Source organism: Oryx dammah, unplaced genomic scaffold, assembly GCF_014754425.2.
Source record: "Oryx dammah isolate SB20612 unplaced genomic scaffold, SCBI_Odam_1.1 HiC_scaffold_29, whole genome shotgun sequence".
Lineage (NCBI taxonomy): Eukaryota > Metazoa > Chordata > Mammalia > Artiodactyla > Bovidae > Oryx > Oryx dammah.
In genome coordinates, this window is record NW_024070213.1 from 115,959,464 (window position 1) to 116,031,552 (window position 72,089).

Sequence of the window (72,089 nt, forward strand, 5' to 3'; positions counted from 1 at the left end):
CATCGCTATGAACAAAGCTAGTGGAGGTAATGGAATTCCAGCTAAGCTATTTCAAATCCTGAATGATGATGCCGTGAAAGTGCTGCACTCAATATGCCAGCAAATTTGGAAAAGTCAGCAGTGGCCACAGGACTAGAAAAGGTCAGTTTCCATTCCAATTCCAAAGAAAGGCAGTGCCAAAGAATGCTCAAACTACCATACAATTATACTCATTTCACATGCTAGCAAAGTAATGCTCAAAATTCTCCAAGCCAGGCTTCAGCAATACATGAACTCTGAACTTCCAGATGTTCAAGCTGGTTTTAGAAAAGGCAGAGGAACCAGAGATCAAATTGCCAATATCTGCTGGATCATCAAAAAAGCAAGAGAGATCCAGAAAAACATCTGCTTTATTAACAACGCTAAAGCCTTTGACTATATGGATCACAATAAACTGTGGAAAATTCTGAGAGAGATGGGAATACCAGAGCACCTGACTTGCCTCTTGAGGAATCTGTATGCAGGTCAGGAAGCAACAGTTAGAACTGGACATGGAACAACACACTGGTTCCAGATCGGGAAAGGAGTACGTCAAGGCTGTATATTGTTACCCTGCTTGTTTAACTTATATGCAGAGTACATCATGAGAAACGCTGGGCTGGATGAAGCACAAGCTGGAATCAAGATTGCTGGGAGAAGTATCAATAACCTCAGATATGTAGATGACACCATCCTTATGGCAGAAAACAAAGAAGAACTAAAGAGCCTCTTGATGAGAGTGAAAGAGGAGAGTGAAAAAGCTGGCTTAAAACTCAACATTCAGAAAACTAAGATCATAGCATCCAGCCCCATCACTTCATGGCAAATAGATGGGGAAACAATGGGTACAGTGGCAGACTTTTTTTTGGCTCCAGAATCACTGCAGATGGTGACTGCAGCCATGAAATTAAAAGACGTTTGCTCCTTGGAAGAAAAGTTATGATCAACCTAGACAGTATATTAAAAAGCAGAGACATGATTTTGCCAACAAAAGTCTGTCTAGTCTAAGCTTTGGTTTTTCCAGTAGTCATGTGTGGATGTGAGAGTTGGACTATAAAGAAAGCTGAGTGCCAAAGAACTGATGCTTTTGAACTGTGGTGTTGGAGAAGATTCTTGAGAGTCCCTTGGACAGCAAGGAGATCAAACCAGTTCATCCTAAAGGAAGTCAACCCTGAATATTAATTGGAAGGACTGATGCTGAAGCTGAAACTCCAATAGTTTGGCCACTTGATGCGAAGCACTGATGTATTTGAAAAACCCTGATGCTGGTAAAGATCGAAGATGGGAGGGTAGGGTAAGACAGAGGATGAGTTGGTTGGATGGCATCACCAACTGGATGGACATGAGTTTGAGCAAGTTCCGAGAATTGGTGATGAACAGGGAGGCCTGGTTTGCTGCAGTCATGGGGCCACGAAGAGTTGACATGACTGAGCGACTGAACTGAACTGAACTGAATCAAGGGCCATGTGAACAAAGACATCACATTAATTATGGTAGAGCAATATGATGAAGAATATGAAGAATCCTGGGCCCCTAGATACTTTACAGAGCAGAGTATCCTAGCACTTTGCCTGCTTCAGCAGGGTTGTATTGGAGAAAATTAACTTCCATCTTGTTTGAGACAACGTTAACTTGGGTCTCTATTACCCACATGTAAAGCTGTATCTGTATTAAAGCAACTTCTTAAATCTTTCAATCTCCAAATCGCTCTGATTGTTTTATCCCTGGTTGATTTGAAAATGAATATATTTGAGTAATTTTGACTTAATGAAGACAAATCATTGTTTTAAACTTTTGAAATTACTTTCTTGAATCCCCCCTTTTTAAGAAAAACTGAGTGAAAGTTAAATTTATTTTCATTCATTCATATAATTATGTTTGTATGAAATTATTATGCAAAAATGCCAATGATCTAATAAATATTTACAAGGGAGTATATGTTCTGTTTCCTTCTAGATGATCAAGTATTATGAACACCCTTGAAAGTTCCATTTCATCCAGAGAATGAATTTGCCCCAAAGGAGTGGAGTCAAATGTGCAAAATAAATGATGTGATTTAGCTCTGATTTAGCTATGTAGATGGCTAGAGTAGAAAAAGATAAAGTTACTAAGCTGGCTGTCTGAGGAGGCCTTACAAATAGCTGTGAAAAGAAGAGAAGAGAAGTGAAAAGCAAAGGAGAAAAGGAAAGATATAAGCATCTGAATGCAGAGTTCCAAAGAATAGCAAGGAGAGATAAGAAAGCCTTCCTCAGCGATCAATGCAAAGAAATAGAGGAAAACAACAGAATGGGAAAGACTAGAGATCTCCTCAAGAAAATAGAGATACCAAGGGAATATTTCATGCAAAGATGGGCTTGATAAAGGACAGAAATGGTCTGGACCTAACAGAAGCAGATGTTAAGAAGAGGTGGCAAGAATACACAGAACTGTACAAAATAGAGCTTCACGACCCAGATAATCATGATGGTGTGATCACTCACCTAGAGCCAGACATTCTGGATGTGAAGTCATGTGGGCCTTAGAACGCATCAGTATGAAGAAAGCTAGTGAAGGTGATGGAATTGCAGTTGAGCTATTTCAAATCCTGAAAGAGATGGAATTCCAGTTGAGCTATTCAAATCCTGAAAAATGATGCTGTGAAAGGGCTGCACTCAATATGCCAGCACATTTGGAAAACTCAGCAGTGGCCACAGGACTAGAAAAGGTAAGTTTTCAATCCAATCCCAAAGAGAGGCAATGCCAAAGAATGCACAAACTACTGCACAATTGCACTCATCTCACATGCTAGTAAAGTAATGCTCAATATTCTCCAAGCCAGGCTTCAGCAATATGGGAACCATAAACTTCCAGATGTTCAAGCTGGTTTTAGAAAAGGCAGAGGAAGCAGAGATCAAATTGCCAACATCTGCTGGATCATGGAAAAAGCAAGAGAGTTCTAGAAAAACATGGATTTCTGCTTTATTGACTATGCCAAAGCCTTTGACTGTGTGGATCACAATAAAATGTAGAAAATTTTGAAAGAGATGGGAATACCAGACCACCTGACCTGCCTCTTGAGAAATCTGTATGCAGGTCAGGAAGCAACAGTTACAACTGGACATGGAACAACAGAGTGGTTCCAAATAGGAAAAGGAGTACGTCAAGGCTGTATATTGTCACCCTACTTATTTAACTTATATGCAGAGTACATCATGAGAAACGCTGGGCTGGATAAAGCACAAGCTGGAATCAAGATTGCCGGGAGAAATATCAATAACCTCAGATATCCAGATGACACCACTCTATGGCAGAATGTGATGAAGAACTAAAAAGCCTCTTGATGAAAGTGAAAGAGGAGAGTGAAAAAGTTGGCTTAAAGCTCAACATTCAGAAAACCAAGATCATGGCATCTGGTCCCATCACTTCATGGGGAGTGAAATAGATGGGGAAACAGTGGAATACAGTGTCAGACTTTATTTTTTTGGGCTCCAAAGTCACTGCAGATGGTGATTGCAGCCATGAAATTAAAAGACGCTTACTCCTTGGAGGGAAAGTTATGACCAACCTAGATAGCATATTCAAAAGCAGAGACATTACCTTGCTAACAAAGGTCCGTCTAGTCAAGGCTTTGCTTTTTCCAGTGGTCATGTATGGATGTGAGTGTTGGACTGTGAAGAAGGCTGAGCACCAAAGAATTGATACTTTTGAACTGTGGTGTTGGAGAAGACTCTTGAGAGTCCCTTGGACTGCAAGGAGATCCAACCAGTCCATCCTAAAGGAGATCAGTCCTGGGTGTTAATTGGAAGGACTGATGCTGAAGCTGAAACTCCAATATTTTTGCCACCTCATGCAAAGAGTTGACTCCTTTGAAAAGACTCTGATGCTGGGAGACATTGGGAGCTAGAGGAGTAGGGGATGACAGAAGTTGAGATGGCTGGGTGGCATCACCGACTTGATGGACGTGAGTTTGAGTGAACTCCGGGAGTTGGTATGGACAGGGAGGCCTTTCATGCTGTGATTCATGGGGTCACAGAGTCGAACACGACTGAGCCACTGAAATGAACTGAAGCTGCCCAAGAGAGGTCTTTGAGGTGGGCTGTTTCAGGCTCAATTTAAAATCTAGTGATGATGGTCCCTAAAACTTGAATTGCTGTCAGCTCAGTTCAGTCGCTCAGTCGTGTCCGACTCTTTGCGACCCCATGAATCCTAGCACAGCAGGCCTCCTTGTCCATCACCATCTCCCGGAGTTCACTCAGACTCACGTCCATCGAGTCACTGATGCCATCCAGCCATCTCATCCTCGGTCGTCCTCTTCTCCTCCTGCCCCCAATCCCTCCCAGCATCAGAGTCTTTTCCAATGAGTCAACTCTTCGCATGAGGTGGCCAAAGTACTGGAGTGTCAGCTTTAGCATCATTCCTTCCAAAGAAATCCCAGGGCTGATCTCCTTCAGAATGGACTGGTTGGATCTCCTTGCAGTCCAAGGGACTCTCAAGAGTCTTCTCCAACACCACAGTTCAAAAGCATCAATTCTTCGGCGCTCAGCCTTCTTCACAGTCCAACTCTCACATCTATACATGACCACTGGAAAAACCATAGCCTTGACTAGATGGACCTTAGTCGGCAAAGTAATATCTCTGCTTTTGAATATGCTATCTAGGTTGGTCATAACTTTTCTTCCAAGGAGTAAGCGTCTTTTAATTTCATGGCTGCAGTCACCACCTGCAGTGATTTTGGAGCCCCCCAAAATAAAGTCTGACACTGTATTCCACTGTTCCCCCATCTATTTCCCATGAAGTGATGGGACCAGACGCCATGATCTTCGTTTTCTGAATGTTGAGCTTTAAGCTAACTTTTTCACTCTCCTCTTTCACTTTCATCAAGAGGCTTTTTAGTTCCTCTTCACTTTCTGCCATAAGGATGGTATCATCTGCATATCTGAGGTTATTGATATTTCTCCCGCCAATCTTGATTCCAGCTTGTGTTTCGTCCAGTCCAGCGTTTCTCATGATGTACTCTTCATATAAGTTAAACAAGCAGGGTGACAATATACAGCCTTGACGCACTCCTTTCCCGATCTGGAACCAGTGTGTTGTTCAATGTCCAGTTCTAACTGTTGCATCCTGACCTGCATGTAGATTTCTCAAGAGGCAGGTTAGGTGGTCTGGTATTCTCATCTCTCTCAGAATTTTCCACATTTTATTGTGATCCGCACAGTCAAAGGCTTCATAGCTGTTGTTATAAATAAGCAGAGGATTTCATTTTTCAAAGTCTGGGGAAACAGAAAATTTCTATGGCAATGAACTTTATTTTATTTTTAAATAACATATTTGAGTGGAGATTGCTGCTGTAGTCATCATTTTGAATCCGTGTAGCTACCTCACAAAACTTATGACAAAGAAAAAAATCCAAGACCAACCTTGGATGTCATTCAAGTGATGCCTTGGAAGTGATGTTTAAGTATGTTTAGCATGTATCACCCCTTCTGTGCCAAAACCTGATATGTAATATTCAGAAGTTTGGGAAGTATTCAAATCCTAATATTTGGAACTAAAAGCAGCAATCAATAGAGATGATTAGTTTAGAGCTGGTTCTGATGAGACTTGTATTTGGTATGTTCTTGATGTTGGAAAGTAAAATCCTTTCTTCATAATGTTTATGGGATTTGAAGTGATATAAGCATCTCACATCAATTAACTATCCCTTGAGCATAAACACTGCAGATGGTGATTGCAGCCATGAAATTAAAAGACGCTTACTCCTTGGAAGAAAAGTTATGACCAACCTAGATAGTATATTCAAAACCAGAGACATTACTTTGCCGACTAAGGTCCGTCTTGTCAAGGCTATGGTTTTTCCTGTGTCATGTATGGATGTGAGAGTTGGACTGTGAAGAAGGCTGAGTGCCAAAGAATTGATGTCTTTGAACTGTGGTGTTGGAGAAGACTCTTGAGAGTCCCTTGGACTGCAAGGAGATCCAACCAGTCCATTCTGAAGGAGCTCAACCCTGGGATTTCTTTGGAAGGAATGGTGCTAAAGCTGAAACTCCAGTACTTTGGCCACCTCATGCGAAGAGTTGACTCATTGGAAAAGACTCTGATGCTGGGAGGGATTGGGGGCAGGAGGAGAAGAGGATGACAGAGGATGAGATGGCTGGATGGCATCAGTGACTCGATGGACGTGAGTCTGAGTGAACTCCGGGTGATGGTGATGGACTGGGAGGCCTGGCGTGCTAGGATTCATGGAGTCGCAAAGAGTCGGACACGACTGAGCAACTGAACTGAACTGAGCATAAACAAATTCTTTTTGACAAATAGACCATCATAAAGACTTTCAGGAGACGTGGATTGCTGGGTTTGAAAGATCCCGTGGAGGAGGAAATGGCAACCCACTCCACTATTCTGGCATGGAGAATGTCATGGACAGAGGAGCCTAGAAGGCTGCAGTCATGGGATGTGACTGAGTGACTAAACAACAGTAGCAACAAAGAAAGGTGTAGCTAATATGCATTAATGATTTAATTCAGTTTTCAAATGTCCTCAGTTTGTTCACTTAAAAATTTGGCTTACAAAAGTACAAGGGACCAGTCTCATAACAGCTGGGCAGAGGAAAATATTCTACTTTTAAGGTTAATTTGGGTCTTAAGATGTATAGAATCAAATGAGAAATCTGTTTTCTACAAGTTTTAAATCAGATATTTGGAGCTAGGTGTTGTTTTAAAGGCCTTAAATAATTTCTTTGTGCCCAATGGCCAGAAGGACATATCTTTTTCTTTGGTTGAATTCTTTGGCTGAACTCAGAACTGAGTATGTACTCTCAAGACTTAATGAAGAAAATATTAATATTTCTCCCTAATTTGCTGAATCAGAAGATAAGAGGTAAAAAATCAATTCTCTCAGGAAACTTTATGAGTAGACACTGGGTCCTTTGAGTCCATTTGGAAATAAATATGCTTAAATGTGAAATCTCCTTTCTTATAGAACAAGTGAACTTGGGAGCCATCTGGTCTTCGAAATTTATGTTGTCCAGAGTCGGACACGACTGAGCAACTGAGCTGAACTGAACTGATGCTAACATCTTACAAATTTTATTATATCTCTCTATGTATGGATATAAAAGAGAAGGGGCTTTATTATACTAAAATAACAGTGATGTGCACTCTGGTTTATTGCTTGTTTTTAACTTTGGCAAGTCTTTTTGCTTCTCTATGCCTGTTTCCTCACCAAAACAGTGGAGATACATGCTTTCCTAAGTGTTTCCCAGGCTGTTATCATGAGAAACTCATGGTCATTTCATTAAAAAAAAACATATCGAACTTCTTTGGAGGTCCAGTGGTTAAAACTTCATGCTTCCATGGCAGGAGGCGTGGGTTTAATTCCTGGTTGAGGAACTAAGCTCCCACATGCTACCACACAGCCTAAATAAATAAATAGAAATAGGACAAAAATGAACCATAGATTAAAAAAAATACCATCAAATAACACTGAACATTGAAATAGATGCTTCATTATAAAATAGGATGCTCTGTTCTGAGTATAAGTAAATATTACCTGTGGCAGCCAGGAAAAAGAGCTTCTCAGAGCTCCTGTTGCAGATGGCATAATTAGCAGATGGTCTCAGCTGCCACATTCTAAATCCACCACTGCTGTGACGCAGGGGCCACGTTTCCCACAGGCTGTTTTAAGTCTATGACTGAACATTGTAGGATTACTAGGACATGGCCATTCCTGGACAAGAAAGGACTCTCTGGTGGGAGACTTTGTCTCAAGGACTTCCCAGCAACCTTGCTGAATTTCCTTCAAATTGCACTGCGGTCTCAGATGGCACAGTGGCAAAGAATGTGCCTGTCAGTGTAGAACATGCGAGAGACCTGGGTTTGACCCCTGGGTTGGGAAAATCCCCTGGAGAAGGCAATGGCAGCCTACTCCAGTACTCTTGCCTGGAAAATCCCATGGACAGAGAAGCCTAGCAGGCTGCAGTCCATGGGGTTGCAAAAGAATGGGGCACCACTGAGCATGCACACACACAACTCAGATGCTTCTTCCCCAACCTCACACCCTTCCCTCTTTCCTTTACAGGGGTCAGATTTGCATCCTGGCCTGACAGTTCTCTGAGCCTCCCATCGAGCCCTGTGTCATTTTCCCTTGTAGATGTTTCCTCCATTTAATCTTTTGTGTAATTAATCTCATCTTGACATCTGGTTTTACACAATACCTTTTTGAAGGACAATCCCTTTGAATACACATTGTGAAATTTTTCTATGGTTTTGTAATTTGGTAGCTAAGTTTCCTATCAATCTGTATTATCTGTTTACAAAGGCATAAGCAATAACATATTTAAAACCATATAACAATGCACATATTTTCAACTGTTAAATATTTTCTTTAAGAATTATAAGAATGGTTTGTCAGGAACACATCTGATACCTTTTATGATACTATTTTGAAAGAATATATTTCGAATATATTTCAAAAGTTATATTGAGTAACTATCCTCTTAAGAATAACAAGGATAATATGCAAAGGAAACATACATACATGGTACAGTATGTACAGTCATTGTGACTATTCCTTTTTCTTATTCCTCCCAGAACACCCATCAAAATATCAAAGGCAAAGCCAATGGAAAGTATCTTTATTTCTTTTTAACGAAGATATAATTATTAGACCAGCTCACATGAACAAGTAAAGTAGAAATTTAAGGCTAATTCAGGCACAAGTTTTGTTTTCACTGAATTGGTGAATAAATAATTATTTTGCTTAATTATTCTGTTTAACTGCTAATTAAACAAAATATCATTAGCCATTTCTTATGCACAGTTTTTGTGTACTTAGTCATACTTTACTTAAAATTTTATATTTATGTTTTTACTTATATCATAAGCTCATTTTTCTATTGTTTCTTAATCAGTCTCACAAAAGTTATATATAATAGTCTAACTAGAGTTTACATTGTCTTACATAGTCCATTTCACTGAGAACTTAAATTACTTCTAGTTTTTTACTGCTGAAAATACTGCTGCTTTATGCAGTTTTATATATCTCTCATATTTATAGTTGTTTAGGAAGAATGTACTCATTAAAATTACATGTTAACTAATTTGTTTCAAAAACATTTGGATCAATTTATACCTCCCACAGAAATTATATGAGATTATTCCTCTCATCACACGCATGCTAAGATGCTAGCTACATGTAGATATATGGCAAAACCAATACAATATTGTAAAGTAATTAACCTCCAATTAAAATAAATTTATATTAAAAAAAATAAAATCATCACTTTCTGAAAAACAAAACAAAACAAAACCTCCCAATCATTTCACATGGAAAAGAGGATATTTCATAGAACTGTGGTTAAATAGTTCCCCATATGGTTATTAGTGAGTCCTGTTTACATTTTTTTGTGAACTATTACACATTTATATATTGGATACTTTCCTTATTTGTATGTCTTTAGCTAATAAAGAAATTACCTTGATCTACGATATTGACATCAAATACTTCCCCCCAACTGGCTGTACCTTCTTTTCTATTTCTTTATGTTTTCTCTCCCTCATTCTTAATGCTCAACTAGCATCTATCGAGCACTTATGTTTGGCTCAGTACGGGGAGCTGAGGATTCAATTTTAAACAAAGACAGACACAGTCTGTGCTCTCTTGTAGCTTCTACAGTATATCAGGAGGAACAGAAAATTAAACAAGCAGTTATCAAAAACATATGATATGTGCTGGATTAGGGAACTAAGTGGGCTTCCCAGTGATAAAGAACCTGCCTTCCAATGTAGGAGACATAAGAGATGTGGGTTCAATCCCTGGGTCAGGAAGATCCCCTGGAGGAGGGCATGGCAACCCCATTCCATTATTCTTGCTTGGAGAATCCCATGGACAGAGGAACCTGGTGGGCTACAGTCCATAGGGTGGCAAAGAGTTAGACATGACTGAAGCAACTTAGCACACACACCTGGACCTAGGTAATAGGAAGCTGTTGGTGCTCTTCAGGGGCCATGTAAATCAATTTAGAGAGAACAAGCAATTGTAGTTGGATAAAGAGGTGGAATGGAAGAACGAAGCCAGTGGATGAGACTGGAAAAGGCAGAAGAAGGCAAAGTTGGAAGGATTTAGGCATGTTAAAGAGTTTGGTTTTTATTACAAGGACTATGGGAGGTAACTTAGTGGTTGTTTAGTAGATAAGAAAGATGATAATGAAAGATCATTCTGGCTGCTATGTGGAGAATGGCTAAAAGTGGAGCAGACCTAGTGGAATAATACAATAAGAGCCAATGATGGCCTGGATGGGCGTTGTATGAGTGGACAAATCCCGGAAATATTTAGGGGACAGGATCCAAAGGTCCTAGGGATGAGATGTGGGCAGCAAAGCAAGATCTTCTGGCTTCTGACTTGAGTAGCTAAAGTGAGGGTGCCATTTGTTTAGTAAAAATAAGTTGGCAGGAAGGAACCAGCTATAGATTTTTAAATGCCATAGATGCATATAATAACATGCTTGGCAATCTGTTATGATGCATTGCCACCTTTAAGTAAATTTTGTATTTCTTTTGGCCTTAGTTGAATAGAGATTTGCTTTAAGAGAGAATTTTTAGCCGCTCTAAATAACAAGAATTTAGGTTATCTGTTGAGATTCCCTAGATGGATAAGAGACTGTTGGGTCTAATTACGCAATTCTAACAATCATAATCCTAAATTGAGGTCCAAGATTTAGTTGATGGGGACTTCCCTGGTGGTTCAGTGGTTAAGAATCTGCTTGCCAATGCAGGGGACACTGGTTTAATCCCTGGTCCTAAAAGATTCCACCTGCTGCGGAGCAACTAAGCCCATGTGCCACAACTACTGAGCCCATGTGCCATAGAGCTCATACTCTGCAGCAAGATGAGGCACTGCAGTGAGAAGCCTGTGCACCGCTAGGGAGAGCAGCCCCCACTTGCTGCAACTAGAGAAAACCCACGTGCAGCAATGAAGACCCAGTGCAGCCAACAATAAATAAATATATTTTTAAAAAAGTTAGCTCTAAAAAAATGATTTCATTGATAATCATAACAGATGTTTTAAAAACACCCAATTATTTGTTATTTCCAAGGGATATACATAAATAGATCACATAGAAGTGATTTTAAAATGGTGGAAGTTTGGAACATCTTTACTATCTTTCACACATGTGACCCCTAACAGATAAATGAGTTTATGGTCTAGTTTTACATATCTTTAGAAGTAGATGCAAAAAAATGTATGCATGCATAAGATGTCAGTCTCTTTGTTGGAGGGGAGTAAGTTTCTTTCTTGGAGGAGATGATTCTCTCTGTTTTTTTGAAGGGGAAAAGTAAGTGCAGCAAGCAAGGAACCTGAACAATCCTGAAAAGTATGGTTAACAAAATAAGATATAAATGATCTTGGCAAAAGGTTCTGGAACACAAAACTTTTATTATAGTTATATAGACTAGTGTCTTTCGGACTCACCTACAAACACTAAAAATTTTGTTTGCTGAACAGTAGTTGGGAACATTTCTTGTACTTTATAACTTTCTTAATGGATCATTTGGAAACTAAATAAATTCCTATTGGGAGTATCATGTTCTCAGGTACACTAGACCCTGGAGCATCATGTATGCTTCTGAAACTGGTTGTGATAGCTTTAAACAAAACAGTGTTAAACTAGCTCAATTGCTTCTCTCTCTCTCTCCATAATCATGTAGCCTTGTAGAATATTGTAATGGTTTAATTTAGTGTCCTACAAATGTCCTCATTAATAATAATTTAATATTCCTTGGATTTAACTTTCAGTCTGCTGTCATAAAAGCAAACAAATGGCTTTGGAAAGGGCATAGCGCTTGCCAATGAATGTGGGTGACTGGCTCGATTCTTATTGCCTAACTGTAGCCCACAATGAAATATTTCTCAAAAAAAAAAAAAAATTATTTGGTCTATCCTGTCTAAGCTAGAAAAGACTCACATACAAAGCATTTGTTTTCCATCACATGAACAGTCCAAATGGCCAGCTGGCTAAAGTAATTATGTGACTAGTACGTCTAATTTGAAGACTGCATGGTCAAACCAGAAATCACATTTCTTAAAGACAGGAAATTAAGAGTTGTATTTACTCACCTGATTTTATAGTATGTATTATATGCATTTATATAATGCACTATACATGAGTATCTATTCATATTATATATATTGTATATTAACTAATTTTTCTGAACACTAATTTTTCAGTTCTTTGAACTGAAGCTCTTAGTTTGCATTTTGTTGAACTCTAAAATAACGCAACAATGGGTTTTCTTAGTCTTTTTAGTTTAGCTCAACTAAATAGGGAATAGGCAGTAAGCCACAGTCAGTCCATTCTGCAGGGTGTAGTGAGGTCTTCTAACAAGGTACAAAATGGGCTTCTGATATTTAGAAGAACAAAGTTTGTCCTTAGTTTTTCCCTAGTGATAAGGCATGAATAGTACCACAATTTCTTGAGCCAAATGACTTGGTTCAAATATGTTTCAGGGACTGGGGTGGGGTGCAGTGGTGGGGAGGAACCTTGTTTCATGTACAATAGGCTCCTGTTGATTTAGTTTTTAATTTAGCAATGCAACTGATTTTAATCATTCTTGGAATTTTGCAACCTTTGCATTACTTTAGTTCTTAAACTGAGAACAGCACAGTATTTTGTTGACCTTTCAGGAAGTGATGGAAAACTCATGATAGAATCTAATCTCACAAACTTTGTAATCAGAATAGATAGTGTCACTGATGAGTTTCTAAGTTTGTGTTTGCATCCAAGCAGTTTTCTTCCCCACTTTTATGTATATGTGTTCTTAATAATGTGAACCATGAATTCTGTGGAGAGGGAGCTTTTTGCACTTAAGGTAGTTTAGATAGGGAACATGCATGTTGTATAGAAGTGCAAACTCAAAAGGATTGTTTGTGCACTTGAGCACTTATGAGTCAAAGACAGGCAAGACAAAAATCCTTTTATTAATGAATTGTGGATCCCAAGAGAAAGGATCTTTGAAGTGGTATAGTGGTTTAGTCACTAAGTCATGTCCAACTCTTTGCAACTCTACGGACTGTAGCCTACCAGGCTCCTCTGTCCATGGGATTCTTCAGGCAAGAATACTGGAGTGGGGTGCCATTTCCTTCTTCAAGGCTAAACTACCAACCAGAATTGTGGATCCCAAGATAAAGTATCTTTGGGGTATATGAAGAAAGACAAAAAGGTTTGTCTTCCTATTTCTGGATTAGCAAAACAAAAATTTAAAGCACATGAAATTTAATTTTGACACTGTTTCACATTGTCTTCTATAGGAAGACAGTATAGAATTTCCTGCTCTCTGGTCTAATGACTGCATTAGTATTGATATTTCTGTGTTACCCTCAATGCTCCACTGCAACCTGCTATTAACATTTGCTCCGTCCCCTCCCCTCACCATGGCCCCATATGCCATGGTTATTTCACTCAAAATTCCCAGTTCTGAGTGCAGTTCCCCCAGCCCATGAGTAAGAGGAAAGCAATTGGGTGGAGAAAATCATTCTAAAACATTATTGGAAAACAGTCACATTACCTTCAAAATGGTATTTGTATTTTAAAAAGAAGATGCTTTTCTAACCTAAATGAATCTAGGATCTAGGACTGAATCTAAATTTCCTCATTTTGATGAGGAAAATAGGATCAGCTCCCCTAAGCTGGTTTTATTTTTTCTTCACTTTTTCCTTGTAATGTGTTTAAAAGCCACAGATTTATTTTTCATAATGGTTTCCAAAGCAATAAGAGTGGGGGATTCTGATTCAGAAGGTAAGACACAAGTGGGATAGTCATTTCTACATATGGGTGGATTATATGGTATGTGTTGTAAGTATGACAACTGTCTGATCACAACAGAGTAAAGGGAAAAGCTGTTTACTGAATCAGAAATTGCCTAAAAATGTTTAAATTTAATTGATTTTTTACATAAGTGTTTTATATACTTGCATGTGAATGCTCAGTCACTCAGTCATGTCTGACTCTTTGCAACCCCATGGACAGTACCCCGTCAGGCTCCTCTGTCCAAGGAATTTTCCAGGAAAGCATACTGGAGTGGGTTTCCATTTCCTACTCCATGGAATCTTCCTGACCCAGGGATCAAAACTGCATCACCTGCATTGGCAGGCAGATTTTGTACCACTGCACCACCTGGGGAGCCTATTTTATATACTACAGCATACTTATAAAATAATAAGTATAAATCTCAACATAAAAGCTGACTTTTTACATGTGCAATTCATCCTTCACATTTCATTTGGGGAGAGGGTGCTATGATTCCTTCTTCTACTTCTTATCTACTTTGTTGAAAGCTGGATCGTGTTTTTAAAGTTACTTTGAGTGATCTGGAGGTAATGTTATGCCACATCCCAAGAGCCTCAAGTCAGTAAAGAGTACCTTAAGATTGAAAATTTAGTTAAACAGCAATGGAGCATCCCAACCCTGACACCAACTTCAGTTGTGCATGGAGGCAGTGAAATAAACTCAACCTTGTTTATATAAACTAGGCTCCAAAAAGAAACACTGGAAATCAAGAGATATGATGGATGATTATAGAAGAATTGGCTAGAAACTATGTTTCCCTCTATAAAACTGCCCACAATAAGCAGGTTTTTCTTGGCTAGGAGAGGAGACTTTGCAGGCAGTAGCACCCAGTGCTGTTCAGTAATGATAATGGGAAAATCACAAGGTTCAAATTCATTTTAAAAGGTTTTCTGGGAGTGTTTAAGATTTTTCTTAAACACTAACAATTTTTCTCCTAATGAAACACATGACAAACAAAAAATGAAATATATACGCAGTTCCCTATATAATAGCCTTATTCATAGGACATGTAGGAAGTTAAATGTTTCCCACCAAAAATATTTTTCTTTTGGCTTCCTCAGGGCTGGAAAATCCACTATTAATGATTTATAGTTTTGGCTTAAGCTTTTTGGTTATTCTTGTTGTCTTCTTTAAAAGACTAAATGCAATCTAAGTGGGAAAATTTGTGAAGAATCATAGCTTTAGGGAGCAAATCTAAATTCATTTATTCACGAAGTCAGTAAAAAGCTACTGAACACCTCCTTGTGCATTGGGTATACCAGTAGCACTGAAGACGGAGGAATAAGGTAAGGCTTCTGCCCTCGGTACAAGTAGTTGTTTAATTCTTAGCTTGAGCTGCACTGCAATTATGTATTTCTGATGTCAAGGATATGAACTTTCTTTTGGCCCATTGGTTTAATAAAAATATCCGCCTGCAATTCAGGAAATGCAGATTTGATCCCTGGGTTGGGAAGACTCCCTGGAGGAGGAAATGGCAACCCGCTCTAGTATTCTTGCCTGGAGAATCCCATAAACAGAGAAGCCTGGAACATTACAGTCCATGGGGTCACAAAGAGTCAGACACAACCGAGAGACTGAAAAATTCAATAACGATTTAGTCCATCAGTCCCTCTAGCTTAGTTTATCTGAGATGAAACAGAACCTTGCTTGCCAGTTGGCCACACTTTCTGCCGTACTTTCTGCCTTTCTCAATTTCATCATTGTTACTGCCTTTCCCAGGCAATGGAACTTTTCCTGACAACTCAACTCCACATGAATCTTTTCCTTCTCAAATTTCCACTGCGTTAAAATCACACAGATTAGCACTCAACTGTTCCCTAATTATTCAATGCATCGTCAATTTGCTTCCCAGCTATGTTATAAAATGCTTAAAGGCAAAGATTTCTTTTATATCCTCTAAACCTGAGGTTCTTGAAATGGAGACTTCATGACAAAATCACCCAGATGAATGTGGTTAAGCTAAAGTTTGAGAATCTTTGCTCCAGACCATTGTGTCTCAAATTCTAATGTGTTTTTAAAAAAATCATTTGAAAAATATGTCTAAATGCAGATTCATATTTAGTTGGTCTGAGATTCTGCCTTTCTAACAGGTTCACAGATAATGCTGATGTTCTAGGGGAAAGTCTGAAGATCAAAGAGAGAAAGCTTATAATCCCACATACAGAGTTTGGGCCATGAGGAGATGTCTAAGAAATATTTAGAGATTTCAATCAAAGTTACCCTAGTGTGAATTACTTTATACAACTGATTGAATAAGTGCATCCACAACTGAGAGAAAATAGCATTAAAAAGGACAAGGAGAGCAAAGGAAGATAAAATTTATTTATGTAACACTTTTACTGGGAAACTTACTTGAATCCCAGATTTGAAATTTTGTAGTCTCACTTTGTTTTTGATTTCCTGTATATCTTTTTTCTAAGTATCCTTGTACTCATAAAGAAATATATTAATCTTATCTTTGAAGTATTTATAGAATTTATAAAATGCCAGTCACATTATTTAACACAGCTTGTTAAATTGAGTTCCCTTTAGCAGACACTTCCTTTTAAGTACAGGAAAAAAGTTACCTTTCTCTGATAATTTCAAAAGCATAACTGTAAAAATTAGAATTTCTACAGTTTGTGTTCTTGAAACAACTGAAAATGCTCTACTCTGCCTTTAGCAGAAGGAAGTAGGTGAATGGCTAATGGAAGAGAAGAAGATACATATCTTGAAAGAAACAACATTAGGCTTAAACATTTATCATTAAGTCTTTTCACAGTAAAAATAATGAAATAATGAATTTCTGGCCCTGAGGAGTTTTGTATTAAACCCTGACAACAGTATTGTTTTCCTGCTATTTCAGAACAATATTTTCTTAGTACAAAACACTATCGTGCCTGGTACATGGTACACTCACCAAGCAGTTGAAAGTAATTAAACAAACAGTTTGGACAAAGCTGATTTTTATACATTCCATACACACTGAAAAAACAAGTTCAAATAAACCTCAAACAAGACTTAAATTTGGTAATGAACAGGTTTTATATTTCATAAGACTCGAGTACAGGCAAGTAACACCTACAGCATGTTACTCTACATCTGTTGCAAAGTTGGAATAAGTAGTTATTTAAATGATCCACTTTGCCAAGATCCATCAACGTTATGACTTTCTTTGAAATTATGGTGAAACGATGTTGTTATTACAAATTTTTTTTTAATCATGAAGAGGAGAAAAGGACAAAAGTAACACGAATTCCCTTCAGTGACTCAGATTTGTGGAAGCTGCTCCAGTATTTTCACCTCTGACTGCAGTGGAATTGTTCACAAGGGCACAGACGAACATTCAGTTCAAGAACCAGCTGTATGATTCAGAGGGAAAAAAAAAATAAGTGGACTAACTTATACCCCATGTTAAACCAGAATTGAATGCTTCCCAGGGTTTTAAAGCATCTGGAAAACCTCTTTATACTGTCTCTTCTTTTGGTCCTATCTTTTCACTTATTTCTATTCAAGATCGGAGGGGGGAAAAAGGCTGAAATGTCATGAGAAAGTTATATTCAGCTGAAATTTATGTAAGAAGAACCAGTGCTTTTTTCTACTCGACTTCCATTCCAATGTCGCATACTTCAGCGCTGGTCTTCGAAGGGTGCCAGCATTCTCCTGAACCAAAATAAGCAAACATCCAAGTACTTTGAATTTTCTTCCTCAAAATTATGTTTCATTATCCTGGGATCTTGACAGAATAAAAGAACACTGCTGAATTCGAAAAGGTTTTCACATTTATCTGGATATGCAGTAACCTGGAGGAATTTATCCACTGGATTTACGTTTTTCCATTTGAATCCTACCCTGCAAAATTCCTGACAACTCTGAATTCTCCTCTGTAAAAAGAAGAGGCCATTGAAGGAAATGTTCCTCTTCTTTCCTCAGAAACCCCCCATCCCACAGCCTAGTCCAGGAGTCTCAGGAGACTTAGTCAAGGGTATTCTGTTCCAAGACATTGTCCTCCCTGACATGGTCACGTTGTTGGAAATCACTTTGAATGAAGGCATTGAAGGCCTCAATGAAAACAAGTTTTACTGCTTTTGTGTGTAAGAGATCCCAAATGACTTGAGACTGGAGAACTTTCCCCTTTGACCTTTACAAGTTTTTGCATCCCCATTCTCACCCCACAACTGTTCCTTCCCATCCCCTTTTCACCCCTAATTCCTCCTCTTCACCTCATTCAATGAAATACAGGGTGCCCAGACAATGACTCTCATTCCCCAAGAACAATCCCTCTATGCCCATTTCTGAAACTAGCTGGACTTCAGCCAACCCCTGTCCTGCTAAATTGAGCTGAATTTCAGCCAACTCTCTCCTGCTAAAGCCATGCAGAATTTTCCACCATCCTTCTCCAAATAGAATGCTCCTCTGGAGCCTGCCTTGAGAGTCTTTCCTAATGGCTGTCTAGTTGATTTCATCCATAATTTTGCTACTGAGTTTCAGGCAGGAGAGGTCCCTTTGCTGCTCAGCCAGGCCACTTCATAGAGGAGTAAGTCCTTCCATGGACCACGCCAGTCTCCAGTTATCCTGGTCTTGAAGCACTGCTAAAGCCTTTATTCTTTCTGTTTATCTTTGGTATACATCTCTTGGTTTGATTTATTCTGCTCCCAGAGGTTCTTGTAGTCATGGTAGAGCCATAGTGCTAAGGAGGTTTCATTACTTTGTTTAGGCCACTTGAATATAGGTTTTACATTATAAAGCCAATAGCACTGAACATTTGGAAGTAGTTTGGAACTTCAGTGAATGAAGATTCAGATTCTCAATATTCAATGGTCAACAAGTTTTTAACTCATATGAAGACGTCTCTTTAAAGACCCCCTCAAAAAAAGTCCCCTAAAAGACAGCAAAGTTATGAAATTACATCTCTTAAGGAGTCCTTCAGTTCAGTTCAGTCACACAGTCGTGTCTGACTCTTTGCGAGCCCTTGAATCCCAGCACGCCAGGCCTCCCTGTCCATCACTAACTCCTGGAGTTCACTCAAACCCACATCCATAGAGTCGGTGATGCCATCCAGCCATCTCATCCTCTGTCATCCCCTTCTCCTCCTGCCCCCAATCCCTCCCACCATCAGAGTCTTTTCCAATGAGTCACCTCTTCGCATGAGGTGGCCAAAGTATTGGAGTTTCAGCTTTAGCATCATTCCTTCCAAAGAAATCCCAGGGCTGATCTCCTTCAGAATGGACTGGTTGGATCTCCTTGCAGTCCAAGGGACTCTCAAGAGTCTTCTCCAACACCACAGTTCAAAAGCATCAATTCTTCAGCGCTCAGCCTTCTTCACAGTCCAACTCTCACATCCATACATGACCACAGGGAAAACCATAGCCTTGACTAGACAGACCTTAGTCGGCAAAGTAATGTCTCTGCTTTTGAATATGCTGTCTGCTGCTGCTAAGTCACTTCAGTTGTGTCTGACTCTGTGCGACCCCAGAGATGGCAGCCCACCAGGCTCCCCCGTTCCTGGGATTCTCCAGGCAAGAACACTGGAGTGGGTTGCCATTTCCTTTTCCAGTGCATGAAAGTGAAAAGTGAAAGTGAAGTCGCTCAGTCGTGTCCGACCCTCAGCGACCCCATGGACTGCAGCCTTCCAGGCTCCTCCATCCATGGGATTTTCCAGGCAAGAGGACTGGAGTGGGGTGCCATTGCCTTCTCCGATATGCTGTCTAGGTTGGTCATAACTTTTCTTCCAAGGAGTAAGCGTCTTTTAATTTCATGGCTGCAGGATTCCTTAGGAAAAGCTAATAAAAATGTGGAGGACCTCTAAATCAAAACTAAGCTTGCTTTTTCGACTTCTGCTCCATCTTTAAATTGACTCTCCTCCTGGTCCCCTAACTTCTTCCTTTCCCTGATCTGCTCCTCCTCCTCCTCTTGCACCTTCCCTCAACCCCCTTCTCCTCTACTGCCCATTTCTAAATATAGTCCTCTCAGTGGAGACTATCCCCTCACAATATCTTTTAATGTAGATTGAAATCATTCTTCAGTTTTAAATCTTGGTCAAAACAGATTTTCATAAGTTACCAAAGGACTCTCTGATTCTTCCTAGGGAAGAAACAGAAGTTAGTTGAAGATTTTAAGCATTGTCTTAGGAATTTATAGTCTGGGCTTCCCCGATCTCTATAAATCAGTTCATCTCTTTGTGGGAAACCAGAGGTGGCAGAAATTCATTTGAAAATGAGAATGGATTGATTACCAAAATGATACAAGAAATGGGACAAAATTTAACTATAGTTAAATTTTTTATAAAAAGTGTAAAAGTTGGATAAGATCTCTTAGCAGCTATTCCTGAGGTCTTTCTGTCAAAATTCATTTGTCAAAAATCCAGTTGTGTAAGGAGGGAGAAAATAGATCCATCCTTGATTTCAGAAACAGCTTAAGTACCATATTCTAGAATATTCTTTTCTCCATAGAGATGAAGATATCACAACTGCCTTAACTACCTTCTTTGCTGATGGTCTTAAACCTGAAGTGACAGATTTAGTTAGGAAATGGAATACGAGATTGTATACACTGCTTTCTCTGAATTATAAGGGCTCAGTGAGCACTTTGAAGATACTTTGGCTCAGAAAAACAAAACTACAGATCAAATTAATAACTTTTCAGATAAGCCATTAGAGAAATCCAGGAACAAAAACTTCTCTATAGCTAGTCTAGACAAAGATACCTGTGGATACTATAAAGATAAAAAACAATAAAAAGCCTTAACTTGAAAGACAGAATCTAAAGTGACAAAGAGCCACCTTTGTTTAACACGGTGACTTGTCTTTGAGTAAGTAGATCCTCTGGTTTTCTAAAATTGCCCTTAAAATGTAAAGATGAAATTACCATGCAATTGTGAGGAAAAAAAAAAAAAACTAGGATGTTTCTTTTTTGATACTAGACCTACACTTCCTACTACAAACCCATCATTCCTTCCTTAGAGTAACCAAGGAATCACAAACAAATTGTGCATCACAACAAACTGTGGAAAATTCTAGACCACCTGACCTGCCTCCTGAGAAATCTGTATGCTGGTCAAGAAACAACAGTTAGAACTGGACATGGAACAATGGACTGATTCCAAATTGGGAAAGGAGTGCATCAAAGCTGTATATTATCACAATGCTTATTTAAATTCTATGCAGATTACATCATGTGAAATGCTGGACTGGATGAAGCACAAGCTGGAATCAAGATTGCTGGGAGAAATATCAATAACCTCAGATATGCAGATGACACCACCCTTATGGCAGAAAGAGAAGAGAAACTGAAGAGTCTCTTGATGAAAGTGAAAGAAGAGAGTCAAAATGTGGGCTTAAAACACAACATTCAGAAAACTGAGATCATGGCATCCAAGTCCCATCACTTCATGGCAAATAGATGTGGAAACAATGGAAACAGTGACAGACTTTATTTTCTTGGGCTCCAAAATCACTGCAGATGGTGACTGCAGGCATGAAATTAAAAGACAGTTGCTTCTTGGAAGAAAACCTATGACCAACCTAGATAGCAAATTGAAAAGCAGAGACATTACTTTGTTGACAAAAGTCCATCTAGTCAATGCTATGGTTTTATCCAGTAGTCGTGTATGGATGTGAGAGTTGGACCATAAAGAAAGCTGAGTGCTGAAGAATTGATGCTTTTGAACTGTGGTGTTGGAGAAGACTCTTGAGAGTCCCTTGGACTGCAAGGAGATCCAGCCAGTCCATCCTAAAGGAAATCAGTCCTGAACATTCATTGGAAGGACTCATGCTGAAGCTGAAACTCCAATACCTTGGCCACCTGATAAAAAAAACTGGCTTACTTGAAAAGACCCTGATGCTGGGAAAGATTGAAGGCAGGAGGAGAAGGGGATGACAGAGAATGAGATGGTTGGATGGCATCACCTACTGGATGGACATGCGTTTGAGCAAGTTCCAGGAGCTGGTGATGGACAAGGAGACCTGGCGTGCTGCAGTCCATGGGGTCACAGAGAGCTGGACACGACTGAGTGAATGAACTGAACTTTCTTTCTATTTGTATAGGAAAGATCCAAAGACAAGCTTTTAGCGTTCTAACTCAACAACACAATGGGTTTCAGACACCCATCACTTAAAATTGCCTCTATGCTTTATCTTATAGCAAAGCCTCCCCTCTTTGTTTATATTAGGTGGCCACAGCAGCAAAGTTAACTGAGGTTTCTACTTAGTCTTAAGATCTTAAGTTTTAGACTTAGTCTTAAGATCTCCACTTAACCTTATGGTCCTCATGTCATTCAGATCTTACTCTTTATTGAAAACACTCAGTGCTTTTCTACCTCTAGACTGACCTTCTACGAAATTGTCCTCTTCTCACTCACATGTTTCCACCCATTCTGTAATCCCCAAAGCCCTTCAACTTTTTTCCTTCCTCAAAGAAGAACCTCACCATGTCATGCACTTATTCAGATATTTCCTTGCCTTACTCTGATCTCCTCAAAACTATTTTAGACAACCCAGATTTAGAACTGTTTATGAAAGGAGTCAATTTGAGAAATGAACAATGAAGTTATCAAACTTAATATGGGTTTGCAACTCACTCAGACTTACTTGAATATTATCTTTTCAGTTCAGTTCAGTCGCTCAGTCATGTCCGACTCTTTGAGACCCCATGAATCGCAGCACGCCAGGTCTCCCTGTCCATCACCAACTCCCGGAGTTCACTCAGACTCATGTCCATCGAGTCAGTGATGCCATCCAGCCATCTCATCCTCTGTCATCCCCTTTTCCTCCTGCCCCCAATCCCTCCCAGCCTCAGAGTCTTTTCCAATGAGTCACCTCTTCGCATGAGGTGGCCAAAGTACTGGAGTTTCAGCTTTAGCATCATTCCTTCCAAAGAAATCCCAGGGCTGATCTCCTTCAGAATGGACTGGTTGGATCTCCTTGCAGTCCAAGGGACTCTCAAGAGTATTCTCCAACACCACAGTTCAAAAGCATCAATTCTTCAGCGCTCAGCTTTCTTCACAGTCCAACTCTCACATCCATACATGACCACAGGAAAAACCGTAGCCTTGACTAGACGGACCTTAGTTGGCAAAGTAATGTCTCTGCTTTTGAATATACTATGTAGGTTGGTCATAACTTTTCTTCCAAGGAGTAAGCGTCTTTTAATTTCATGGCTGCAGTCACCATCTGCAATGATTTTGGAGCCCCAAAACATAAAGTCTGACACTGTTTCCACTGTTTCCCATCTATTTCCCATAAAGTTGATGAAGTTGTAGCACTTACTACAGTCTGTCAATTAAGTAGAGATAAGAGAGCAAATATCTATACATATAACAAATATGCTTTGGGGAGTAATTCATGATTTTGATATGTTTTGGAAGCAGTTTTGCTTCTTAACTGCATCTGGTTTTCCAATTAAGCATGGCAGCCACAAAGCGTCCTATTAGATACTTGGTTTTGCCAAACGAATTGGCTGTCTTAGGGTTGAGCCCTACAGTAAAAATGCAGACTGAAGGAGCAAAGGGTAATGCTTTAGCAGGTTACTGCACTCAATGAGCTGCTTTAACACCTCCAGGCTGTCCAGCAAGTCCAAGAGTCAAAGCCAAAACTAACTTCTAACTATTGGCATGAGATGTTGAGTTGATTCCAGTATTAAGCATTTGATTCTGAAGAAGTGTTTTGAAAAAAATCAAATTGTTTTCTTCTCCCAGAAAGCTATGGTGGCACAAAAATGGTCTCTTGGTTCTGCCCAAGAGGCTTAGATGAATCTTCTTAAAAAGTGTTACATGCTATGGAAAGGAAAATTCTAAAACTATCAAAAAAAATGGTGATGGGGACATTTCAGTAAGATCTTAAAGTATATCTTTGCTGTATTTCCCATCTGTCAAACCTACCATCTTGAAAAATTGTAAAGCTGAGGCATAAACAGAAGCCAAAACCTTTAGGACCTTTTGGAAATCTATCTACAAATGGACTTCATTCAGTTATTCCCTTCATGTGGTGATGAATATGTCTTTATCAATGTGTTTCTGTTTCTGGTCTTCTAAAAGTCTTTCATTGCCATAAAGCAACTCCTTTGATAGTAGCAAAGAAACTTTTAGACTTTGTGTTTTCTACTTGGCAATACCCATCTATTTGTCTAGTGACTGAGGTACCAACTGAGACTTGTAAAACTACCTTAAGAACTTTAGTTGCCAAGGTTAAGGCTTTGCCCTTAGTTCTTGTGCCATTAGGAACTCAAAGACTATTCCTATATGAAATTGTCATTAGAAGCGCACTGCATGTTGGGTTTTTACCTCCTGACTTGGCTGTTCTTGTACAGTTCAACATGGCAAAATACTGTAGGGGATGAAGGCAGCATACTCAAGATCATCAACAGGTCCAAGCAGTTTCTCTCAGTGATAAAGTACTGGAACCCCTTCAGTCTCGTCTTGGATTACAGAAAACAACCATAACATAAGACTCTTCTCAAACATCATTGGAAAGGATCATACCAAGTGTTGTGAACCAAAAACATTGTAGTAAAACTAAAGAGGGTCAACCCTTGCATCCTTGTCTTCAGTAAAAATGTTATCATATATTTATTTCCTGAATTTCTATGTCAACAGCAGAGTCAAGACAGATTCCCTTGGAATCTTCCAGAAGATGACATCATGAAGGTGATAGCTTTTCCAAGCTTTCACCTTTGATCTTTGGACATTTCTTAAAACAGACAGTTTCCATTGAATATCTTTAGGTTAAGCCCTCCTGTACCCTAGTAGTAAAGAACGACCACATCCTTCTTCATCTCCCTCTCCTATTTTTCATAACCACCTGTGGTCTTAAAGTTTCTTTCCACAATTTTCTCTGGATAAATCAGGAGGATGGACAAGTGTTATCCCAACCCTGGTGACTCAGTGGTAACAAATCTGCCTGAGAATGCAGGAGATGCAGGCTTGATCCCTAGGTTGGGAAGATTCCCTGGAGAAGGAAAAGCTTCCCTCAAAGCTCAGTCAGTAAAGAATCTGCCTGCAATGTACGAGACCTGGATTTGATTCCTGGGTCAGGAAGATTCCCCTGGAGAAGGAAATGGCAACCCACACTAGTATTCTTGCCTGGATAACCCCATGGATAGAGGAACCTGGTGGGCTACAGTCCACGGGGTTGCAAGAGTTGGACGTGAGTTAGAGACTAAACCACCACCACCACCTGGAGAAGGAAATGGAATCCACTCCAGTACTTTTGCCTTGGAAATCCTATGGACAGAGGAGCCTGGCAGGATATAGTCCATGGAGTCACAAAGAGTCAGACAAAACTGTAGTAACTGAGCACACATGCACACTGTGACTATAACTACCTCAAGTGATACAGACCTAGAAAACTGAACAAGTCAAGATTTGGTTAAACGAGATTCAGTCTCCCCAGCAACCTAGAGGAAGGACTGTGAGAATTTCCTACTGTGGACTTCTCATGTCCTGGTCTTATTTAGCTGCTCTATGTTCCTCTTGCTCATGACTTTAGATCTTGTTTATCTTCATCCTTCCTGAGAACATCCAGAATGCCCAAAGAATGGCTGGTAATCTGTAAGAATGACCCTCCCTCTTCCCATCTGAACTTGGTAGATGGGATGAGAAGGATGGAACAGAGCTTGGAAAAGGGAGGAAGTCCTTGGAAAATAAGTAATGACAAGCAAACAAGGGGATGAGAACTTAATCACTGACTTTGGGAAGCCTGGGAAAATATCACAAATAAACCCAGGCATGGCTTTGGATGAGGTAGTAACCATCCTGGACAACCCTGTTTGGGTCAGAAGGTATTTGAGGCTGTGACATAGAGACTTCAAAAAGAAGTCACTTATAAAATAAGGGAGCTCTTATCTCTTTCTCATAACAGTCTTGGATTTAACATTCCAGGTTTGGCCATATCTCTGCTTCATGTAGACATATAAAGTTATGCCATCTTGTGATCCATTATCTCCTAGAGTATAGCAGAGGCTGGTCACAGGCACTAGCTTTTAGACTGTAGGAAAGGGAAGGAGCTGTAGGAACACGTTCCTGTGTCTTAAGACCTTGACACAAGGGCACGAATCTTTTCTATTCACATTCAGTAGGTGAGAAGATGGTAAACATTCACATCTAGCTGCAAAAAGGTCTAAGAAACATGTTGTAGCTGAGCAGTTATGTTTTCAGCTTTCTCTCTCTCTCTCTATTTATATATCCATCTATTTCTCTCTCTCCCTCCTTACAGCACCTCCCAACCCAGACTCTGTAAATTTCTTCTTAGATTTGATTTCCAGTGACCTAAAGAGTTATGGGAGCTGAAAAGAATTTTAAAAAATATATAGATAAAAATGTTAAATATATCAGGTACTGACAGTTGCCTGCATGCGTGCATGCTAAGTCACTTCAGTTATGTCTCACTCTTTGCAACTCTATGGATCATAGCCCTTCAGGCTCCTCTGTCCATAGAATTCTCCAGGCAAGAATAGTGAAGAGGGTTGCCATATTCTCCTCCAGGCCATCTTCCCAACCCAGGGCTTGAACCCGAGTTTCCTGTGGTTCCTGCATTGCAGGTGGATTCTTTCCTTCTGAGCCACTGGGAAAGCCCAATAGCTGCCTACCCAGTGTCTATTTTCTTTCCATCCTTTTGAAGAAAACTCTAACTCTCCCAACTATAATAAAGGCAATTGCTGGAGTTTATTCTACTACATTCTCAATGTAGTACATTCTACCACATTTTACAAGAGAACTACATTGTCCTGTAGACCAAGGATCCAAGGTTGTTATGAGACGCAGTCTAGCCAATGATGCCTTTCTGGGAGTCTTTGTCTTCCTCTTTTCTTTTATTCTTCTTTTGGCTTACTATACAGATGCACCAATGTGCTGCTAGGAGGAGCAGCCATCCTAACCAGAGACGATTAAAGTGAAAGAAAGTGAAAGTGAAGTTGCTCAGTCGTGTCCGACTCTTTGCGACCCCGTGGCCTGTAGCCCATCAGGTTCCTCCGTCCACGGGATTCTCCAGGCAAGAATACTGGAGTGGGTTGCCATTTTCTTCTCCAGGGGAATCTTCTCAACCCAGGGATAGAACCCAAGACTCCTGCATTGTGGGCAGACGCTTTAACCTCTGAGCCACCAGACTAAAGTGAGGATGAAAGCCAAAATGTCCAGGATGGTAGAGGTGAAAGATGGAAACTTGGTGGTCTATTGTGTTTTTTAACTACTTATATAAGCCTTTTTGTGTTTAAGCCCATGTATGGCATACACTGTATTACTGGCAGTTCAACGGGTTTCTAAGAAATGGGAAGAGTGAGCAGAAAGAGAAAGAGAGAAATTGAGAGGGAGGGAGAAGTTTCCTTTCTACTTACCTCCGTCTTCATGTGTACATGTATATATATTGATAAAAAGCATAGATATCATTAAGCCTCTGATGGACATTTTCCATTTTACTCCACAGGTCCATTTTTCATCCTTCATCCTTCATAGCCATCCTGGTGCCTTGGGTGGCTATCCACATGGACTGTGCCAAGAATTTCCTTTCCCTCCATTCTTCTAATGGGTTTTGCTAGTAGAAGACATTGGTAAGAGATCTGGAGAGCAGGAGGAAAGTCAGGTCAGCATATTTATTCTTCACCTTCTTTGTGGTGCTCCTCAACTAAAGGCCACACTCCACTCAGATGGCCCTCTCCCCACAGCTCACTTTCTTGGTTCCTGTAGCCACTTCCTCCCCCATCTGATCAGGTGGTGATGGATCCCTGTTCTGCTCTTTGGTCCTTTTCCTAAACTCTGCTCATATTTTTGCAAACAATTATTTTATGATTTCTCCTTAAATTACCCAGTCTGAAAGTGCCATTTGATTTCTGCCTGGATCCTAGCTGAACCATTTCCAGATTAGAGCCCTGCTTCCAGGATTAGAGTCACATGGAAGCAGCAAGCCCTAATGGTAGAGACAACCTTTGGGAACTTCCTGTATACCAAAGCAGCTCAGTTTTATCCTTTAACAGTAGGTTGAGAAAGAGTTGGAACATAAGAAAGAGATTTTAGAGAACAGAATCTGAAGACAGAGATCCAGAGTCCAGCAGCAGGGAGATACCATCACTTCTGTGCCTCACTTTACTCATCTATAAAGTGGGATAATAATGATACTTGTCTCATAAAATTACAATCAGGATTAAAGGAAATATATGTGTAAAACGCAAGAGTTCCTGGGACATTATAAATAACCAATAGCTATAATGGTAATAATGTGTGTGTGTGTGTTAGTTGCTTAGTCATGTCCAACTCTTGGCGATCCCATCAACTGTAACCCACCAGGCTCCTCTGTCCATGGAATTCTCCAAGAAAGAATACTGGAATGGGTTGCTGTTTCCTACTCCAGTGGATCTTTCCAACCTAGGGATCAAACCTGGGTCTCCTGCATTGTAGGCGGGTTCTTTACCATCAGAGCCACCAAGAAAGTCCCAACAGTAATAATAATTCTTCTTAAGTACCAAGGACCAGACAAGATGCTGTTTGCTCCAGGGGATTTCTGAGTGGACAAATGAAATCAAGGACAATTTTTGCTGTTCTAATGAAGAATATCTGACTTCATATTTTGATATATTGACTGTTGACAGCTTTGAGCCTTACCTCCTCCTCTTCCCCTTCGGCCTCACCCTAGGACAAGCTGATAAGAAAGCCTGGGTATTCACCTTCTTGGTGCCAGTCAAACCATAAGCCCTTGCTACATGGGGATGCCTTGCCCAGCCCCACAATACAACCCAGGCCATTCTCACTTCTTTTTTATTTCAGTCCCACTTGGGAAGCCTGTCCTGTTCTCCCCAGACACCTCAATCATGTAAGTAATAAGTCTTTTTGTACCCTTTTGGTGTGTGTGTGTGTATGTGTCTGTGTGTATGTGGCAGCATCAGTACCAATATCAGAACCAAACCAGCTTTGAGTGAGAATCCATCCACCTCTGCCGATGACATAGTAGCCTTCCATTCAAAACACCTTGGCACTAAAATCTTCAGCACCACTTGCTGGTATGGAAAACACCAAGACAGATTCAGAGGAAAAAATTGAACAAAAATGGTGTCTCAGTCACAGCCTGGCAGCCGGTCTGGCTCTCTGGGAAGAGTTCTCACCACTGGTCCACTATCCTGCCTCAGACCCACCTTGGGGCAAGAGAAGGAAAACCTTGAACTGACCGAACTTATTTTTCCTCCTGCAATGAATGGGCATCTTCCTACAATACAAAACAAACTGAAAATGGAATTCTATCTCTTTGCCGTCTTGAGTTGTAAACCGAGACTCACATCTGCTGTAGCAGGTTACCTGCTGCTTTATCACTGAGCAGGGCGCTGTCTTGCCAGCCTGAGAGTGCACTCCTAGATGGGCAGAGCAGAGTGGGAGCCAGACAAGGAGGAGGCCTCAACAGTGCCCAAGGACTGAGTACTCAATTCTAAATGGTGCAGCTTCACTTTCACCTCCTTCTCTAGACCTCCAAATTGAGGTCCACTGCCTGGGTTCCTCTTCAGTCTTTACCAAGCCCTTCCAGTGAGCATGCCTGTCCACTGATTCTTGGCTACCAGCAATTTCCTTTTCCTCCTTTATGTCTTATGTCTCTTTCTTGGTAAGTTATAAAAGTATTCTGACATATGCTCATGTGGACGGCCCACTTTTGGGTATGGCTTAGCCCAGAAGACTACTGTAGATAGACCTGAGATTCACTAGAGAAATTTTAAAAATTCCAGCTGCTAGAAGCCCATCTCAGACATGTAACATGAGAGTTTGCTGACTTGGGACAGATAAGGATAGATGAGGTAGGTTAGGTAACTGTAGCGGAGAAGGCGATGGCACCCCACTCCAGTACTCTTGCCTGGAAAATCCCATGGATGGAGGAGCCTGGTAGGCTGCAGTCCATGGGGTCGTGAAGTCGGACATGACTGAGCGACTTCACTTTCACTTTTCACTTTCATGCACTGGAGAAGGAAATGGCAACCCACTCCAGTGTTCTTGCCTGGAGAATCCCACGGATGGGGGAGTCTGGTGGGCTGCCGTCTGTGGGGTCGCACAGAGTCGGACATGACTGAAGTGACGCAGCAGCAGCAGCAGCAGCAGCAGCAGCAGCAGCAGCAGCAGCAGGTAACTGTATGTTTAAAAGAAGTTACCCAGCTGATTCAAATGATGAATCTGGTATAAACACATTGAGCAGATTAACTTTGTGACTTTGGGTTATATTGGTCCAGGGACTCTTGACTCAAGGATATTATAATCCCACCGTTTGCTCATTGCCCTGCCATTAGCATGACTTGTTAGTATGGAATACTCAGCTTCATTAAAAATATGTTAAAGAATTAAGTCATCCATACAGAGAAATTCCCCTCAGCAGAATAACTTTGATGTAGCTGAAGGAAACTTCTCATAGTTTTCTTTTTTTTTAATATAAATTTATTTATTTTAATTGGAGGTTAATTACTTTACAATATTGTATTGGTTTTGCCATACATCAACATGAATCTGCCACAGGTAAACACGTGTTCCCCATCCTGAACCTCCCTCCCTATACCATCCCTCTGGGTCATCCCAGTGCACCAGCCCTAAGCATCCAGTATCATGCATCTAACCTGGACTGGCGATTCATTTCATATATGATATTATACATGTTTCAAAGCCATTCTCCCAAATCATCCCACCCCCTCCCTCTCCCACAGAGTCCAAAAGACTGTTCTATACATCTGTGTCTCTTTTGCTGTCTCACATACAGTATTCTTGCCTGGAAAATCCCATGGACGGAGGAGCCTGGTAGGTTACAGTCCACGGGGTCGCAGAGAGTTGAACACAGCTGAGCGACTTCACTCACTCCTCATACAGGGTTATTGTTACCATCTTTCTAAATTCCATATATATGTGTTAGTATACTGTATTGGTGTTTTTCTTTCTGGCTTACTTCACTCTGTATAATAGGCTCTAGTTTCATCCACCTTATTAGAACTGATTCAATTGTATTCTTTTCAATGGCTGAGTAATACTTCATTGTGTATATGTACCACAGCTTTCTTATCCATTCATCTGCTGATGGACATCTAGGTTGTTTCCATGTCCTGGCTATTATAAACAGTGCTGCGATGAACATTGGGGTACATGTGTCTCTTTTGATTCTGGTTTCCTTGGTGTGTATACCCAGCAGTGGGATTGCCGGGTCATAAGGCAGTTTTATTTCCAGTTTTTAAAGGAATCTCCACACTGTTCTCCATAGTGGCTGTACTAGTTTGCATTCCCACCAACAGTGTAAGAGGGTTCCCTTTTCTCCACACCCTCTCCAGCATTTATTCCTTGTAGACTTTTGGATTGCAGCCATTCCGACTGGCCTGAAATGGTACCTCATTGTGGTTTTGATTTGTATTTCTCTGATAATGAGTGATGTTGAGCATCTTTTCATGTGTTTGTTAGCCACCTGTATGTCTTCTTTGGAGAAATGTCTATTTAGTTCTTTGGCCCACTTTTTGATTGAGTCGTTTATTTTTCGGGAATTGAGCTTCAGGAGTTGCTTGTATATCTTTGAGATTAGTTGTTTGTCAGTTGCTTCATTTGCTACTATTTTCTCCCATCCTGAAGGCTGTCTTTACACCTTGGTTATAGTTTCCTTTGTTGTGCAGAAGCTTTTAAGTTTAATCTCATAGTTTTCTAAAGAATTAGCTAAAGAGAAAGAAAATTCAGACAATCAGTCCTGGGGTTCCTGGTGGTCCAGTGGTTAAGACTCTACACTTTCAATGCAGAGGGCACAGGTTCCATCCCTGGTTAGGGAACTAAGAGCTCACATGTCACGGCCAAAAAAAACACAAGCAACAATTATCAGTCTTTTATCCATTTCCTACTAAATATTATTGGTAGGAATAAGCAGTACAAAAGAAAATGATAGTGGTTGAAACTACACATGATAAAATTTGTTATATGAAAATCTGGCCAAAGAATCATGCCTTTATGCTCATTTTGAAACATGCAGATGTTAAACAGGGAAAACTTAGACTTGGCAAAAGTAATCAACACTAAATGAAACTGCCAACAACTACCCTGGCATATGTTAACATTTATTATTGCCTAAAATTGACAGAAGAATCCAATTTTTTGACTAAGTTTAGGTATGAATAATTTGACCTGAGGCAATTGGATTTGGTACAAATAATAGCTATAAAAGAAAACTTGCAATTGCAGAAACTATAATCAGTAAAAATTTGATATGAGCAATAAGAAGAAAAAACCACACTGGATAACATTTTCATTTAAACCTTATGTGGAAAATAATTGATCCCAATGAAAAGAGTTTCCATAAATTAAAAATTACAATGGAAAAAAAAAGGAAATATCTTAATGCCTGGGAATAAAAATTTTATCAAAGAATTAAAGTAGCTCAATAAGAAGTAGGTCTAAAAATACTTTCTTAATGAGCATTTTTACCCATATAAGCATAGTTTTGATGTAAAGCTTTTAACTCCTGTATACAAGGGTCAAAGACTGTCCACAAGATCAGAAAGTCCACAGGTTTGTGGGCTGTCTCATAGATACTGAAACCCTTACCAGGTGGAAGAAGTTAACTACATGATGACCAGACCGTAGCCACAACACAAGTTGCCGCAATTCTGATAAATGACCTCAGAGAAATGGGAACAAACTGACCCTGGTACTGAAGATTAACTGTACTTAAAATAATCATGATGACGTTGATCAGACCATTGCATGACCAGTTTCAAGATGATTGTCAGCGCTCAGGAGACAAACCCTTTACAGTTTTTTCCCCCTAGGTTTCTCTTTCCTTATCTAGTTTCTTACTAAGGGAACTGAACTGTAATTCTCATCTTGAAGTTGACGGAAGTAGCCATCTTTCACAATGCAAATTCCACTATAGAAAAGAGAGATAATAAGTGTTGGGGAGGATGTGGACAAACTGGACCTCTCTACACTGCTGGGCAGATTGTAACACAGCACAGACACTTTGGAAAACAGCCTGACAGGTTCCCAAAATGTAACACATAGATTACCATAAGTGCGTGCATGCTCAGTTGCTTCAGTTGTGTCTGACTTTTTGCCACCCTATGGACTGTAGTTTGCCAGGCTTCTCTGTCCATGGGATTTTCCAGGCAAGAATGCTGGAGTGGGTTGCCATGCCCCACTCCAGGGGATCTTCCTGACCCAGGGACTGAACCCGAGTCTCTTATGTCTCCACATTGGCAGGCAGGTTCTTTACCATTAGTGCCACCTGGGAAGCCCATAGATTACCATATGACCCAGAAAATCTGTTCCTAGGTATATACCCAAGAAAACTAAAGACGTGTGTCCACAAAAACACTTGTTTACAAATGTTTGTAGCAGCATTATTCATAATAGGTAAAAGTGAAAACAATCCAAGTGGCTATCACCTGATGAATGGATAAGCAAATTTGTGCTTTATCCATACAATGCAGTATTTGGGGGCAATAAAAAGAAATAAGTACTGATTTAGTACAACAAGGATGAACCTTGAAGACATTAATCTGAGTGAAAAAAGCCAGTCATAAAAGACCACATATTGTATGATTTCATTTATATTAAATGTCCAGAATATGCAGCTTTATAGAGACAGGCACGAACACTGAAGTGGTTTGCCATTCCCTTCTCCAGTTGACCACATTGTGTCAGACCTCTCCACCATGCCTGCCCATCTTGGGTGGCCCCACAGGGCATGGCTTAGTTTCACTGAGTTAGACAAGGCTGTGGTCCTAGTGTGCTTAGATTGACTAGTTTTCTGTGATAATGGTTTCAGTGTGTCTGCCCTCTGATGCCCTCTTGCAACACTACCGTCTTACTTGGGTTTCTCTTACCTTGGACGTGGGGTATCTCTTCATGGCTGCTCCAGCAAAGCACAGCTGCTGCTCCTTACCTTGGATGAGGGGTATCTCCTCACCGCCGCCCCTCCCTACCTTGAACGTGGAATAGCTCCTCTAGGCCTTCCGGCGCCCGCACAGGCACCGCTCCTTGGATGTGGGGTCGCTCCTCCTGGCTGCCGCCCCTGGCCTCAGGCGTGAGGAGCTCCTCCCGGCTGCTCCTGCACTGTTGCAGCCATACACTCTTGGCCACTGCCCCTGACCTCGACGCGGCATAGCTCCTCTCAGCCGTGCTCTGTGCGCCATCGCAGCCGCCTGCACTCTGCATGCTGTATGCTACTGGAGATCAGTGGAGAAATAACTCCAGAAAGAATGAAGGGATGGAGCCAAAGCAAAAACAATACCCAGCTGTGGATGTGACTGGTGATAGAAGCAAGGTCCGATGCTGTAAAGAGCAATATTGCATAGGAACCTGGAATGTCAGGTCCATGATTCAAGGCAAATTGGAAGTGGCCAAACAGGAGATGGCAAGAGTGAACGTCAACATTCTAGGAATCAGCCAACTAAAATGGACTGGAATGGGTGAATTTAACTCAAATGACCACTATATCTATTACGGCGGGCAGGAATCCCTTAGAAGAAATGGAGTAGCCATCATGGTCAACAAAAGAGTCCGAAATGCAGTACTTGGATGCAATCTCAAAAATGACAGAATAATCTCTGTTCATTTCCAAGGCAAACCATTCAATATCACAGTAATCCAAGTGTATGCCCCAACCAGAAATGCTGAAGAAGCTGAAGTTGAACAGTTCTATGAAGACCTACAAGACCTTTTAAAACTAAATCCCCCCCAAAATGTCCTTTTCATTATAGGGGACTGGAATGCAAAAGAAGGAAGTCAAGAAACACCTGGAGTAACAGGCAAATTTGGCCTTGGAATATGGAATGAAGCAGGGCAAAGACTAAAAGACTTTTTCCAAGAAAATGCACTGGTCATAGCAAACACCCTCTTCCAACAACACAAGAGAAGACTCTACACATGGACATCACCAATGGTTAACACTAAAATCAGATTGATTATATTCTTTGCAGCCAAAGATGGAGCTGACTGTGGCTAAGGTCATGAACACTTTATTGCTAAATTCAGACTTAAATTGAAGTAGGGAAAACCACTAGACCATTCAGGTATGACCTAAATCAAATCCCTTATGATTATACAGTGGAAGTGAGAAATAGATTTAAGGGCCTAGATCTGATAGATAGAGTGCCTGATGAACTATGGAATGAGGTTTGTGACATTGTACAGGAGACAGGGATCAAGACTATCCCCATGGAAAAGAAATGCAAAAAAGCAAAATGGCTGTCTGAGGAGGCCTTCCAAATAGCTTTGAAAAGAAGAGAGGTGAAAAGCAAAGGAGAAGAGGAAAGATATAAGCATCTGAATCCAGAGTTCCAAAGAACAGCAAGAAAAGATAAGAAAGCCTTCCTCAGCGATCAATGCAAAGAAATAGAGGATAACAACAGAATGGAAAAGACTAGAAATCACTGCAAGAAAATGAGAGATAGCAAGGGAACATTTCATGCAAAGATGGGCTCGATAAAGGACAGAAATGGTCTGGACCTAACAGAAGCAGAAGATATTAAGAAGACGTGGCAAGAATACACAGAAGAACTGTACAAAAAAGATCTTCACGACCAAGATAATCACGATGGTGTGATCACTCATCTAGAGCCAGACATCCTGGAATGTGAAGTCAAGTGGGCCTTAGAAAGCATCAGTACGAACAAAGCTAGTGAAGGTGATGGAATTCCAGTTGAGCTATTTCAAATCCTGAAAGATGATGCTGTGAAAGTGCTACACTCAATATGCCAGCAAATTTGGAAAAGTCAGACTTGGCCACAGGACTGGAAAAGGTCAGTTTTCATTCCAATCCCAAAGAAAGGCAATGCCAAAGAGTGCTCAACTACTGCACATCACATTCATCTCACACACTAGTGAAGTAATGCTCAAAATTCTCCAAGCCAGGCTTCAGAAATACAGGAACCGTGAACTTCCAGATGTTCAAACTGGTTTTAGAAAAGGCAGAGGAACCAGAGATCAAATTGCCAACATCCGCTGGATCATGGAAAAAGCAAGAGAGTTCCAGAAAAACATCTATTTCTGCTTTATTGACTATGCCAAAGCCTTTGACTGTGTGGGTCCCAATAAACCGTGGAAAATTCTGAAAGAGATGGGCATACCAGACCACCTGACCTGCCTCTTGAGAAATCTGTATGCAGGTCAGGAAGCAACAGTTAGAACTGGACATGGAAGAACAGACTGGTTCCAAATAGGAAAAGGAGTACATCAAGGCTGTATATTGTCACCCTGCTTATTTAACTTCTATGCAGAGTACATCATAAGAAGCGCTGGGCTGGAAGAAGCACAAGATGGAATCAAGATTGCCGGGAGAAATATCAGTAACCTCAGATATCCAGATGACACCACCGTTATGGCAGAAAGTGAAGAGGAACTAAAAAGCCTCTTGATGAAAGTGAAAGAGGAGAGTGAAAAAGTTGGCTTAAAGCTCAACATTCAGAAAATGAAGATCATGGCATCTGGTCATGAGATCTATTTCATGGGAAATAGATGGGGAAACTGTGGAAACAATGTCAGAGTTTATGTTTTTAGGCTCCAAAATCACTGCAGATGGTGACTGCAGCCATGAAATTAAAAGACACTTACTCCTCAGAAGAAAAGTTATGACCAAGCTAGACAGCATATTCAAAAACAGAGCCATTACTTTGCCAACAAAGGTCCGTCTAGTCAAGGCTATGGTTTTCCCAGTGGTCATGTATGGATGTGAAAGTTGGACTGTGCAGAAAGCTGAGCGCTGAAGAATTAATGCTTTTGAACTGTGGTATTGGAGAAGACTCTTGCGAGTCCCTTGGACTGCAAGGAGATCCAACCAGTCCATTCTGAAGGAGATCAGCCCTGGGATTTCTTTGGAGGGAATGATGCTGAAGCTAAAACTCCAGTACTTTTGCCACCTCATGGGAAGAGTTGACTCACTGGAAAAGACTCTCATGCTGGGAGGGATTGGGGTCAGGAGGAGAAGGGATGACAGGATGAGATGGCTGGATGGCATCACTGACTCGATGGACATGAGTCTGGGTGAACTCCGGGAGTTGGTGATGGACAGGGAGGCCTGGCGTGCTGTGATTCATGGGGTCACAAAGAGTCGGACACGACTGAGTGACTGAACCGAACTGAACCGAACTGATAGAGATAGGAGGTAGACTAGTGGTGACTGAGGGCTGAAGGGCCTGAGGAGAAAATGGGAAGGAAATGCTAATGAGTACAAAGTTTCCTTTTGAGGTGACTGAAATACCCTGAAATTCATCATGGTGATGGTTGCACAGCTCTGTGATCATACTAAAAAAACCAGATTTGTACATTTTAAATTAGTGAATTGTATGGTATGTGAGTTATATCTTAGTTAAAAATGCAAATCTCCTCAAATGGAATCATATTCTAAAACCTTGGAAATTCAACTTTTATCTCTAGGTATCAATCTCCTCCTCTGAAAAATGGGAATAATCTTAATAACTTATAAGGATGTTGAAAGAATTAATGAAGCTATATATGTGAAAGTGCTCACATGTCATGCAATATCCATGGTAGAAACAACTAACTGCCCAAGATCTGTGCTTTTCCTTCTATGGCATAGAAATGGCATGGGGAAAGTGTTGCCCAGGCAGAGACTGCGATTTCCACGGCTTCCTGCATCCAGTTATTTCATTATCTAGTTCTGAACAATAGTGTGTGAGCAGAAGTGATGTGTGTGGTCAAGGTGTTTAGGCAACTGCTCTGTCTATATCTCCCTCTGTTTCTCTCCCAGCTGGGTGCTGAGCAACCGACCGGGAGGGTAGAGTGATAAGATGGGACATGCCTGTGTTTCTAAATCCCTCTAAGGATAAAACCCGCTGTCAGCCACGTGTATCGCACTGGACTGATTGTCTCCGTGAGAAATAAGGTTATTTGGTTGAAATACTTTTATTATAGCAGCTAGAGTTACCTTCACTAGTACAAAAACTTAAGTAGGTCCTCAATAAATTTTCAACAACAAAAAGATACCTTTGTCATTTGTTAGAACCTTTGGAGTTTTAAAATAAAAGCCAGTAAGACTGAAAGAGGACCGTTATTGAATCTGAAAAGAGGAGAACATGAATGGATGGGACAGTGGCTTGGTACTGCCTAGATTCCACCCAAAATCATATGAGGTGTTTATTGTACCATTCATTTCTCATCATTCCTTAAGGGTAGGGTCATGGAGAAGTCCTAGGATCATGGAGAAGGTACCATATCAATTCTGAATCCTCTGCACTATTTGTCAACCCTAATCTCTATAGTAGGCTTCCCTCATAGCTCATTTGGTAAATCATCTGCTTGCAATGCAGGAGACCTGGGTTTGGTTCCTGGGTCAGGAAGATCCTCTGGAGAAGGAAATGGCAACCCACTCCAGGATTCTTGCCTGGAAAATCCCACGGACAGAGGAGCCTGACAGGCTACAGTCCATGGGATCGCAAGAGTCGGACACGAATTGGCAACTAAACCACAACCACCAATCTCTATAGTGAGCCTACATTCATGAGGAGGGAAACAGATAATAAGTCAAACAAATACATAAAGCATATGATATATTTGATAGTGATGACTGTCATGGATTAAATAAAGCAAGAAGGAAATGTGGGAGTTCAGGAGTGGTATTTGGTTTTAAATAAGATGGTTAAGGAATATGCAAAGAGAAGGTGACATCTGAACAAAAGCTTGAAAACAGTGAGGAAGCAAGCCATGACTTCCAAACAGAGGGAAGAATGGTATAGAGACCCTGACACAGAAACACACCAAATGCATTAGGAAAAACAGGGAGGTTAATTTTATGCAGTTGGGGAAGGCTAGGCAACGGAGAAGGCAATGGCACCCCACTCCAGTACTCTTGCCTGGAAAATCCCATGGATGGAGGAGCCTGGTGGGCTGCCGTCCAGGGGGCCGCTAGGAGTCGGACACGACTGAGCGACTTCACTTTCACTTTTCACTTTCATGCACTGGAGAAGGCAATGGCACCCCACTCCAGTACTCTTGCCTGGAGAGTCCCAGGGACGGGGGAGCCTGGTGGGCTGCCGTCTATGGGGTCGCACAGAGTCGGACACGACTGAAGCGATTTAGCAGCAGCAGCAGCAGCAGCAGGCAATGGGAAGAGTGATAGGGAAGAGGTCAAAGAGGTCATGGAGTGGGACTAGATTGTATGGAGGCTTGGGAACTAGACAAAGAGCATAATGGGAGATCTATAAGAGATAACTGACTGCTCCTCCTGACTCCAGCAGTGAATGCTGGCACAGCGCCCCAAAGAGACATGGGCCCATTTCCACTTTAACAGATCTGGGTTTATCAGGATATAGATATAGTCCCACAATAGAAACCAGCAAGAACTCAACTGGTGAAAGGGATCCAAGATGCCCCATCGTCCCACCCCTTATCACAACGAAGCCACATCAGTGCTGATGCAGCCTGAGATGACACATGTTGTGGGAGTGAGAGGGAAGGAGGAAGTTTGAAAGACTGAATATTCACCAGATATAGACTGTTTAATCTGGAAGAGACTAAGTTATAAGGATACTAAAATACAGATGTTATATATGTTTTGCACATCTTAGTTTTAGTGGATTAGATTTTACGTTCCTTGGGCTCTGTTTGCATTTTTTTTCTTTTAATTGGTCAGGGTTAATTTTTATTTTATTTTTATATTTATCTTTATTGAAATAGAGTTTACTTAAAATATTATATTGTTTCAGGTGTGAAATGCACTAATTTAATATTTTTATAGATTACACTGCATGTGGATATTGGATATTGTGCTTGTGCTGCTGTGCTCAGTCATGTCTGACTCTTTCCAATCCCATGTGTAGCCTGTTAGGTTCCTCTGTTCATGGAATTTTTCAGGCAAGAATATTGGAAGGGGTTGCCATTTCTTCCTCTAGGGGATCTTCCTGACCCAGGGATCGAGCCTGTATTTATTTCTTTTCCTGAATTTGTAGGCAGGTTCTTTACCACTAGCGCCACCTGGGAAGCCCAAATACAAAGTTACTATGAAATGTTGCCTATATTTCCTGTGCTGTACTTTACATCCTTCTAACTTATTTCTTTCATACCTGGTAGTTGTATCTCTTAATCCTCTTCACCTATTTTTCCATAGAAAACATACAGATGGCCAACAATTGCCTGAAAAGATGCTCAATGTCACTTATTATCAGAGAAATCAAAGTCAAAACCACAATGAGATATCATCTTGGAGATATCCTGTTCGAATGACTATTATCAAAAAGACAAGAATAAGAGTTGGAGAGGATGTGGAAAAAAGAGAACTCTCATACATTTTTGGTGGGAATGTAAATTGAGGTATCCACAATGGAAAACTGTATGGAGATTCCCCCCAAAATTAAAAATAGAACTATCATATGCTTTAGCAATTCACATTTGGGTATTTATCCAAAGAAAAACGAAAACCAGTAACTCTAAAAGTTATCTTCATCCCCATATGTACTGCAGCATTACTTACAGTAGCCGAGATATGGAAGCCACAGGAATGTCCACTGGCGGGTGAGTGGCTAAAGATTACCACATGACTATTACTCAGCTATAAAAAGAACGAAATTTTGCCATTCGCAGTAACATCGATGGATTTGTTTGCTTTTCTTTAATCCCCCCCTTTTTTTTTCTATTCCTCATATTTGACAATTTCCATTATCTTATCTTAAGGTTTGCTGATACTCTCTTCTGCTTGTTCAAACCTGCCTTTGAGCTCCTGTAGTGAGTTTTTTCATTTTGGCGACTGTACTTTTCAGCTCCAGAATTTCATTTTGATCTTTTTTTAGATTGTCTGTCTCTTTAATGATATTTCCATTTTGTTCACATATCATCTTTTTGAGTTTTTCTACATCTTCCTTTAGTTTTTGAGCATTTTGAGACAGTTGTTTTAAAGTTTTTCTCTTGGAGATCTGCCATTAGGATTTTACAGAAACTTTCTGTAAAGAAAGTTTCTTTTTTTTCCTTTAAATGAGCCACACTTCCTGACTTCTTTGTGTGCTTGTGCCTTTTGGTTGCACACTGGACATTTGAATCTAATAATGTGATAACTCTATAAATAAGATTCTCCCTCTTCCCCAGGATTTGCTGTTTTTTGCCATTATTCTTTTTTTGTTTATTTGTTTTTTAATTGTGTCAAATGTCTCTATGCTGAGGATCAGGCTGAGTTGTAAACCTAAGACCTTCTCAGGTCTTTTCTGAGACTTTTCCTGGGTATGTATGGTCACTGTCTAATTTTTCCCATATATATGTAGTGATTTTTGAATGTCCTCATTTTTAATATCTGGCTTATAAAAGAGGGAAAAGTAAAAAATGAAGTGGATGGGACAGAAAACTGGACCTTTAAATACCCTGGAATTCACTTCAGCTTAGGAGAAGGCAATGGCACCCCACTCCAGCACTCTTGCCTGGAAAATCCCATGGATGGAGGAGCCTGGTAGGCTGCCGTCCATGGGGTAGCTAACAGTCGGACACGACTGAAGCGACTTAGCAGCAGCAGCAGCAGGAGGGGTTTGCAACATTGTGTGCGGCAGCTGCCTGCCTTTCTGTCTGCCCCTCTGTGATCAGAAACAGCTATAAGTAAGCAGTGTAGATTTCCAGTATTTATAGGACAGGGTCCTTTTTGACTTCTCTGACTTCTATAAGCTATGTACAAGTTGCTCCAGGAACACCAGCACAGCTGCCCACCATGGGGCTGGGAATGGGGGATGGATAGCTGCTGCTATGCTAAGAGCTGAAATTGACCAAAATTAACTGTAATTTACCATCCAAGGCTTCCTCTGGAAATTGCAAACCTTCAACAGACTCCAGAATTCAAGTACCTCCAAGATTCTGCCAGTACAATTGTTATTTGCATGGGGAGACAGAATCCTGGTGCCCCCTACTCCAAGTTCACAGAATCCTCTATCAATAGATGAAATCCTCCATGTTGAATAATATGTTGATTTTTATGTGCTCTATTAGTCAGTGTTCTTAAGAGAAGGAAAACCAGTAAGACATGTATGTAAAGAGACAGAGATCTATTACAAGGAATTGCTCATGTACCAATGGAGCTTGCCAAGTTTCAAGACCTTCAAGGTGAGTGGGTGAAGGTGGAGACCCAGTAAAGCTAATGGCATAGTTCCAGTCTTAAGGCCAGGAGGCTCACAACTCAGGAAGGGCCAGTGTTTCAGTTCAAGTTCAAAGGCAGGAAGAAGTCAATACACTTTTATATGGAGGCTTTCAGGCAGGAAGAATCCTCGCTCAAGGGAGACTCAGACTTTATTCTATTCAGGTCTTCAATGACTAGATGAGGCATACTCACGTTATGGAGGGCAATCTGCTTTACTCAGTCTACCAATTTGTTAATTTCATTAAAAAAATAAAAATAAAAAACCCTTATAGAAACACTGGAGAATGTTTGATCAAGTATCTGGGCATCCCATGGTCAGTCAAATTCACACAAAAATTAACCATCACACTTCAAATACAGAAATCGTATTTGGAAATGACTGGTCCCTTTAGAAAAGGTTGATAAAAACAAACCCTCAGTGACTGCATCTTCTCACTCTATTACTCAAATATCTGTGGAATATGCCTAATACACTGTGATCCTCAGTTCAGTTCAGTTCAGTTGCTCAGTCGTGTCCCACTCTTTGCGATCCCATGAATTGCAGCACGCCAGGCCTCCCTGTCCATCACCAACTCCCGGAGTTCACTCAGACTCACATCCATCGAGTCCTTGATGCCATCCAGCCATCTCATTCTCTGTCGTCCCCTTCTCCTCCTGCCCCCAATCCCTCCCAGGATCAGAGTCTTTTCCAATGAGTCAACTCTTCGCATGAGGTGGCCAAAGTACTGTAGTTTCAGCTTTAGCATCATTCCTTCCAAAGAAATCCCAGGGCTGATCTCCTTCAGAATGGACTGGAAGGTTGGATCTCCTTGCAGTTCAAGGGACTCTCAAGAGTCTTCTCCAACACCACAGTTCAAAAGCATCAATTCTTTGGTGCTCAGCTTTCTTCACAGTCCAACTCTCACATCTATACATGACCACTGGAAAAACCATAGCCTTGACTATATGGAGCTTTGTTGGCAAAGTAATGTCTCTGCTTTTAAATATGCTATCTAGGTTGGTCATAACTTTTCTTCCAAGGAGTAAGCGTCTTTTAATTTCATGGCTGCAGTCACGAAACCCTGGACAAAATAGATACTTTATGATTTTGGTGATGATGCTGATGAAGTGCAAGGCACTTAAGTACTTGACAGTTAATATTTATGGAGCGAGATATTTCCTTTAATGCTGTTTTATAGGCAAGAGGGAAATGCTGCAAACATATTTTGGAAAACATACAAGTTTGTCAGAGTCTTGAGTTACCCCATGCTCAGAGTGCAGGAGTAACTTATGTTAATATGGAACATTCACACTCTATATAAGCAGGACTTAGGGAAATTTCAAAATATCTGGAAAACAGACTTTGTATAAAGATGTTAATACTGGAATGATAAACCCCTCACAATGTCCCCAGGGAACAGCTGAGTGGACAAGGCTGGTTTAGAGACAGCCTTTAACATAGTAAAAAGTCATTAAACTTTGAAGTCTACTGTTGCAGGAGTACCGAACAGTAAAATCAAGAATGGACGACATCTCACATTCTTTCCACCTTGTTTAAAGCTCAAGCACTTCTTTCAGTGCCAGACCAGGGAATAAAGCCTGGACCCGAGAGGGGAGCTGTGGATAGAAACATTAATCAAATTTGCTTTGAGGAAAGTTACTCACCTGGAGCACAAAACGTCTGGGAACGTCACAGGCCATTCTTGGTTGGTAAATTGAAGACCAAGTGCTTGGGACACTAGTCCTTTGGCAATTACTCACTCTCCCTTTTCTCTTAATCCAGGTTGTAGAATCGTATATTAGAATTGGAGACACACTTGGAGACTAATTAGTTTCTTTGTCTCTTCCAGTTCAGAATGTGGGAACTCATTAGGGCCACATATCTCACCAAGGTAGAGCCAGTTTCAAAACACTGAGTGCATGCCTTCTGAAATGTTTCTAACTGATCCTTAGAGTAGAGCAGACCTTCTTTCTCAGTCACACACATGCTATTGGTAGAAGTGATTTCACTCTTTCTTTTATGACCATGGTTTAAAAATGTGGATGATTCACACACTTTACTGACTTCTTCATTCCTCAGATACTTATTGGTATTTAGACACCGTGGCAGGCATTGGATATTAAAAATGATAAAAAACATTTTTTTATGGAAGGATCGGATCCTTCTGGTGCTTAGAGTTTAGTGATTTTGTCAGTAATTTTTATGATAATTCACCTATTACTTACATCTTTTGTATTATATAATTTATCAGCATAAAATAAAAGAAATAAAATAAAATGAAAATGAAAGAAATTAAATTTAAAATTCCCTCTCTGGTTTCCTCTTTTAACTTCTAGTTTAAAAAAATTCCTTTCATAATGTTGTCTTATGTTTATCTTTTTACTTAAGTTTTAGTCACAGTGTACATTTTGCATTCAACTTTTCACTTATGAATCTTCTTAGGAGATTCTCCATGAATGTTGTATCATAAGCAGTTTCCCCATCATTATCTTCAAAATGATAGCTTCTTTAAATACACATAGCTTGCCATATAATTATTTAATTATTCTTTTATATGGGGCATTTAGTTGTATATAATTCAATAATTTTATACATAAATAACATTGTGCAGTAGCTTCTCTTTTTCTTCTCTTGAATTGTACCTTTCAGAAATTAAAGAGTTGAAACTCTACAAATTGGAGTGGTGAGATCCTCTTCTTCTGTGTTAAGCAAGGTGAGAAATAGACTGACATACTTTTGGGTCACTCAGTTTATCTTAGGATCCCAGCTGGTTAGAAGAACCAGTGTGAAGCACAAAGCCAAACTCATCAGTTTGTCATCTGAGGAATGATACAAAGATGTTTACTTTTTAAAAAAATTATTATTAAAAATAAAAAAGAAAGTAGAAAAAGTGATTTCTATGTATGTACATTCACTGGATTATACATACAAAGAGATAAGATACATTAAAACAACTGACAAGGTTTAAAATGTACTTTTTGAAGTCTAAATCTTAAAGACATGGGAATTCCAGACCATCTGACCTGCCTCCTGAGAAACCTGTATGTAGATCAAGAAGCAACAGTTAGAACTGGACATGGAACAACACACTGGATCAAAATTAGGAAAGGAATATGTCAAGGGTATATTGTCACCCTGCTTATTTAACTTATATGCAGAGAACATCATGCAAAATGCTGGGCTGGATGAAGCACAAGCTGGAATCAAGATTGCCAGGAGAAATATCAACAACCTCATATATGCAGATGATATCACTCTAATGGCAGAAAGCAAAGAAGAACTAAACAGCCTCCTGATGAAGGTGAAAGAGGAGAGTGAAAAAGCTGACTTAAAACTCAACATTCAAAAAATGAAGATCATGGCATCAGGTCCCATCACTTCACGGCAAATAGATGGGGAGAAATTGGAGACAGTGACAGATTTTATTTTTTCGGGCTCTGAAATCACTGTCAACAGTGACTGAAGCAATGAAATTAAAAGATGCTTGCTCCTTGGAAGAAAAGCCAGGACAAACCTAGACAGTGTGTTAAAAAGTAGAGACATCACTTTGCTGACAAATGTCTGTTTAGTCAAAGCTATGGTTTTCACAGTAGTCATGTATGGATTTGAGAGTTGGACCACAAAGAAGACTGAGCGCTGAAGAATTGATGCTTTAGAATTGTGCTGGAGAAGACTCTTGAGAGTCGCTTGGATAGCAAGATCAAACCAGTCATTCCTAAAGGAAGTCAATCCTGAATATTCATTGGAAGGGCTGATGCTGAAGCTCCGATACTTTGGCCACATGATGTGAAGAGCTGATGATGTTTTTCTGGAATTCCCTTGCTTTTTCTATGATCTAACAGATGTTGGCAATTTGATCTCTTGTTCCACTGCCTTTTTCTAAATCTACTTGGTACATCTAGAAGTTCTCAGTTCACATACTGCTGAAGCTTAGCTTGAAGGATTTTGAGCACTATCTTGCTAGTATGTATGCAATTATATGGTACTTTGAACATTCTTTGGCATTGCCTTTCTTTGGGATTGAAATAAAAATTGACCTTTTCCAGTCCTGTGGCTACAGCTGAGTTTTCCAAATTTATTGACATATTAAGTACAGCACTTTTACAGCATTATCTTTTAGGATTTGAAATAGATCAGCTGGAATTCCATCACCTTCACTAGCTTTGATCATAGTAATACTAAAGATGGTCCATTGGAGAAGGGAATGTCAAACCACTCCAGTATTCGTGTGTTGAGAACCCAATGAACAGTATGAAAAGGACGTGACTTAGTGACTAAAAAGCAACCAAATTCTAAAATGTGGTGTCATCATCCAAATGACCATTATCTCTTGTAATATGGAAAGAACTCTTTTTGCTCCATCTCATGTCAGATCCATTTCAGTTAATATTCCTTCCCTTGCCAACCGTAAAGAAGATTGAATGCTGAAGAATTGATGCTTTCAAACTGTAGTGATGGAGAAGACTCTTAAGAGTCCCTTGGGTAGCACGGAGATCCAACCAGTCCATCCTAAAGGAGATCAGTCCTGAATATTCATTGGAAGGACTGATGCTGAAGCTGAAACTCCAATACTTTGGTCACTTGATGTGAAGAGCTGACTCATTGGAAAAGACCCTAATGCTGGGAAAGATTGAGGGCAAGAGGAGAAGGGGACAACAGAGGATGAGGTGGTTGGATGACATCACTGATTCAATGGACATAAGTTTGAGCAAACTCAAGGAGATAGTGAAGGACAGGAAGCCTGGTGTGCTGCAGTTCATGGGGTCACAAAGAGTCATACATGAGTCATCAACTGAACAACAATCCTTGCCAATCATAGACTTTTTCTTCTCATAAAATATAAATAAATATGGACTTACTGGAAGAAAAGTCTTTGCCACTTCAAGTCTCTTGGTTTGATTCTCCAAGGGCTGTGGATGGGGAGCTTGGGGCTGATATTCCTGCTTGGAGCCCTTCTGATGCTCTCATGGCAATGCATCTAATGAAGAACGAGTAAGAGCTAATGAAGAGCAGGATACAGTAAAGCAGTTAAGTCGAGTCTTGCATGCTTCCTCTGGATTTCGATTATTCTGAGCAGTCTGGTAGATTTTGAATTACCCGCAGCTGCTCACTTGCTCACTTTCTTGTCTGGTACAGCTGCCAGCAGCTGCTTCTCTCCTTCTTACCCCATATCCAGATGCAAACAGCTGTTCACTCTTTCCATACAATTGTCAGCCATGGCTCATTTTGCCCCAAACACATGGACACCTGCAGCGATAGGAATTTTACTTTTTCAGTTCTGGTGAAATACTGGACAGCTTCAGGAAGAGTGAATGGGAGGAGGGAAAGAGGGAACGAGAACTGGTTAGATGTAGAAGGGGCCTGTGTTTGCAAACTGGAAGGTGGGCAGGACACTTCTAGGTGTTTTTCAGGGACCGAATAAGTCAGTGACAACAAACATTCATACTTCTGCCTTGGAAAGCAGGGCATCATCACGAAGCACCAAGGAAAAAATTATGATGGCGCTTTAAGGGTTTAGCATTCATTCATTTGTAAAATATTTATTAACAGTGACTTAATGCCAAGCACTATTCTAGACGTACAGAAGGTGCTAAGTAAATGAGTATGCATTTTACAAATGAGTATGTATTTGCACAAATACACACATAACATGTCTCTCAGTCTAGTCTCTGTTAATGATCTCAAAAACTAACATTTTAAATGAAATTTTGCTGTTGAATTCAGCCTCCCCCTCCTCCAACATTAGGATTGGGGATTTTGGATTATCTCCTTGACCAAGAAACATTCTTGGTTCTCACGTCTCTCTCTTTTATGGGGTGGAGGGTGGAAATACAGAAGAAAGAAATTCACATTTACTAAGTGTTCACTATATTCCCAGTACTGTACATTGTCCTTTTACATGAATTATTTTATTTAATCTTCACCAGAAACATATGAAACCAGCATTACTATTCTCATCCAGCTGATGAGAAAACTGAAGTTAGAGGCATGAAGCTGCTTACTGCTAGGCCAGAGAATGGCAGAGCCTGAACTGGATACACACTCTCCCACTCTAGAGCACAAACTCATTTCATTACAGCTTTCTTCCTTACAGGCTTTTTCTTCCTGCTATTCAGAGAATATTCATGTTAGTATTAGAGAATATTAGTGATAATTTGGCTTAATACTGTATTTTGGAAGTGGGTGTATAATTGGCCCAAAGGCTTTATCCTCAATTGGAAATTAGTTCAAACCCATTTCACCATTTTAAGCTGTGGGGCAATGTTGTAAAGGGTGAAATAAAAGATGAGATATTGAGGGCTCATAGATAAAGTTGATATATCACAAAAATAATCTCTGTTCTCTGTGAACACTGGGCTTTGGAAGGTATTGGACCAAAGTATTGGATGACTTGATACCCTCATTTCACACCCTAACTCCATTCATTAGTATCCAAACCATGGTAGTGATTATTCTTTGGGATACTGAGTGGGGAAGAACTGGCTAAGACTCTAAAGAAACTTTCTATAGTTTAGGGAGCCATTAGGAAAAAACTTATTGTAAAAATTTCCTGAACTTTCAGGGCTGGGTTTCTGTGGCTGGCCGAGAGTCAGCCTCAGTTAGGATGCTGCCAAATTGAGCATCAGCAGCTCATTTGGCTTGGAAGACAAAGAAATGAAAACCAACTGACAGTTGTATACTTGAAATTATGAGCTGTTTCTCTAACAAAGAGACCAAACACTTTCAGCTTGTTTTACAGTAAACATACACATTGAACAATCTACTTGGTTAGCAGTTGGCTGTGCATATGTAGGGCATATGTGATCACATGTGGATGAATAAAACTCACGTATGTTCACTTAAAAGGACACTGTCAAATAATTTTATGACTTTTGGTTCTCTGGGCTCCATTGTTTATAAAACCTTCTTAGAAGCTTAAAAATATGGTTTCTTTCCCTATTTAATTTTGTTCCTTTTTAAAATGTATTTTGAATGACACTCAAATAAATGGGGCTGGTTCTATTTAATAATAAATCCTACTTAAGCATATACAGTAATACATTGCCCAGTCAGAAATGAGGCACTAAGTAGACAATCCCTTATGAAAAAAAAACAAACTATCTTCTGTCCTTAGAATAAACATTCTGGAATTGAACAGTACTCACAAGGTTATTTTCTGACATCTCAGTGCTTTTAGTTAGTGGGTTAGACATCACATATAGATATTGATGACTATGAAAAATCCTATTCTTCTATTTTCTAAAATATATTAGCAATATTTTTCTACCTTCTTCACTAAGCAAAGGTACTTCTAAAATATCTTTGCTTTTGGGCAAAATCTGTGAAGAATCAAATCAAAATGGCCAAAACACCTGGAAAGATGCTCAAAATTACTAGTTGGGAAAACAAAAAGTAAAACAATGATGAGATATCTCTACATCCATCAGGCAGGAAAAATGCAAAAAGCAAAAACACACATTGCTCTTGGTGATGTGAATAAAAGTACACTTTCATATATTCCTGATGGGAATGGGGATTTTATACAGATTATTTTGGAAGTAAATCTTGCACAGCTTCTTAAAATTATAAATACATCCTTAACCTCAGTCCAGCATTTCTTTCTTCAGAATCTAACTCACAGAGACTAAAGCATTAGTATATAAGATATAGGCCCAGGGTTGCTACAGCAGTTTTATTTTTTGTCGCAAAACAGACAAAAACCAAAACCAGGTGAATACCCTCAGTAAGGGACTATTGTTGAATAAACTAAGGTATGTCTATACCACGGAATATGATGGGAATTTCCCTGGTGGCTCAGATGTAAAGAATCCGCCTACAATGCAGGAGACTTGGGTTCGATCCCTAGGTTGGGAAGATCCCCTGGAGAAGGGAATGGCAACCCACTCCAGTATCTTGCCTGGGAAATCTCGTGGACAGAGGAGCCTGGCAAGAACATGGGGTAGCAAAGGGTTGGACATGACTGAGCAACCAACACTTTCCCCAGAAAGTGAATTCGAACAATGCTATTGCCACCAGAGGTTGGTGAGGGAGAAAAGCAAGATGTACAGAAAAGTATATTACATGAGCCCATTTTATAAATTGTTGATCAAAAACTTTTATAGGTATACATTTAACTGCTATAATTTCTCTATACACATATTTGTATAAGCTTATATGGTGATGGAAATGGATGAATACACACTAGGTTTTTTTGGAGGAGGTGGGAACAATTGCAGTGGTGGCATGTGAGAAAGATAAAAGAAGAGGCTAACATAAGAAAAATTGAGTATGGTCACATTTAGGCAAAATCATATGTATAATTCTTGCAAAAGAGTTTTTGAAATAATAGATCCTTATCAAAATAAAGCATTCTATCTTTCAGTTTTCTATATCTCTGTTAGATTAAGATTAAAAGAGGATGTGAAGATGCTGGAAGAAGTCAAATAATGCTGAAAACTTTAGACCTTGAAGGTTGGCTGAAGACCTTTATGAAACTAAAGTTTCCAGTGTAATGAAGAGGAGCAGGTTGCATTCAATCATTTCGAAGTGCTGGTGCCACCAAGTGGTGTCTGGAGCAACTGTTGGTGCCATTTTATTACCCTACAAACTCTTGGCTTACATATGCCTTGCACAGCAAAAGGTATATGGAAGGTTCTAAATATCCTTGGGATGAAGGACACACCTGTGATCCTGACACTGACATGAAGAGGAAGCATGAAAATGGATAGGGAGCCAAATCTTTTGCCCTAGAATCTGAGCTTCCACTTGTTTCTCTAACTGGCAAGTTGCTTCACTATGACCAACTTTCACATGTCAAGACCCTGGGGATGTAATCAATATTTTCTAACTACTAGGACTAGTTTTACAACTCGTATGACTTCTTTAACTGCCTGATCTCTTTATATAGGTTTTCTTTCTCTCTTTTTAAAAATTAACTTACTTTTTATTGAAGGATAATTGCTTTACAGAATTTTGCTGTTTTCTGTAAAACGTCAGCATGAATCAGCCATAGGTATACATATATCCCCCTCCTGTTGAAACTCCTTCCCCTCTCCTGCCCCATCCCACCCCCCTAGGTTGATACAGAGCCCTTGTGTGAGTTTCCTGAGCCATACAGCAAATTCCCATTGGCTATCTATTTTACATATGGGCCACCTCATGTGAAGAGTTGACTCATTGGAAAAGACTCTGATGCTGGGAGGGATTGGGGGCAGGAGGAGAAGGGGATGATGGAGGATGAGATGGCTGGATGGCATCACTGACTCGATGGACATGAGTCTGAGTGAACTTGGGGAATTTGTGATGGACAGGGAGGCCTGGCGTGCTGTGATTCATGGGGTCGCAAAGAGTCGGACACGACTGAGCGACTGAACTGAACTGAATGTAAGTTTCCATGTTACTCTTTTCATATCTCACTCTCTCCTCTCCTCTTCCCATGTCCATAAGTTTATTCTCTGTTTCTGCGTTGTTGCCGTGTAAGTAAATTCTTCAGTACCATTTTTCTAGATTCCATATATGTGTTAGAATATGGTATTTATCTTTCTCTTTCTGATTCATTTCACTCTGTATAATAGGTTCTAGGTTCATCCACCTCATTAGAACTGACTCAAATGTGTCCGTTTTTATGGCCAAGTAATATTCCATTGTGTATATATACCACAAATTCTTAATCTATTCATCTGTTGATGGACATCTAGGTTGCTTCAATGTTCTAGCTATTGTATATAGTGCTGCAATGAACAATAGGATGCATGTGTCTCTTTCAATTTTGGTTTCTTCACAGTATAGGAGTGAGAGTGGAGTGGGATTGCTGGAGTGGGATTGCTCGGTCATATGGTGGTTTTATTCCTAGTTTTTTAAGGAATCTCCATACTGTCTTCTGCGATGGCTGTATCAATTTACAATCCCACCAACAGTGCAAGAGTGCTCCCTTTTCTCCACACCCTCTCCAGCATTTATTGTTTGTAGACTTTTTGATGAGGGCCATTCGGACCGGCATGAGGTGATATCTCATTGTAGTTTTGATTTGCATTTCTCTGATAATGAGTGATATTGAGTATCATTTTATGTGTTTATTAGACATTTGTATGTCTTCTTTGGAGAAATGTCTATTTAAGTCTTTTCCCCACTTTTTGATTGTGTTGTTTGTTTTTCTGGTATTGAGTTGTATGAGCTGCTTGTGTATTTTGGAAATTAATCCTTTGTCAGTTATTTCATTTGCTATTATTTTCTCCCAATCTGAGGGTTGTGTTTTCACCTTGCTTATACTTTCCTTTGCTGTACAAAAGCTTTTAAGTTTAATCAGTTCAGTTCAGTCGCTCAGTCGTGTCTGACTCTTTGCGACCCCATGAATCGCAGCACGCCAGGCTTCCCTGTCCATCACCAACTCCCGGAGTTCACTCAGACTTGCGTCCATCGAGTCAGTGATGCCATCCAGCCATCTCATCCTCTGTCGTTCCCTTCTTCTCCTGCCCCAAATCCCTCCCAACATCAAAGTCTTTTCCAATGAGTCAACTCTTCGCATCAGGTGGCCAAAGTACTGTAGTTTCAGCTTTAGCATCATTCCTTCCAAAGAAATCCCAGGACTGATCTCCTTTAGAATGGACTGGTTGGATCTCCTTGCAGTCCAAGGGACTCTCAAGAGTCTTCTCCAACACCACTGTTCAAAAGCATCAATTCTTCGGCGCTCAGCCTTCTTCACAGTCTGACTCTCACATCCATACATGACTACTGGAAAAACCATAGCCTTGACTAGACGGACCTTTGTTGGCAAAGTAATGTCTCTGCTTTTGAATATACTATCTAGGTTGCTAATAGCTTTTCTTCCATGGAGTAAGCGTCTTTTAATTTCATGGCTCCAGTCACCATCTGCAGTGATTTTGGAGCCCAAGAAAATAAAGTCTGACACTGTTTCCACTGTTTCCCCATCTATTTCCCATGAAGTGATGGGACTGGATGCCATGATCTTCGTTTTCTGAATGTTGAGCTTTAAGCCAACATTTTCACTCTCCTCTTTTACTTTCATCAAGAGGCTTTTTAGTTCCTCTTCACTTTCTGCCATAAGGGTGGTGTCATCTGCATCAGGTCCCACTTATTTACTTCTGTTTTTATTTCTGTTACTCTAGGAGGAGGATCTGGCTTTGATTTATGTCATCAAGTGTTCTGCCTAAGTTTTCTTCAAAGTTTTATAATTTCTGGTCTTACATTTAAGTCTTTAATCCATTTTGAGTTTATCATTGTGTGCGATGTTAGGAAGTGTTCTAATTTCATTCTTTTACATGTAGCTGTTCAGTTTTCCTAGCACCATTTATCGAAGAGGCTGTCTTTGCCCCATAGTATATTCTTGCCTCCTTTGTCAAAAATACGATACATACAGGTACATCGGTTTATTCTTGGCTTTCTACCTTGTTCCATTGGTCTATATTTCTGTTTTTGTGCCAGTACCATACTGTCCTGATGACTGTAGCTTTGTCGTGTAACCTGAAGTCAGGAAGGTTGATTCCTCCAGCTCCATTCTTCTTTCTCAAGGCTGCTTTGGCTATTTGGGATCTTTTGTGTTTCCATATGAATTGTGAATTTTTTTGTCCCAGTTCTTTGAAAATGCCATTGGTAATTTGATAGGGATTGCGTTAAATCTGTAGATTGCATTTGGTAGTATAGTCATTTTCACAATGTTAATTCTTCCTACCCAGGAACATGGAATATCTCTCCATCTGTTTATGTCACCTTTGATTTATTTCATTAGTGTCTTATAATTTTCTGTATACAGTTCTTTTGTCTCCTTAGGTAAGTTTATTCCTAAATATTTAATTCTTTTTGTTGCAATGGTGAATGGGATTGATTCTTTAATTGCTCTTTCTGAGTTTTCATTGTTAGTATATAGAAATGCAAGTGATTTCTGTGTATTGATTTTGTATCCTGCAGCTTTGCTAAATTCACTGATTAGCTCTAGTAATTTTTTGATACTATCTTTAGGGTTTTCTATGTACAGTATCATGTCATCTGCAAACACTGAGAACTTTACTTCTTTGTTTCCAATCTGGATTCCTTTTATTTCTTTTTCTTCTCTGATTGCTATAGCTAGTACTTCTGGAACTATGTTGAATAATAGTGGCACAAGCGGACACCCTTGTCTTGTTCTTAATCTTAAGGGAAATGCTTTCAGTTTTTTTACCATTGAGAATAATGTTTGTTGTAGACTTATCATATATGGCCTTTACTACGTTGAGGTAGATTCCTTCTATGCCCATTTTCTGAAGAGTTTTAATCATAAATAGGTGATGAATTTTGTCAAAAACTCTTTCTGCATCTATTGAGATGATCATATGGTTTTTATCTTTCAATTTGTTAATATGGTGTATCACATTGATTGACTTCCATATATTGAAGAACTCTTGCATCGCTGGAATAAATCCAACTTGATCATGGTGTATGAGCTTTTTGATGTGTTGCTGAAATTCTGTTTCCTAAAATATTGTTGAGGATTTTTGCATCTATGTTCATCAGTTATATTGGCCTGTAGTTTTCCTTTTTTGTGTTGTCTCTGTCTGGTTTTCATATCAGGGTGATGATGGCCTTGTAGAATGAGTTTGGAAGTGTTCCTTCCTCTGCAATTTTTTGAAAGAGTTTTAGAATGATAGGCATTAGCTCTTTCTAAATGTTGATAGAATTCATCTGTGAAGCCATCTGGTCCTGGGCTTTTATTTGTTGGGAGATTTTTGATCACAGCTTCAATTTCAATGCTTGTAATTGAGTTGTTCATAATTTCTATTTCTTCCTGGTTCAGTCTTGGAAGATTGAGCTTTTCTAAGAATCTGTCATTTCTTCCAGGATATTTATTTTATTGCCATATAGTTGTTCATAATATAATCTTATTGTATTTATAATCCTTTGTATTTATATAATCCTTTGTATTTCTGTATTGTCTGTTAAAACCTCTCCCTTTTCATTTCTAATTTTGTTGATTTGGTTCTTCTCTCTTTTTTCTTGATGAGTCTGGTTAGTTCAGCTCAGCTCAGTTCAGTAGCTCAGATGTGTCTGACTCTTTGCAACCCCATGGACTGCAGCAAGCCAGGCCTCCCTGTCCATCATCAACTCCTGGAGTCTACTCAAAGTCATGTTCATCCAGTCGGTGATGCCATCCAACCATTTCATCCTCCATTATCCCCTTCTCCTCCCGCCTTCGATCTTTCCCAGAATCAGGGACTTTTCAAATAAGTCAGTGCTTCACATCAGGTGGCCAAACTATTGGAGTTTCAGCTTCAGGATCAGTCCTTCCAATGAATATTCAGGACTGATTTCCTTTAGGATGGACTGGTTGGATTTCCTTGCAGTCCAAAGGACTCTCAAGAGTCTTCTCCAACACCACAGTTCAAAAACATTAATTCTTCAGAGTTCAGATTTCTTTATAGTTCAACTCTCACATCTATACATGACTACTGACAAAACCATAGCCTTGACTAGATGGACCTTTGTTGGCAAAGTAATGTCTCTGCTTTTTAATATACTGTCTAGGTTGGTCATAATTTTTCTTCCAAGGAGTAAGTGTCTTTTAATTTCATGGCTGCAATCACCATCTGCAGTGATTTTGGAACCCCCCAAAATAAAGTCTGCCACTGTTTCCACTGTTTCTCCATCTATTTGCCATGAAGTGATGGGACTGGATGCCATGATATTAGTTTTCTGAATGTTGAGTTTTAAGCTAACTTTTTCACTCTCCTCTTTCACTTTCATCAAAAGGCTCTTTAGTTCTTCACTTTCTGCCATAAAGTTGGTGTCAACTGAATATCTGAGGTTATTGATATATCTCCCAGCAATCTTGATTCCAGCTTGGGCTTCATCCAGCCCAGCTCTTCTCATGATGTACTCTGCATATAAGTTAAATAAGCAGGGTGACAATATACATCCTTGATGTACTCCTTTTCCTATTTGGAACCAGTCTATTGTTCCATGTCCAGTTCTAACTGTTGCTTCCTAACCTGCATACAGATTTCTCAAGAGGCAGGTCAGGTGGTCGGTCTGGTATTTTCCTCTCTTGAAGAATTTTCCACAGTGTGTTGTGATCCACACAGTCAAAGGGCTTGGCATAGTTAATAAAGCAGAAATAGATGTTTTTCTGGAATGCTCTTGCTTTTTCCATGATCCAGCAGATGTTGGCAATTTGATCTCTGGTTCCTCTGTCTTTTCTAAATCCAACTTGAACTTCTGGAAGTTCATGGTTCACATATTGCTGAAGCCTCTCTTGGAGAATTTTGAACATTACTTTACTAGCATGTGAGATGAGTGCAATTGTGCGGTAGTTTGAGCATTCTTTGGCATTGCCTTTCTTTGGGATTGGAATGAAAACTGACCTTTTCCAGTCCTGTGGCCACTGTTGAGTTTTCCAAATTCGCTAGTATATTGAGTGTAGCACTTTCACAGCATCATCTTTCAGGATTTGAAATAGCTCTACTGGAATTCCATCACCTTCAGTAGCTTTGTTCGTACTGATGCTTTCTAAGGCCCACTTGACTTCACATTCCAGGATGAGTGGCTCTAGGTGAGTGATCACACTCATGATTATTTGAGTTGCGAAGATCATTTTTGTGCAGTTTTTTTGTGTATTCTTGCCACCTCTTCTTCATATCTTCTGCTTCTGTTAGGTCCATACCATTTCTGTCCTTTATTGAGCCCATCTTTGCATGAAACATTCCCTTGGTAGCTCTAATTTTCTTGAAGAGATCTCTAGTCTTTCCCACTCTATTATTTTCTTCTCTGTCTTTGCACTGGTCACTGAGGAAGGCTTTCTTATTTCTCCTTGCTATTCTTTGGAACTCTGCATTCAAATGGGTATATCTTTCCTTTTCTCCTTTGCTTTTCACTTCTCTTCTTTTCACAGCTATTTATAAGGCCTCTTGACAGCCATGTTGCTTTTTTCCATTTCTTTTTCTTGGGGATAGACTTGATCCCTGTTTCCTATACAATATCAGGAATCTCTGTCCATAGTTCATCAGGCACTCTATCAGATTTAGTCCCTTAATCTATTTCATTTCCATTTATAATCTTTAGGGATTGGATTTAGGTCATAACTGAATGGTCTAGTGGTTTTCCTTGCTTTCTTCAATTTAAGTCTGAATTTAGCAGTAAGGAGTTCATGATCTGAGCCACAGTCAGCTCCTGGTCTTGTTTTTGCTGACTGTATAGAGCTTCTTCATCTTTGGCTGCAAATAATATAATCAATCTGACTTTTGTGCTGCCCATTTGATGATGTCCATGTGTAGAGTCTTCTCTTGTGTTGTTGGAAGAGGGTGTTTGCTATGACCAGTGCATTCTCTTGTCAAAACTCTATTAGCCTTTTCTCTGCTTCATTCTGTACTCCAAGGCCAAATTTGCCTGTTACTCCAGGTGTTTCTTGACTTCCTACTTTTGCATTCCAGTTCTCTATAATGAGGGATCTTCCTGGTGGCTCAGACAGTAAAGTGTCTGCCTGGAATGTGGGAGGCCCGGCTTTGATTCCTGGGTCGGGAAGATCCCTTGGAGAAAGAAATGGCAATCCACTCCAGTACTCTCGCCTGGAAAATCCTATCGATGGAGGAGCCTGATAGGCTACAGTACATGGGGTCACAAAGAGTCAGACACTACTGAGCAACTTCACTTTCACTTTCTCTATAATGAAAAGGACATCTTTTTTGGGTGTTAGTTCAAGAAGTTTTTGTAGGTCTTCATAGAACCATTCAACTTCAGCTTCTTCAGCATTACTGGTCAGGGCACAGACTTGGATTACCATGATATTGAATGGTTGCCTTGGAAATGAACAGAGATCATCCGGTTGTTTCTGAGATTGCAGCCAAGTACTGCATTTTGGACTTTTTTGTTGACTATGATGGCTACTCCATTTCTTCTAAGGGATTCTTGCCCACAGTAGTAGATGGTCATCTCAGTTAAATTAACCCATTCCAGTCCATTTTAATTCCCTGATTTCTAAAGTGTCGACTTTCACTCTTGCCATATCCTGTTTGACCACTTCCAATTTGCATTGATTCAGGACCACATTCCAGGTTCCTATGCAATATTGCTGTTTACAGCATCAGGCCTTGCTTCCATCACCAGTCACATCCACAACTGGGTGTTGTTTTTGCTTTGGCTCCGTCTCTTCATTCTTTCTGGAGTAATTTCTCCACTGATCTCCAGTAGCATATTGGGTACCTACCATCCTGGGAAGTTCATCTTTCAGTATCTTATCTTTTTGCTTTTGCATACTGTTTATGGGATTCTCAATGTAAGAATACTGAAGACTGGCTAAGGGTTTGTCAATTTTGTTTATCTTCTTGAAGAACCAGCCTTTAGTTTTATTAATCTTTACTGTTGTTTCTTTCGTTTCTTTTTCATTTATCTCTACTTGAATCTTTATGAATCCTTTCCTTGTACTAATTTTGTTTTTGTTCCCCTTCTTTTTACAGTTGCTTTAGATGTAAAGTTAGGTTGTCTATTCTATGCTTTTCTTGTTTCTTGAGGTAGGATTGTATTGCTATAAACTTCCCTCTTAGAACTGCTTTTGCTGCATCCCATAGGTTTTGAGTTGTGTTTTCATTGTCATTTGTTTCTAGAGTTTTTTTGATTTCCCTTTTGATTTCTTCAGTGAAAGTGAAAGTGAAGTAGCAAAAGCCCCACATAGAGGCAGAAGTTTATGACAACAGTAAAAAAATGTGACTGAGGAAAAAGAAAAATTTGACAACTACACTGGAGGTGGGGTGGGGCAGGGAGGGGCACGAAGGAAAAAAAAATTAAAAAATCCAAAACAATCTACAGAACAAGTCAAAAAACAAAAATAATGAATGGTTTTCTTGAATCTCTGCTGTTAGAATCCTTTCCCTCTCTGGGAATCAGTCTACCTCACCTCCCTAGGATGCCCTCTAACACTGTACTGATCTCTGGACCTGCTGTGGGGGCTGCTCAGATTCTAATCTGGTCCTACACATGCATGTTCTTGCTTCCAATGTCCACAGCTATCAGAGCTAGTGTGTTTTCTTTTGTGCGAGCTCTCAATGACATTTTATATATTCCATAGACACAGAATCTGCTTAGTTGATCATGTGGATTTAATCTGCATGTTGTACAGCTGGTGGAAAGGTTTTGGGTCATCTTCCTTAGCCACACTGCCCCTGGGTTTCAATTGTGGTTTTATTTCAACCTCTACATGTGGGTCGTCCACTGGAGTTTAGTTCCTGAGGCTGCCCTGGAGTTGTTGGGTTTGCCCCTGTGAGGGCCAGGTGTGGAGGTGGTGCAGCTGCTTGGGTCGCAGGGGTTCTGACAGCTCCAGGTACCCAGGGGGGTAGGTGGCTAGGGTAGTATGACATATAGTGCTCTAGAAGGGTATAGCAATGAGTATTGGCCAATATACTCCCATATTCTTGCCTGGAGAACCCACATCTGACAGAGAAGCCTGGCAGGCCACAGTCTGAAGTGAAGTGAAGTCGCTCAGTCGTGTCCGACTCTTTGGGACCCCGTGGACTGTAGCCTACCAGGCTTCTCTGTCCATGGGATTCTCCAGGCAAGAATACTGGAGTGGGTTACCATTTCCTTCTCCAGGGGATCTTCCCTACCCAGGGATCGAACCCGGGTCTCCCACATTGGAGGCAGACGCTTTAACCTCTGGGCCACCAGGGAAGTCCCTGGAAGGCCACAGTCTACAGGGTCACAAAGAGTCGGACAGGACCAAAGTGACCTTGCACTCATAAATACAATTTTTTTTTTTTTTTTTTTCCTGTGGCAGCTCTACTCCAATGAGAGTTGAGTGTGAAGATGGTGCAGCTGCTTGGCTTGCAGGGACCCTGGCAGTGCCAAGTGTTCAGGGACACAAACTGCCTCCACGGCAGGAGTTATGGCCCTATCAGAGTCCTTGTTTTAGCCTCTTGTAGCTGGCAATCAGAAGACCTCTTTGGCCAGTCTTTCTCCATAGCTCTGCCCACTCAGGCACTTAGAGGGATCGCTTGCCTAGGGACCCTTTCTGTTGTTCAGCCCATCAGGCATATAGAAGGGCACCTTGGGTGGGGTCCTACTCTGTAGTTCAGTGTGTCAGGCATCTGATGGGCCAGTCTCTCTATTGGCCAGCTGCCAATGCTGGCATGTGGAGAGAGAGAGAGGCTTTGGTGATGGCTCCACCCTCTACACGTGACTCAGCAGTATCACCTTGCTTCCATGGCTGCCTGGTTTTCCAACACAGGCATTTCCCACCATGATCTCCTCCCTCACATCCCCTCGATCTGTCTCTCTGCAGTCAACAGCAGCCCTTGCACTGATTGCTCCACAATCCTTAAACTCCAGCTCCCAGCTGCTGCGACTTCCAGGAGACCTGCATTCTTGCCTGGCATATATATAAGTCTGGCAAGGACTGTCTGATTCTCATTCCATTTAGGCTACCATAGATCAGCTGTTTCACTCTCAGTCTTAAATGTTTCTCCTCTGACTCAGAAAATTGCCCCACTGTGGGGATTGGACCCCTGCTTCAGTTCCCCCACCCGCCAAGGGTAGGTCCAGTCCTATGAATACTCCTATTTTTCTCCCAGTTCCTTCATCCTACCGAGTTTTGTGTGGTTCTATATATATATTTCCCACTGGTCAGGTCCTCCTGCCCACTCTCAGCTGGTTGTTCTGTATGCACTTCTGTGTCTGAAAGTGTATTTCTGGTGTATCTCTGGAAAGATACGTACTCCACCTCCACCTTTTCTTCTGCCATCTAGTTCTCCTAGGTTTTCTCTTTTTATTGCCACCATCCTAGCTTTCCGTGTTCATTATTTCCTTCCTAGCTACATCTTCATGGGCTCCTCTATCCTCAGTTTGTCTCTGCTCCAATCTAGCCATAATTCACTTTTAGACTAAGTTTCCTGAAGTCCTGGTCATTTAACAACACTACTCAAAATCCTTCAGTTGTTCCTCCCTACCCACAAACTCTGACTTCAGAGCACAAGTTTTCAATAGGGTGACTGTAATGCCTCAGTTTGCCTCAGATGGTCTCAGGTTACTTCTGTTGTTCCAACATAATTCAGTTCAGTTCAGTTCAGTCGCTCAGTCATGTCCGACTCTTTGCAACCCCACGAATCGCAGCACGCCAGGCCTCCTTGTCCATCACCAACTCCCGGAGTTTACTTAAACTCATGTCCATTGAATTGGTGATGCCATCCAGCCATCTCATCCTCTGACATCCCCTTCTTCACCTGCCCCCAATCCCTCCCAGCATCAGGGTCTTTTCCAATGAGTCAACTTTTGGCATGAGGTGGCCAAAGTATTGGAGTTTCAGCTTTAGCATCAGTCCTTCCAATGAACACCCAGGACTGATCTCTTTTAGGATGGACTGGTTGGATCTCCTTGCAGTCCAAGGGACTCTAACCAATACAGAATTGTAAAGTAAAATAAAAAATAAATTAAAAAAAAAGAGTCTTCTCCAATGCCACAGTTCAAAAGCATCAATTCTTCAGCGCTCAGCTTTCTTTATAGTCCAACTCTCACATCCATACATGACCACTGGAAAAACCATAGCCTTGACTAGATGGACGTTTGTTGGCAAACTAATGTCTCTGCTTTTGAATATGCTATCTAGGTTGGTCATAACTTTCCTTCCAAGGAGTAAGCGTATTTTAATTTCATGGCTGCAATCACCATCTGCAGTGATTTTGGAGCCAAAAAAAAAAAAAAAGTCTGACACTGTTTCCACTCTTTCTCCATCTATTTCCCATGAAGTGATGGGACCAGATGCCATGATCTTCGTTTTCTGGATGTTGAGCTTTAAGTCAACTTTTTCACTCTTCTCTTTCACTTTCATCAAGAGGCTCTTTAGTTCCTGTTCACTTTCTGCCATAATGGTGGTGTCATCTGCATATCTGAGGTCATTGATATTTCTCCTGGCAATCTTGATTCCAGCTTGTGTTCCTCCAGCCCAGCGTTTCTCATGATGTACTCTGCATACAGTTTAAATAAGCAGGGTGACAATATACAGCCTTGACATACTCCTTTTCCTATTGGGAACCAGTCTGTTGTTCCATGTCCAGTTCTAACTGTTGCTTCCTGACCTGCATGTAGGTTTCCCAAGAGGTAGGTCAAGTGGGTCTGGTATTCCCATCTCTTTAAGAATTTTCCACAGTTTATTATGATCCACACAGTCAAAGGCTTTGGCATAGTCAATAAAGGAGAAATAGATGTTTTTCTGGAACTCTCTTGCTTTTTCCATGATTGAGCGGATGTTGGCAATTTGATCTCTGGCTCCTCTGCCTTTTCTAAAACCAGCTTGAACATCTGGAAGTTCATGGTTCATGTATTGCTGAAGTGTGGCTTGGAGAATTTTGAGCATTACTTTACTAGCATGTGAAATGAGTGTAATTGTGCAGTAGTTTAAGCATTCTTTGGCATTGCCTTTCTTTGGGATTGGAATGAAAACTGACCTTTTCTTACTGTGACTTTATTCACTCCCCAAAGTGCTCTGGTTTTGATACTATATTATATTGATGCCCTAACTTTTAATCACTTGATTCTCCTGGCTCTGCATGCATGTGTGCTAGGCCGCTTCAGTCATGTCCAACTCTTTGCAACCTTATGGACTGTAACCCATCAGGCTTCTCTGTCTATGGGGTTCTCCAGGCAAGAATACCAGAGTGGGTTGCCATGTCCTCTTCCAGAGTATCTTCCCTACCCAGGGATTGAACCTGCATCTCTTACGGTCTCCTGAATTGGTAGGTTGTTCTTTACCACTGGCACCACCTGGGAAGCCTCTAATACATCCAATAACTAAACTGACTGAAGTATGTAAAAAGTTACTGGTGGATGGAGGAATTGGGTACAGGTAGAAAGTACATCTTTTTCCTCAAACAATCAAAAACTAAATATAAATAACTTGGGATCTATTACTCTATCTAAAATTTGTTTTCTTCTGCCATTTACATGAGAAGTGGAATTTTTGATTCTAATTCTAGTAAGAAAATCTACCTTTGTATTGTTTATGTAGCTTATCTTGTTTCACACAGATGGGAATAGTCTTATCTGGGACTTGATAAATAGGACATTAATAATTTGTTAATGTGAGAAATCTTCAGCTAAGTAATTATATAGAAATTTAAAGAGCTTTGAAGAGGTTGAAACACTTATATTGTGAGCTCCTTCAGCAAAAAAGGTTGTATTTTTTTTAAACCAGCTGTTTAAGTACAGTGCTTGTATATAAATGCTGTAGAATAGAAATTAGAGCATTCTCTGCAGTTAGAACTGGACATGGAACAACAGACTGGTTCCAAATAGGAAAAGGAGTATGTCAAGGCTGTATATTGTCACCCTGCTTATTTAACTTATATGCAGCATACATCATGAGAAGGGCTGGGCTTGTAAGCCCAAGCTGGAATCAAGATTGCTGGGAGATACATCAATAACCTCAGATATGCAGATGACACCACCATTATGGCAGAAAGTGAAGAAGAACTAAAGAGCCTCTTGATGAAAGTGAAAGAGAAGAGTGAAAAAGTTGGCTTAAAGCTCAACATTCAGGAAACGAAGATCATGGCATCTGGTCCTATCACTTCATGGAAAATAGATGGGGAAACAGTGGAAACAGTGGCTGACTTTATTTTTTTTGGCTTCAAAATCACTGCAGATGGTGATTGCAGCCATGAAATTAAAAGACACTTACTCCTTGGAAGGAAAGTTATGACCAACCTAGGCAGCATATTAAAAAGCAGAGACAGTAGTTTGCCAACAGAGGTCCATCTAGTCAAGGCTATGGTCTTTCCAGTAGTCATGCACGGATGTGAGAGTTGGACTATAAAGAAAGCTGAACGCTGCAGAACTGATGCTTTTGAACTGTTGGAGAAGACTCTTGAGAGCCCTTGGACTGCAAGGAGATCCAAGCAGTCCATCCTAAAGGAGATCAGTGCTGAGTGTTCATTGGAAGGACTGATGCTAAAGCTGAAACTCCAATACTTTGGCCGCCTGATGCTAAGAGCTGACTCATTTGAAAAGACCCTGATGCTGGGAAAGATTGAGGCCAGGAGGAAAAGGGGATGACAGAGGATGAGATGGTTGGGTGGCATCACTGACTCAATGGACATGGGTTGGGGTAGACTCCGGGAGTTGATGATGGACAGGGCGGCCTGGCATGCTGCGGTTCATGGGGTCACAAAGAGTCAGACACAACTGAGCAACTCAATTGAACTGAACTGCCAGTGTATAGAGCTGAAATTCAGACACTGCATTCTGATTTTACTATTTTTTCTTCCAGTTTTATTGGGATATAGTTGCCATACAGCATTGTATAAATTTAAAGTGTATGGCATGATTTGGTTTACAAACATCATGAAGTGATTATCACAATAAGTTTAGTGAACATCCATCATATCATACAGATATAAAACTAAAGAGATGGATTTTTTTTATTGTAATGAGAACTCTTAAGATTTACTCTCTTGACAACTTTCATATGTAACACAGGCAAGGTCAATTTTCTTTATCATGTCACACGTTACCTCCCTAAATGCTTATTTATCTTATAATTGGAAGTTTGTAACTTTTGACTATTTTCACTCTATCCTCCCTCCCCTTACTTCCCACCTGTCATGAGCACAAATGCCATCTCTTTCTATGAGTTTGTTTTTGAAGTAAAATTGACCTAAAATACTATGTTAGTTCCTGTTACATAATATAGTGATTCGATATTTCTGTACAGTTTGCACTGATCACCACCATAAGTCTTGTTATGATGTGTCACCATACCAAGATACTTTTGACTATATTCCCCACACTGTACATTTCATACCCATGACTCATTTATTTCACAGCTGGAAGTTTATACGTCATAATCTGCCTCTTTGAATTGATCCTGTTGGGACTCTCTGTGCTTCCTGGAGCTGGAAATCTGTTTTCCTTCCAAAGTTAGGAAAGTTTTCAGTTATTATGTCTTCAAGTATATTCTCTGCCCCTTTCTCTGTATCTTCTCCTAGGACCCCTATAATGCAAATGTTAGTATGCTTGATGTTGTCTCAGATGTCTCTTAAACTGTTCTCATTTCTTTTTATTTTTCCTCTTGTCTTTTTCCTGTTCAGCTTCAGTGTTTTCCATTCCTCTGTCTTCTAGCTCGCTTATCTGTTCCTTGATATCATCTAATCTACTGTTGATACCTTCTAATGTATTTTTCATTTCAGTTATTGTATACTTCATCTCTATTTGTTTCTTCTTTATATTTTCCCACTCTTACTCTGTTCTAATTTCTCACTTCTCACTCAATTCTAACTTCTCCTGGTTTCTTTGGACATATCATCACTTTGAACTCTTTGTTGGGCAGATTGCCTAGCTGCCCTTTAGTTAGTTGTTGTTCTGGGGTTTGTCTTGTTCCTTCTCTTTGAACACGTTCCTCTGTTGTCTCATTTTTATTGCTATGTATGTGGTAGGTTGGTTACGTTTTCTGACTGTGGAGAAGTGGCCTTCTGCAGGAGACATCCTATGTATCCCAGCAGCACATTCTCTTCTGGTCGCCAGAGCTACATGCTCTAGGGGTGTCCCCTATGTGGACTGAGTGGTGCCCCTTCTGTTGTGGTCTGACTACTGTGGGTGGCTGGCCCTGGACTGGTTGCTTTCCATGCTGGGCCTTGGGTGGAGGCTGTTGACTCCTGTTTGGCAAGGCTGGGTCATGAGATGCCTAGCTGTGGAGCCCAGGGAGAGGGTGGGCTAGTCCAAGGCTAGTGCTAGCTCACTGGTAGGTGGAGCCTGATTTGGATGTGGGTGGTTGCCGGGTTGAGATTTCCGGATCTAGTATTGGCCTGCTAATGGATTTGTCTGGTTCCTCATACAGCTAGTTGGAGGGTTTGTGGTGTCCCTAAGCTGGCCCTAGATAGCATATTCAAAAGCAGAGACATTACTTTGCCGACTAAGGTCTGTCTAGTCAAGGCTATGGTTTTTCCAGTAGTCATGTATGGGTGTGAGAGTTGGACTGTGAAGAAGGCTGAGTGCCAAAGAATTGATGCTTTTGAACTGTGGTGTTGGAGAAGACTCTTGAGAGTCCTTTGGACTGCAAGGAGATCCAACCAGTCCATTCTGAAGGAGATCAACCCTGGGATTTCTTTGGAAGGAATAATGCTAAAGCTGAAACTCCAGTACTTTGGCCACCTCATGTGAAGAGTTGACTCATTGGAAAAGACTCTGATGCTGAGAGGGATTGGGGGCAGGTAGAGAAGGGGACGACAGGATGAGATGGCTGGATGACATCTCTGACTCGATGGATGTGAGTCTGAGTGCACTCCAGGAGTTGATGATGGACAGGGAGGCCTGGCATGCTGCAATTCATGGGGTCGCAAAGAGTTGAACACGACTGAGCAACTGAACTGAACTGAACTGAACTAAGCTGGCCCATTGGTGAGCTGGCTGGCTGAGGGGTTCAAGCTAGTGTTGGAGCTAGTGTTGGCCTGCTGGTGGGTAGACTGGGTCCTGACATGGCAGGCTGCAGGGTTGAGGTGGTCTTGGGATTTGTGTCTGCCTACTGGTGGGCAGAACCGGGGCCTGGCGTCTCTGGATGTAGTACCTGGGATTCCCGGGGCTGGTGGGCAAGGCCAGGGCCCAGGCATCCCAGGACTGGTGCTTGCTCACTGTGGGTGAGGCTGGGTTCTGGGGTTAGTGCTGGCTCACTGGGATTCATTACATTTTCCAGAGTAGAGTCTTGTGTTCCTGAAGAGAATGGATGTGTGGATCATCTCCATCTTCACACCTCCACAGGTTTCCCTCTGCCTACACAAAAAGTCCAGACTCCTTGGCAGAGCATGCAAGACTCTCGTGTGTCTCTTTTTGCCCATGGAATATCCATCCTCGACTTTCCTAGGAGCCACACAACTCATGTTACTTTGGGGAATTACCCAGGTCCAATGCCTGCAGGCCTGAACATTTTCAATTTTGAGCGAGGAGAAAGAAGGCCTGAAAGTTGTTGGAAGTGGTTTATTTCAGGAACATATTGTAGATTCTGTTGCTGACATACATTCTAGATTAAGGCACTTTAAGGAGACAGACCATTTGCTCCAGTTACCTGGAATTAGTTAGCTGTCATGGATTCTTTCCAAGACTTGCTTATTAGGTGTTATCCACAGCTTGTCAATAAATTGACTTCTTCTTTTTCTCTGTTTTCTTTGGTTCAAGTTGACAAAACTTCGCTTGTCCTGACTAGACAAACTGCTAACCAAATGGAACTGGCACAAAATTCTTTCATGATCTGACCCCAAGGTAGTTGACCAGAAGCCGCCTTCTGACTGGTTCCTAAAATGGGACATATTTAGAAAACAAGACTCAGAAATCTTTCTTATCTGCCAAATGAATTCCTAGTCCCTCAATGCTGGGTTCTGGCACCTGTCTGGTAAAACTTCCCTGGTCTCTTTCCACACACAATTCTGCATCCTGTGTGTACATAGCAAGATTAGGAGTCAACTTTTATTATGTGTCCAAGACCATGCTAAGCATTTTTGATTCATTAACTAATTTACTTATTCCTACTGTCTTATAAAAGTAAGTATGGTTATTATCATTCCATTTTATGGATGCTGAACCAGGGCAGAAGGTTAAGTGATGCCCTAAAGCTCAGCTAGTAAGCGGCACAGCTTGGGTCGTAACCTTGCTATTTAAGGCTATGAATCGCTGTGTTGTACTGACTCTTGGAGGTTCTTTACGATGGCCCTTTCGAATGTATTCACATGCTTATCTCCACCCCCAGGCTGAGATTCTGTTGAGGTCAAGGATTTTTGCTTTGTTCAACATTGTAATTCCAGATCACAGTGTGTACCAAGCATACAGAGAAGACTCAGTAAATGAGAGAATGAACTAGTGAATAAATTCTCCATGGCACCTGTAACACTTAATCCCTTATTTGATGTATGCAATTACTTTATTTCTTCATTCTAAGATGCATGTTTTAAAAACTGCTTCTGAAATTAGAAAATATCTTACAAATGTGTGTATTTAATATGGTGGCTTTATGCCCCTCACCATCTTGAAAAATGATATTACAGTGATACATCCCACAATCCACAGAATCAAGGAAATTTGAGAATAATTTTGCTTACACCTATTGCAAACCATAACAACTGAGCTCCTCCTCATTGGTGCCTCCCTTCTGAAACATCACTTCTATCTGTCTGGCTCACTCTTACTGAATTGGGTTGTTCCTGTTCATTTCATTGAACCTCATGAGTTTTCCCCCCAAAACCAGGGTTGTATCTGTAGATGCATGATTGCTTGTTACCATGGTATTAATAAATTAATCTGGCCTTGAAACAGGCCAAAACAAGTTTAGATATGGGAGAAAATGAGTTTGGAAGCAGTGGACAGGGCCTGGGCCTTTTGTGGGTGAGGAATCAAGTGCATAGACAGGGACCACGCTTTGATTACCTTCTCTACCTGCCTCCAGGTGTGGTCACAGAATGTGTCAGTGACATCTCTTCGTCTTCATTCTTTTCATTGAAGTCTACCTGCCCTTGCATAAGAGTTACTTTTGGAGAATATGCTCAGGAAAGCCATTCACTTTTCCCCTCCACCAGTTCTAAGTCTGAATAATATTTACAATCAGTGTGGTTTTCCTCATGGGCCTGTTGCTTTCCTCTCAACCCTGACCCAATTAGAATGACAACCGCATATTGGAGGTGCTATTGCTGAAATATCTCTTAAATATCCACTGATTTTTTTTTTTTCAGTCCCTGAGAAATAGCCTTTAAATTGCTGACCTTGTTCTCGGCCTCCTGCTGCCCTTTCTTGTCCTCCTTCTCTACTAGTTTTGACTAGTTACCAGAGTAAAATCAATCCAATTTACTCATTCATTTGTTTAAAATACCTCTCCTGCTTCTCCATTATTTTCCAAATGGAGACCCTTGCACATAGGTGGCTATTCACAACCTGGTTTTTGTTGGGATTTTATGGAAAGATGCTATGCCATATTCTTTCACTGTTAGGATATCATGGACATTAAGTTATCCTATCAATGTAGTGCAAAATTTTCAAGGAGAAACAATAAACAAAACAAAGAAAACTGGGTTTTTTTTGGGGGGGGGGTTGTTGTCAAACAAGTACATTAAAATGCATCCTCAGAGCTCAGTAGCTAGTACGTGGTTAGTAATTTTCCAAAATTGAATTCTTCTGGGTCAGCTGGAAGCCTTTTAAAATTGTGAGTGAGTACCTAACCAGAGATCTACAGAGGTGACATTTTATGTCCTCAGAGAATTTGATCGTTATTTGCAGGAGAGCAAATGAAGCGGATCTTCCTCAATCTGTGCAAAGCATTTCATTGGTTTACCTCAGCTATATGAGTGAGAGCAAGTATGAGCCATTTTCTTGCTGGAAGGGTATAACTAGCTCTTTTATATTTTGACCTATTTAAACCCGTATCCAGGAACACTGTCTTCAGCCTGGGGGAGGAGGTGGTGTTGGGCAGAGTGCTGTGGTGAAGGAAGGCACTCTGGGAAGTGGTGTACAGATCACCAGAAAGCAAGCATCTGACATGGCAGAGAGGAACCTCAGCCCTGGCTGCTGTCACAGGGCAGAAGGGGGCACAGAGTCCTCCATCAGTGGGGCCATGGAGGGTGGCTCTGGTAGCCTCAGGGCATCACATCCCAAGCTGCCCAATTCCAGAGGGTTCTATATTTGGGAAACCAATATGCATCCTGACCCCAGAGCATTTGTTTTCACATTTCACTTTTTATTAGTCACTGTTAGTCAAAAAGGAGTTATTTTAAGTCTTGAGTACTGATTTGGGTCACACATTCTGTAAAGGCCCTCATCTCCATCTCTCCCCATCCCTGAAAGACAGCTTCTTTAAAGAGTCAGTCTGCTGCTCTTACTTCATAGCAGCTGGGATTTATCCTTCCAGCATTAGGAGTCTATCACCATCAGTTAGGACTGGGGAACTGTCTCAGTTTCTTTTTGGCTCAGAGCTACCTCTTGCCTTAAATACAACATTTATAGAAGGTACATTTAAGTGCAGCTTCCAAGAGCAAGGTTTCCTTTAATAGGCTGCATCTCCTATGACACCGCAAGGATGCTGCAACCTTCTCTCAAAATCCAAGATGAGAGGTGAGAGGGCTCCTGCAGAACTAACCAAAGAAACAAATCTATTAGGGGATCAGAACTATGGAAAAAATCCCCTTGGATTGAATTGTTTTTCTCTTTCTTCAGGTTTTCGGAGAAAGAAGCAAATGGCTGCAGCATAACTTTACAAAGAGATTTATTTAAAATTTTAAAACAAGGCTTCATTGGTAACTCAGTGGTGAATAATCTGCCTGCCAGTGTAGGAAACATGGGATTCAATCCCTGATCCGGGAAGATCCCACATACTGTGGAGCAACTAGGCCCTTCCGCACAACTACTGACCCTATGCTCTGCAGCCTGAAAACTGCAACTACGGAGCCCCTGTGCTGAAACCACGGAAGCCCGAGCACCCTAAAACCCATGCTCCTCTGCAAGAAAAGCCACCGCAGTGAGAAGCCTGTGCACCACAGCTGGAGAGTAGCCTGCACTCGCGGCAACTAGAGAAAAGCCCACACAGAAAGGAAGACCCAGTGCAGCCAAAAATCCATCAGTCATTAAATAAATAAAGTATGAATTTTTTTAAACAAGCAAATAATTTTGAAAGTGTATCTTGCAGGTGAAGTCTCCCCTCACCTTTAGAAGGAGGATAGCAAATGTTGATGTATGGCAAAACCAATACAATATTGTAAAGTAATTAAAATAAATTAAATTAAAATAAATAAATTTAAATTAAAAAAAGGACAGTGCCTAGTACCTTACAGTACTAAATAATGGTTTTATAAATGAATAAAGCTTGCTGTCTTTGTGCATTTAGCTGACCTTCTCAATCTTTTAGCTTCAGTATTTTTTTTCTATATATACTTATCTTTAATGTCCAGAATGTCAGTGTTAATTATAAAGCTAATACTTACAGTCTTATATAGAATTACTGTTACTAAACTTACACAGAATTACTATTATGTGTGTGTTTGTATGTATACATGTATGTGTGTGTTGTTTAGCCATTAAGTCATGTCTGGCTCTTATGTGACCCATGGACTGTAGCCCACTGCAGGCTCCTCTGTGTGTGTATCTCTACACAATAATGCTAATAGCATAAGAATTAGGTATTACTATTATTCTAATTTTAAAGACATTATACTGAGGCATAGAAGGAATTTCCAGGTGGCTCAGTAGTAAGGAATCCGCCTGCTGCGTGCAGGACCTGCAGGAGAGGCGAGTTTGATCCCTGTGTCAAGATCCCCTGGAGGAGAAAATGGCAACCCACTCCAGTATTCTTGCCTGGAGAATTCCATGAACAGAGGATCCCAGGTGGACTACAATTCAGGAGGTCGCAAAGAGTAGGATATGACTGAGCTACTGTACATGCATGGCTGAGGTATAGACAGGGTTAAAAAATTTGCAAAGTCTCAACAAGTGACAGGATTCAGACCTGCACAGTCACTGCTAGATCCTCAGTTACCAAAAAAAAAAATCCCCTAAATCTGTTCCTACTTGAAGCAGGAAAGTGAATCCAGGTTTCTCAGTGTCTGGGAGCAGGGGTTTGTTGTATAATCTCAGTTTACCAGGAAGCCAATGACTGTGCCCTGGATTTTGACTTTACAGGACTTGACCAACACAATCTGATTTCTTCAGAGAGGTTGACACTGATTGCAAGCCTACTTTGTGCCTGATGCTTTCCTGAACCCTCTTCTATACAGCATGTCTTGGAATACTCACAACAACCTGTAGGGATGAATTCCTACTCGTGTCTTACAGATGAGAATACTGAATCTTGGGAAGTGGACATCACTTTGTGAGGTCACACTGCTAGTAGATGGTTGAACTAGAACTCATATCTGGACCCATCTGACTCTAGAGTTTACTTCATCCCTGGTGTTACCCCCTATTTTTTAGACATTTCCAATCAACCTGCCTTTCCAACACTGTTAGTGGCAATATGTTAATGGCTGTAATGGCTGTATATGCCTCTGTTAGTGGCATAATTAATGTATACTTTAATGAGCTGAGTGTTCCACAGAAAATTTCTTGACCTTTGTTCCTACCACAAAATATTAGTGAAGCAAATGGTAGGAAATCTTGCCGAACTTAAACTGGGACTGTTCTTTCTATGTATTTTTCTTGAACGTGGCTGATTGACCATCACAACCATTACATTAGTGTTGAACAACCAATGTATTCTGGTTACAAATGTGAGAAAAAAATATAAGCAAAAGGATCTGGTAGGCAATCAACTCAGTGTATCATTATACTGCAGATTTGATTATAGGCT